Source organism: Saccostrea echinata, unplaced genomic scaffold (genome assembly GCF_033153115.1).
Source record: "Saccostrea echinata isolate AGI-Se365-2 ecotype Australia unplaced genomic scaffold, CSIRO_AGI_Sech_v1 ptg000041l, whole genome shotgun sequence".
NCBI lineage: Eukaryota > Metazoa > Mollusca > Bivalvia > Ostreida > Ostreidae > Saccostrea > Saccostrea echinata.
In genome coordinates, this window is record NW_026889790.1 from 1070001 (window position 1) to 1130247 (window position 60247).

Here is a 60247-nt window from a genome sequence, read left to right on the forward strand (position 1 = left end):
AAGAACCACTGGGCCAGAAAGGCTAAAACTTTTGTGGAAGCATCCTGGGGTAGTGTAGATTCTAAATTGTTCAATTCATGACCACTGGGGGTAGGGTGGGGCAACAGTGGGGAATCCAATTTTTACATTGAAAATATATAGGAAAAATCTTTAAAAATCTTCTCCTCAAGAACCACTGGGCCAGAAAAACTGAAACTTAAGTGGAAGTATCCTTGGGTAGTGTAGATTCTAAATTGTTCAAATCATGACCCCCAGGGGTAGGGCGGGGGCCACAGTAGGGAATCCAATTTTTACAATAAATATATAGGATTTTTTTTTCAAAAATCTTCTCCTCAAGAACCACTGTGTCGAAAAAGCTGAAACTTAGATGGAAGCATCCTGGGGTAGTGCAGATTCTAAATTGTTCAAATCATGACCCCGGGGGTAGGGCGGGGCCACGATAGGGAATCCAATTTTTACATTGAAATATAAAGGAAAAATCTTTAATAATCTTCTCTTCAAGAACCACTGGGCCAGAAAAACTGAATCTTATGTGGAAGCATCCTGGGGTAGTTTAGGATCTAAATTGTTCAAATCATGATGCCGGGGGGTAGGGAGGAGCAACAATAGGTATTACAAGGGGGAATTCTGGTGAAGAACAATAAGGCCAAAGTTACTCAGGTGAGCGTTGTGGCCCATGGGCCTCTTGTTGATAAACTACTGCATCATTCTAAATAACACCCCAAACCAGGGGCTAAAAAGGTGACTTAGCCTATCTTGTCCTTTAATATGTATGAAAAGACAAGGAATTTTCCAAATCGACGACATAACTTTTTTTCCCTATAAGACCAGCTTGAAACAAGTTGGGCTTCTTCGTGTTTCAAATTTCGATTCATTAAGGCAAAAATTTTCAATTCTTTGATTCTAAATTAAACTTTAAAATAATACAGTACACTAGAATATTAATAGTATTTCATTGTTGGGGAATGAAACACGAAGCTCCACGTTAATTTATCCACATACTTGTGTTCAGAGATAGAGATGAAGAGAAATCAAAGAGAGACCACTTCAGTAAAGGCTTGGAAAATTATAATTTAAAATATTTTTTTTTCTTAACCAACAACACATTCTTAATTGTTATATATAAACAAATACATATTATTTATAAGACTAATGATCTCCCTGCCTATGGATATGATATACCATAATATTTGAATATTTGAAATTCCTTCGGCACTTAAAGATACATCTTCCATACCGTTTCTGAAAAAAAAAGTGTGAATTTTGAGAGAATAAATGCATATACAGCATCATTCCTTTCTTTGTGATATAAGAAGATAGAACTGAGAAACGTAAAACGTTTGCTCCCTTTCATATTTTGATATCAGTGCGGAGATGTTTAACATGAGACAAATTTTACGGTAAAATAAAAACTTCTACTGCAACACGGAAACTGGAAGGCTTAATTTATCAAATATGTAGCTTATACTTTGAATATTTTGAAATTAATTGTAGATGTAAAAGATAATGAACAGTGATCGATTTCATAAATCCATCAAACAAAAAGAATCGTGAATAGGTCAAAAACACTGACCCCTGGAAAAACTAGAGGTGAGATAAAGTGTCTGGGAGGAGTAAGCATCCCCTATCGTTCAGTCATACCCGCCGTGAGCCCTATGTATTAATCAGGTAGTCGGAGTACTCCGTCGTCAAATTAAGTATAAAACAATGACCTAGCAAATGGTATGGAACAGACAAAATACGACCTAGTGCTAGGTTGTATTTAAACAAGATCATTATTACGACAGTTTAATTTGTGAAAAGCTGACTTTAAACAGGGTTTTTGAAATCCTTTTATCATCAACTTATTTGTCAGTAGCTTACCTGGGTTTAAGAATTTATCGTATTCCGAAAATGTTCTTGTGCATCGACTCAGTCGTGAGGCATAAACGTCAAATGCAGGTGATGTTAGAATATTGCTACATAAATAAGGAAATTGAAAATTTAATAAAATAACATGTTATTGATATGGTAGGGGTAAAATTCTCAAAGGAAACATTAAGTTTTTACAAATTACAAAATGTACGAGACAGCCTTAGTTTCCAATGAAAAATAGTGAAGAGAGTACGAACAGTATTCATCTCAAAAAACCAAAAAAAAACAAAAAACAAAAAACAAAAACAAAAACAAACAAAAATGGACAAGGCATAAAAACGGACCCCTGGAAATTCCCGAGGTAGGATCAAGTGCTTTGGAGAGTAAGCATCCCCTGTCGAGCGGTCACATCCGCCGGAGCCCTACCAGGCAGACGGAATAATCCACAGTCGAATTTAGTTTTAAAAGAATTGCCTAACAACCGTTATGAAATATGCAGTACAAATACCACCCAATGATAGGTAATACTTGTAAACAAGGTCATTATAACGACCGTAGAATTTACCAAATGCTGACTTACCTATTACACCCACGTATTTGTCAGTAGTGTGCCTCGATTCAAAAATTGATCGCATTCAGAGAATGTCATATTTATGGTGGCATATTTCTGCCCCTTGTGTGCAAGTTATTTTTCTATCAAATATGTCGACATGCAAGATAAATATGTTGACATGCAAGATAGTTATGTCAACATGCAACATAAATATGTTGACATGCAAGAAAATTGCATTCAAATAAGAATTATAAAAGATCTTTAAAAAATCCCAAATATAGCCCACATGTGACATCCAACATGCAAGATGCTACTTATTTATGTCAACATGCAAGTTATTTATGTTAACATGCGAGATAAATATGTTGGCATGCAAGTTATTTATGTCAACATGCAACTTAGATATGTTAACATGCTACTTATTTATGTCAACATGCAACTTATTTATGTCAACATGCAACTTAGTTATGTCGACATGCAACTTATTTATGTCAACATGCAACTTAGTTATGTCGACATGCAACTTATTTATGTCAACATGCAACTTAGTTATGTTGGCATGCGAGATAAATATGTTGACATGCAACTTAGTTATGTTGACATGCAACTTATTTAAGTCAACATGCAATTTAGTTATGAAAACATGCTACTTATTTATGTTGACATGCGAGATAAATATGTTGACATGCAACTTATTTATGTCAACATGCAACTGAGTTATGTTAACATGCTATGCGGGTTAAGCAGGACTCATGATCATTGTTAATAGTTAAAGTGACTGCAACCTAGCAGTCTACAATGGCCCATATAGCTTAAACAATTAAGCTACATTTTTTATGATTTTCAATTACTTTATTATGTTGCTTTAGTTTGGTGCTGATACACGGTTTTTGTACCATTTACACATGCCTTGTCAAAATACTTGCGTGTATCTGAACAACTCTGAAGTTTTAATATGCATGGTTGTTATTTTCTGAATTTTGTTATACCCTTTTCACTCCATATGCTTACATTGTGCTCTCGAGAGGACTTATTTTTAGACAACTTGTGTACATTATCTTAATCACCATGGTTTATATATCATTTTCAATGTGCATTTTGTTTGATTGTTTACCTCAAAATAAATTAGTACCCGGTAGTTGATTTTTTTTATCAAGACACTTGAAGATCATTTTCAATAGCATCCAAATTTGCCACATTTCTCTAAAACATTACCTTTTTCAATTTTATTCAAATTGAATATTATTAATAAATTCATTTTCCCCATATATGATATCTAAATTAAAACCTGGTGAGTTCAATGTAAAGAGGGTATTAAAAAACAACTTGCTTTATCAAAGAAAAATAGCAGGGTGTTTTAATGTACCAAATGACTCATCTGCGTTACATTTGCTAATTTCAAATTGAAAACAAATATTTGGAACTTTATTAAGACTCTTAACGCAAGTTTTTTGATATTTTATTTAAGTGATCTGGTATGATTTATTGTCATCGATTTTAATTCCCCCCCCCCCATATTGCCACGTTTTTTTTTTATTTGGTTGCAATAGTTCAATTAGAGAATTGTACATTAAAAAAACAAAAACAAAACAAAACAAAACAAAAAAAACACACACACACAAAAGTTGAAGTTTTTTTTCCTTTTTCTTTTTGTTCTTTTTTTTTTGTATTTCATTTCAGTTAGTCTTGTGATTTATCAAAGTTCAGCAACATTTATTTTTTTTTTTAAGAAATCTTAACAACCCTTGTTTGATTTTTTTTAAATCAGTTATGCTTCCAAACCGTAAAAATGTTGTCGACCGCATTGAAGCAGTAGGGGATATATATATATATATATATATATATATATATATATATATATATATATATATATATATATATATATATATATATATATATATATATATATATATATATATATAATTTTGAAAAAGTAAATATCCAAAAAATCACAAATCCATGTAAGTGCCCGAAGACCCAGGAATGGCGACAAAGTTTTCAGTGAATATGATCGATTTGTGATTTCATTTGGGATATATACTTTTTTAAATATGATCGATTTTCAAAATGATAAGATTTTGAATTAAATGATTAAAGAATCTGGGGGAATAAGACGAGCCATGTGCCCATGCCCATTTTTCGGCCATGCAAAAACATTTATTGGAAAAAATCTCTCAATTGTTCGAATTTACTTAAGCATTTTAATGTTTACAGTAGTTCTCAAAATGATATTTAAATTCTAAACAAGCTAAACAGTTGACTTTCATTCACTGTCACAAGTGTCTAACATGGGTAGGGACTTCTATTAATTAATCTGCATATTGAGTATTAACACTTATTGTGGAGATATTATAAAAATGTTAACATTGTATATAATGATAGTGGTGATCTAGAAGCGATTGTAGTAAAAATAAATAAAAACGGGAATGAAAGTATTCAAATATCTATTATAATTTTTATCCGGCATTTTAAATAATTTACTGTTAATGAGTTCATAACTACATATATATATATATATATATATATATATATATATATATATATATATATATATATATATATATATATATATATATATATATATATATATATATATATATATATATATATATATATATATATTATTTCCCGTGAAAAAAATGTTATTCCTATAGGCATTTTTTATAAAATAAAAAAAAATTAACCCCCTCCCCAAAAAATAAAAAAAATGAAAAATTCATGCCTCGAACACTTTCCTCAATAAACGTCCCTTTAAAGAGCTCCTCGCTAACCACTATACCACGGAGTCACACATACATACCCATTTAAATAGCATAGAGTTCTCTATATTTAGCAAGCATATTTGGACTTAGAATTTTTTAAGACCACGGTGAAAACTTAAGTAAGTTAACTTAATTTTTTATGTAGAGTGGGTCTTCGTACCAAATTTTTGCAAGGGTAAAAAGCAACATCTTTCCATTGCCTTTCATTAATCGTTCTCAAAAAAATGGTACGATGACCCACTCTATTTAAAAAATGTAGTTATGTCATCCAATTTATGTCAGTTTTTGTGAAAATTGAGCGTGATGCCATTTTTTTGTGTTAATCAGAATCATTTTCGCTGTTACAGTATTCAGGTTTTGTCAAATTTGTATGCAAATGGTAATAAGCATTACATTAATTCAACAAAAAGTGATTTTTTTTTAAAAATGAATTTACTGATTTTTTATCGATCGTCATGTAGGCATATGGCTCGGCTTATACCCCCAGTTTCTTTAAATGCAAAAGAAATTATGTGATACACAACTATGAACATTTGTGCGTGCGTGCAGATTCGTTACTACCCAGGACATGTGCAATAAGGCACGCTTCTGGGTTTTTTTTTTCTGTCGGTAAAATTGAAGTTGATTTTAATGATCGAAAATTTATTCAACCAGATATTGCAGTTTATATTATTTTCTATGATATGAGGTGGACAACAAAGTATAAATTGCATTTCCTTTTATAAAATGTCCTGGCGATTCAGAAACGTGACCATAGACAATAAAACGTTTTAAGGGCCCCTCTCTGCGGCGACCTATAGGAATTAGTGTGTCCATCCGTCCATCTGTCCGTCCGAGATCTCTTTCAAAGGGTGTGCATTGACCTTGAACTATGAACTATGTTTCAAGGTCTAAGGTTAAGGTCATAGCAGAATTGTATATGAAAAATCATTGTCCGGAGCACATCTTTTCTCCCCTTGGTCCAGTCTGGTTCATACTTCCACAGAGTGTCTGTGGTAAAAGGATGTGCAGTGACCTTGAATTATATTTTTCACTTGCTTAATCTTGTTCAGAACCAAAAATAAATGGCTTTTGGTAAGGGGTAATGAGACTGAAATAAAAGTTTTATGCCAACTGGACAATTTCTAAGTTATAGGTCAAGGTCAAAGCAAAATTCTCTGAAATGTTTTTCATCCTATTGTCCATTATTTGAGTGGGGCCCTATGTGATGGTAGACATCTCAATGATTCATGAATTCATTGAAGTTCTACATGAAACAGTTTAAGAATAAAAGGTATGAAGTGCAGTTAACTACTTTAATATTTTAAACAATAAAAATGGTAATATAAAATGTGACCAAAATCGTAACAATGTCCTTTTTAATGTCAAGTAGGTATGTTCTGAATGAGGGAGAATAGATCTAGAGCTTTATTATTTACAGGTGCGTTATTTATGACAGCTTCATTAAAAAGGAACAATTCTTTTTAATTTTTTACCTTGAATTAAAAGTTTGACCTAGTTATCTAAAAAAAAAAATGCTGACCAAATGCATTCTTTATTCCATAGGAAAATACGCTTTTGTACTCTTACTTCAACACTCAACAGTACTCATAACAATTTTTTGAATTCATTATGATTTTTGACCTTGACGGTTAAAGCAGATTTCAAAAAAAGAATTACTAATATTATGTACTATTAATAGATATACTTTACTAGAAATACACATTTGCAATTAAATACACAAAACCTCGCAAAGATACAATTTCTCATTCCTTTATCAAACAATATTCGGAACATAAAGAAAAATGTACCTCCTTAAAACAACAAGAGTCAAGTAAATGTATGTAGATACATGTAATTTATAAGCGATCTACATAGTCTGTTATTCGGATAAAGAGTTCTGTAGCTTCTTCTACAGTGTTTGGTGGGTAATTCAAACCGTTTTCCATTCTTATTTGAGTACCAATAACTTCAAATTCCATTGAAACACCATTCGCAGGAGGGTAGGCACAATATTCTTGTTCTATGCCATTCAGATTATCAGGTACAGGCATTTTGAAATCTCTTGTTTGGTAAATTTCGGGATGAAAATACATAACATCTGGTTTTCCAGACGGACAATCTGCATTGCGGTTTCTTCTAATTGTGTGTTCATTCCAATGCTGTATAACTCTGTTCAATTCTCTGGTGATAATTGGTAAGAAACAATACCTAGCACACTCCAGGTGGACTATGTCGTAGGTGTCAAAAACACCTACATTATCCATATCCTTAAAGTAATTTATCCAAAAATTGCCACACATTTCTCGTAAACACCGCCAAAATCGCTCTATTCTTGTATTTCTATAGGACGATCCATACCTAAAACTTGATAGTCCTTGCAAGGGATCCTGGTGATTCCATCGCAAAGCGTATTGCAAATCTCGAACTATGGAGTTCTTAGTACCCCTGTCTGCGTATACGACTACAGGAACCCCGTTTATTTCTTTGATATAATCTATATAAAATCTGGATATATACTCAAGCTCTGAGCCAGAGAATACGTCTTGAAAAGCCATCTACACAGCCATGAATGGAAATTCCGAATGGTTTTAACTTGTCCCAGCCATTTAGATGAACAAAAAATTAGGCCCTTCGTTAATGTACCTTCTACGCTGAAGACGACGTTGTCTACGCCTTATTACACCTTCTGCGTCCAAAACAGTTAATGCAAGGCGCACCAATTCACAAGACACATTGAGGTTATGGTCGATTAGCAGACGTCTCCTCATTCCTCTATAGCCTATGTCACCGCCCGAGCCTGAAAGTTCATGTAGAATAGCCGTTACAATGTCCTCCAAACTTGGCTGGTTGTTTCGTCTCGTCAGATTCATTTCCCTTAAAACTCGATGAATTTGTCTTGCACTAAGAGCAATGTTATGTTTGCTCGCAAGAAATTCAATGATATCCTGAATAGTATAACCAGAGTGGTAATAAACAGCAATCATTTCATTCCTACTGAGAGGTAGTCCGTCAACAACCAAACGTTGAGCCAGAGCAGGTGTATAGATATTTTCACTCATAGTATTTTTGTCGCTGAAAAAAATGGGGAAAAGATACTTTATACACAATGAATTTTTGTTCTGCTTTCTACATGTGTAAATGTACATCAAACTAAATCATTCTATAAATACACCACGATTTGGCATGTAAGAGTTTATTATATAAAAAAATTGCAATTCAATTAAACTTATGTAAGATAGCACTGCGGATTTAGAGGGGACAGGGGGCCCGGGCTCCCCCTTTTGTGTCCGAAATATACATAAGATTTAATAAATCAATTTTTTGGTGTGATCGTGGGCCCCTACCCCGACCACAAACTGGTCGGGGCCCCCCTTTTCAAGATTCCTGGATCCGCCATTGAAGATAGTGAAATTCTAAAAGTACTATGTTTGATCAAATAATAGCTACATGAAGTACACATATTATTTAAGAATTGCACACTCTGACCAAAAGAGATATTGACACCAAGAATTAATCTTAGTAAGGATTATACAAAAGACCAGATTAATCAACCAAAAGATCTTCATTACATCCAATATCAGTTTTATATCAGATCTAAAACAAAGTTTTACCTTGTCAGTTGTGTAGAGACCAGATGAACGTTCAGAGGTTAAGCTTTTCATTCACTGCAACCACAGATTTTGATTAAACTATACCCTCTTTCAAACAAACAGCATGCCATCATAAATAAGTTGCATGTCGACATAAATATGTTGCATGTTTACATAAATAAGTTGCATGTCAACATATTCATCTTGCATGTCACCATAAATAAGTTGCATGTCAACATATTTATCTAGCATGTCAACATAAATAAGTTGCATGTCAACATAAATAAGTTGCATGTAAACATAAATAAGTTGCATGTCAACATATTTATCTCGCATGTCGACATAACTAAGTTGCATGTCAGCATAAATAAGTTGCATGTCAACATAAATAAGTTGCATGTCGACATAAATATGTTGAATGTCAACATATTTATCTCGCATGTCAACATAACCAAGTTGCATGTAGACATAAATAAGTTGCATGTCGACATAAATATGTTGCATGTCAACATATTTATCTTGCATGTTAACATAAATAAGTTGCATGTTAACATAAATAAGTAGCATCTAGCATGTTGGATGTCACATGTGGGCTATATCTGAGATTTTTGAAGATTTTTTATAATTTTTATTTGATTGCTATTTTCTTGCATGTCAACATATTTATGTTGCATGTTGACATAACTATCTTGCATGTCAACATATTTATCTTGCATGTCGACATATTTGATAGAAAAATAACTTGCACACAAGGGGCAGAAATATGCCACCATACATATTAGATAATAAGATATAAACAGAAATAATATTCGTAATATCAAAATTGATATATATATATATATATATATATATATATATATATATATATATATATATATATATATATATATATATATATATATATATATATATATATATATATATATATATATATTCTTTTCTAATACATAATTTTGAATCCTACACATTAAATCTACTACTGTAAGTTATGAAATTTAGTAACATTTAACTAACTCTCCTATATACTGTGGTTTTAAATGTAATTACTTAAGATTTAGTCACATAATATATAACTGGTTTCCTGAAATAAATATTTTGTAAAGTAATTCTATATCAATTAAAAACAATGCACATACTCCTTTTCTGTAAATATAAAAATCAATGTAACTTTTCCTATAGCTAATACAAAATTAAATAATTCCACTAACAAATATACATATTCAAATTATTATGAGATATACTAGTACATGTATAAAACCTCTCTTCCTACATTTATAAAATCTAATTATAAGGAAGGGATAATTATTAATGTCGCGTTTCACCGTCCATCCAGGGAAATATAGAACAAATCATCAGGGAGATAATAAGATATGCCCCAAATGTCACAATCATGATTAATTACTGTCCTAATCCCTTTACTGTAAAGATTAGCCTATAAAATCCCCTGTACCAATCAAATTAAACTTCGCCAAAAATGTCTTTAAGAGTACAAGATTGCACGAGTAAATAAGTTCGGAAGAACGAGCAGCAATCATATTTTTCTGACTTGATCGACATACTGCCTTTTATGATAGCAGTTAATTGCACGTCCATACTATATCTTTCAGAATATCTAGATATTAAGTTTGCTATTGTAATTATGGTTATTTGATAATATCTAGATTTTCAGGTGTGTATAATTCTCCCCCTAAATTGATATCAAATAAACAAAAGTACTTTATGTGTTCAAACTCATTCCTTTCAAGACATCAAAGAAAATTGTATGTAAATTACTTTCATAAATAAAGACAGTTCAAAATTATTTCTAAAACCACAAATATGTAGAAGGTGAAGATAATGAACGGTGAACGATCTCATAAATATGGAACGCCAAAATAACATATATTCAAATATTTGAACCTATCTTCATTTAATTGTACCTATCTTCAAATCAATTGTACCTATCTCCAAATCAATTGTACCTATCTCCAATTGAATTAAAGATAGGTTTAATTCAATTATACCTATCTTTAATTCATTTGAAGATATGTACAATTGATTTGAAGATAGGTACAATTGATTTGAAGATAGAGATAGGTACAATTGATCTAAAGATAGGTACAAATGCCATGAATTAAAGATAGGTATAATTGATTTAAAGATAGGTGCAATTGAATTGAACTTATCTCTAATTATAAAGATACTGACAATAACAACTACTCCCAATAAAAATGCTCTGTGCGGTTCCCTCCATGTTCAAGACGCTGTTAGAGGGAGCTTTCATTATTTTCAATAACACAAAACGAATTGAACCTAGGTATAATTGAATTGTACCTATCTTCAAATCCTTTGTGTACGAAAGCCATGAAGGGACATGAGGATTTTCAAAAAAGTGTAAAAGTAAACCGAGATCTCGATTTATATAATCCGTTCTCTCGGATTGACAATCTGTGATAACGAATTACTAATTCGTTCTCACAGATTATCAATTCGTTCCCTCAAATTACACAATCCGTTCTCTCGGATTGTAATTCGTTCTCTCGGTTTAAACAATTCGTTCCCACGGTTTAATTATTCGTTCTCTCAGATTATCAATTCGTTCCCTCAAATTACACAATTCGTTATCTCGGATTGTAATTCATTCTCTCGAGTTAAAAAATTCATTTTCTTGGAATGTTTGTCGTTATTGGGAGGAATATGATTTGTTTTACAGGTTATCCATTTTGATTTCATGCACCATTTGCTGGTCTACCAGCTGGCAGCTGAGTGCACTTATTTATCTGTCCATCTCAGATATAGCAATATTTGTTTAATGAATAGAATATAGAATAGTACACACTCTACATTTAATTACATATCACGGTCCTTACTGAGAAAATTACATGAACATTTTTCCAATCCATTTACTAGTACTAATATTTGTACAAGTAAATTCTTAGATATTTGGTTATTTATAGAATCATGGAAAACACTGATAAAAGTAAACATGGGTCCTCTGTAATTATTTTTATTAAATAAATTTACATTTACTTAATTTAAAAATACTACGGAACTGCCTGTTGCATAAACAAAATAGAACGCATGATTGAGATAAGGAAATGGATTCTTCAAGTCGTAAAACATGTAATTGATGGATTGTCTAAATCAAGAGGCCGAAGTGATAATCAGTGGGAACGGATTATGTCATTCGAGATCTCGAATTATAAACCGAGGGAACGAATTGGTAATCAGTGGGAACGGATTATGTAATTCGAGATCTCGAATTATAAACCGAGGGAACGAATTGGTAATCAGTGGGAACGGATTATGTAATTCGAGATCTCGAATTATAAACCGAGGGAACGAATTAGTAATCTGTGAGAACGGATTGTGTAATTCGAGATCTCAAATTCATTTTTGCTTTTTTGAGAAATCGACGTGTCCCTTCATGGCTTTCGTATTTGTGGATATGTTTCAATTGTACCTATCTTCAAATCAATTGTACCTATCTTTAGATCAATTGAACCTATCTTTAAACGAATTGAAGATAGGTATAATTCAATTAAACCTATCTTTAATTGAATTGAAGATTGGTGTAATCCAATTGAACCTATCTTTAATTGAATTGAAAATAGGTGTAATTCCATTGAAGATAGGTATAATTATTTATACCTATCTTTAATTCATTTACACCTATCTTTAATTCATTTACACCTATCTTTAATTCATTTACACCTATCTTTAATTCAATTGTACCTATCTTCAAATCATTTGAAGATAGGTACAATTATTTGAAGATAGGTACAAATATTTGAATATATGTTAATTTGGCGTTCCATACATAAATCCAGTTAACAAGACGAATCGTGAACAGGGTAAAACACGGACCACCGGAAACACCAGATCAGGTGCCTAGGAGTGACATAATAGGAAAAGTTTGTCCTGAGAAAAGAATTTAGAAAGATTTGGTAAGGTTGAGAGAAATTTTATGTAATTCTAGGATTTAAAAAAAATCAGCCCTGGATTTCTATTTATTTATTTGTTTGTATATGATTTACATGAATAACGAAATTCTCATTAGTATTTTCCGGAGTTATCTTCCATAAACCAAGTATCAAAATACTTTCTTCGAGAAAGCATAAACAAATGGCTTATTTATTGGAAGAAAATAAAGAAACGAAAACTCTACAGATGAATGTTTATGAACTGTTATTATTTTCAATTTTGATATGACGGTTACAACAACAATTACAAAATGATGTAGGTTGTTTAAGCAATTTAGAATTTTCTGTCAACAAAAGCAAACGAATCGCACAGATTTCGGGGGGATGAAGTTTTTCCAATTCTATATAGGTAAAATACAACTTCTTTTAAATGTGAATACAAGTTTCAAAATTTTGATCGGTTACGTAATGGATAGTCAAAAACATTGCAAGAGATGTCAAAGAAATTTGTAAGGAGTGTTTTAGCTCTGATTAACATTTTATTTTTATTGCATTTTCAATAGTGAAATAATTTATTCATTGAATTAAATAAATATTTTAAAAGGCGTATTATTTTCACCGTGAAAATATCAGAAGTGTTATTTTCACAGTGAAAACAACAAATTCAAGGAAAAAGCTCCCCTTTCTTTCAGGAATAGTTGAAGAAAATACTCCATAAAGACATCAAGAGTATAAATAAACAATCATGTCACTTAGTAAACAGCCAAAGTTTCTCCAAAACTCCATTTTCAATCTCACAATCGCGATCTATGACAAACTCTAAGCTATTACAAAACAGTCTACGCCACAGAAAATAGGTGATAGCGGCAAATTAAGAAACAATAACTATTTTTAAAAAATGTAATAAATAGAAAATCCAGTGTTTTGAATTTGGAACGGAATTTATTTCATACGTCATACAGGATTATTTTATATTAACACTGGTTAAAATATAGAAGTAAAACCCTGTTCCACTCGTGAAGTTAATTCCGTATCCAACTGAAAAACATTGAATATTTCAATGAAAATAATTGTATAGTTCATAATGTCAAATTCCATGATGTTTTTCTTACCAAAAGAAAAAAAATGATTAGACAAAAAAATGTAGGATGGGGGAATCTTTCTATTATTATTATTATTATTAGCAAGGAAATAGGCAAAACAGAGAGTTTGTTCAAGTTTGTGCAAGGTGGGTCCCAACACTGCTATCACAGAAACAAAAGAAGTCTAATGCACCAAGCATGTGGTTTTCGTAAAAAAAGCTAAAGAAATGATAATCATTTTCTAAACGTTAAAGGTGATCAAACTTTAATGTTCGATATGAAATAAAAGTACTGCAACAATCATACAAAAGTGTATATCATTTTCCTTTTAAATCTTACTGTGAACAAATATTTTATCACAGTTTTCATTGTACGTTTTGTTTCTAAAGAAAAAGGCTAAGTGTTAATGAACTTTTTATTCAACATTGAACATCATTTTTATAAAGGGTTCTACAGGGAGACAATAAAATGCAGGTATATGAGTCACCAATTCAACGGAGGATTATGTAAACTTGGTTTCATGTTAACCTTGGAGATGTTTTTCGGGTTTAGAAGTGCTTGATGCCATGTGAGATGATCCGCAAGCACAAAGACTAAGAACTCCCATTGGGAACCTTTTTATTCCCATGATGTATATGATGCAATTGACGCTAGAATGCAAATGTGCCAAAAGTGTCACAAACAAATGAACTTCAGTTGAAAGATTATTCTGGACATCTAGGGCAACAGTTATAGCGTAAGGCGTCCAACATACAAAGAACACGACAAATATGCAGAATAAGGTCTTCGATGAACGAACAGTTTCCGTCCGTGCTTTCCTCATTTTATGTGGGTTTTTTGTGTCCATTCGGTAAATGTCGCGCTTTGTTTCCCATATTCGTTGGAAAATTAGGAAGTAACAGATAGCCATTACGAGGAGCGGTCCACCAATCAAACCGATGGAGACAAACAAGGTATAGGACAAACTAGCTGTGCGATCCCAGATACACTGATGATTCTTTCGGTCGAAATTATATTTTCCCCATTCAATAAAATTTGGAAACTGGAACAAGAAAGCAGCAACCCAACAGGTAATGCAAAATATGATGCAAGAGAGTCGGTTAAAAACTTTGTCGTAAACATTGTTGTGGCATAAGTAGATGTAACGGGACATCGTCAATAAAGTTAGACTGAGGAAGGCACAGAAGCATGCTGTCAAACAGAGGCTAGCAACAAAGTCACAAAGCCATTTTTTGTCGTCAAAATATTGCTCTCCCAATACGACGCCTTCAATTACAAAAATAAAAACGTGCAATTAAAGTATTCATGTCGATAGGATATACATAAATCAATACTTACGTTACATAAAAAAATAATAATCTCGAAAATATTTTTGCTAACTCATATTTTTTTTCTTTTTTCTTATTATATTTTAAATAATGAAGACATCAAATTGAATTGCAAAAATATTAATGAGAAGTTTGATTTGACTTATCTTAGCAGAATAAAGCCCTAACAATTTTTAATTATGCCTTACACAATGATAAGCATTGTTTCGTTTCTATTAAAAATGTATTTAAATTGATCATTATATTCACTGATTAGTGGATAGAAATCCCATTACTTAATGCCTTGAACCCTGATAAATAAACATACTCTCTTGCTAGTTTTAATGTCCGAGCATGATAAATGATATATACATGTAAGAGATATTAAAACTACCATACCCCACAGTTTGAGTCTCCCATGTTGGATGCCACTGCTTTGTTTTTCTGGAAAGACAGAATGAAGCTATCTTTTTATACGATAATTATCAACACTTTTGAAATACTGCCTACGTTTTGACCTGAATACCCACCACATCACTTCTAAATATATGAGAATTAAGTATTGTTATTATCATTAAGTATGTCTGCTCGTTAGGTCACCGGAACTATCGGAAATATATCCAATACATATATTACTTAATTTCATAAATAGGGAAAAGTGAGTGTAACTAATTAAATATATTTTTGACGTATTATGTAAGCTTGATGTTTCTTTTCGGAACAATGATCTTTAACTTATTTGTAGAATTGATTACAGGTAATGTGTATTCTAAAAAAAACTGACATACAAAGTTTAACTCATGCTTTCATCTACCTGTAAATTTAAGTTGAATGCGTACTTATTCCTTAAATCCAAGTTAAATCATTATCAAACTAACTTTCTTTTGGTGTTTTAATTTGAAGTTGATACATTGAAAACTAGCTGAAGCTGCATGAAAGGAAACGTAAAATAGTCGAGATTTGAATTTAAAAAGAAAGCTGGGATTATTACATCAAACAATTTGCTATATTTTATGAATTATGGGAAAGAGTCGTGTAAAGTTGCCAGAGGGTCCCTCAGTTATTCATATTCCGAACTTTTATTTGGTGTGAAACATTTCAGTCAAATTATGACCAAAGAGTATATTTGTAAGCAAGGTAATTTTAACAAAAAAATTTTGCAAAAAAAAATTAAAAATTGACAGTTTTTGATAAAAAGTAAAACACGCTTGTAACAAAGTGCCGGGGACGGACAATGTTGCTTCGTTATAAACGTAAGTCGTTATATCCGTGAACTTCGCAATATATTTTAAAGCCATGGAAAATGAAAATCACTTCGCTGTAAGCGTCAATTCAATATAAGCATGTTCGCTATAAGCGTGTTTTACTGTATTTATAAAAAGAATATTCATCAACTATTGCTTCAAAACTTCAAAATTATATTTAAAATAAAACTCTACAGTGCCTAGATATCGAGCATTAGGCTCCGGGGCCATAAAACTTAGACGAGCTCACTTTTGATCTCAGTCTCACTTTTCCACTATATATCCCTTTTGTAAAAGTGAGACTTAGATCAAAAGTGAGATCTTCTAAGTTTTATGGCCCGGAGCCTGAAACACAATTATCCTAATGAAAGTGTTCATGTCCCTCTTCTCTCTACAACTATAGTCCTGCTGGTGACGTGAATATGTTTATAATGAGAATCTTAAAGGACTTATCGCATGATTTTTCAAAAATCTTAATTTTATGAAAAATATTATCTACAACCTTGTTTATTAAAATACTGAATACAATAAACGTTGTTGAAAGCGTATTTTAAGAGATATTGAGAGTTGAAATTCAAATACGGCAATATGCATATTTCAGTCGGATTTCGGCGAAATACTGCTCTGACGTCATAGGCGACAATTCAGTAATAGAGAGATAAGTTGCACACTATTTATGGAGTTATCAAGGACAAATGCAGCTTAATTACGAAAATACTGAAAAAAATAATTCCTAAAGTGCTTTTCAATTACTATAGAAACATTAACTAGTTCTAAGCTATAAGACCTTTGAGATATTTTCGTTTTTTATTCCAAATATTTTGCATCTGTAGGTCTGATTACGGCAATGTTTCGCCGTGATCGGAAAATATTTTTCAAGACCGCCATCCTTTACAAAACATATGAAGGCGTACTTGCATAAATTTTTATGTTAAAAACGAAGAATAACAAAGTTATATAATATTTAATTTGTGAATCAAAAAAGTTCATACATGTGATAAGATGACAAATCAAATTGTATTGTGATGGCGAGTTTCTTCGTCTTCGCCGCGTCTCCCTCGCTATCTTCGCTGCTATTTTTACAATGTTAACAGATTTTTCAGATTTTTTGTTCCTAACAATTCTAAAATATAAGGTTGGCTATTCAAATTCATATCGAAAAATCAGTGATTTGGTCGTTCATAACGTAGAAAATTCAGGTTGTATCACGTATTTTTTAGTAAGATTAACGTGAGGAACTGATCAGCCATTGTCGCCTTTGACGTCACAGGATCACGTGATCACTATCTAATTAATTTAGATTTTTAATTCGGGGGGTTTCATTTGAGGCAATAATTTCTTTAAAAGAGACAAAACTTTTGGAACCCCGGTCTTTCAATTGGCGACAAAATTTCATAAAATTTCATAGATATTATGAATTCTGCCAGACGATGGGTCAAATATGAAGGAGAAAACCTTCACACTTTGTCAGAATGGATTAAGAATATAAGGTTGAAGTTGAAATATCGTGTTAAACGATTGAGGAGCAATATAAAAATCGTCCATCCTTCTGTCTTCAATAATTCAATACAGAAAAAGATTACTCGATCAATATGTACTGCTCCCGTCTTACAAAGCAGATAACAACATATAGTCTTTGTTTAGCAATACACTATTATCACCTGCATATGGAGTTTATGTCTCCTAGTTGATTACTCAGTATACGCAAGAGCACGTAAGAACAATTTGTAAAACGAGGATAACTATTGACAAATAAGTTGATGAAACAAGAATATCAACAGTTTCATTTAAAGAACATTTCGCAAATTATCGAAACAATACAATGACCTTAACAGCAAATACAATTTTTCATTAAGTCAAATGTTGACTGATGTTTCTCATACAAAATGTCTACTGATTTTTACGTTTGCCCGATCATGACAAGGAGCACTCGGAGTTTGTGACCGGTCGACAGGGGATGCTTACTCCTCTATGGCAACTGATCCCACCTCTGATGTTTTAGAGGTCCGTGTTTGCTCTGCTCCAAATTTGTATTGTTTCAAGAGACATCTGAGCTTGATTACTGTTCGTTATCTTAATATTTTATTTTTAAGGCTCATTATTTCAATTGCATTTCAGAGAAACTTGGGCTTAAGTTTACGAGTGGTAATCAAATGTTATACTCATAGTTTCCTTCTTAAGGAGGAAATTCTTCAAAATCGTATATCAGTTTTTAATATTTATAATATTCCCAACAACCAATTTGAATTACTATACCTATATTGTATTCCTAAAGTACATAAAAATCCTTTCGAACAAAGATACACAGCGGGTTCTACCAAGCCTCTATCTTTACTCCTAACAAAAATATAAACAGCATTGAATCAGATATTTCAGGGCTCACTGCGGATGTGGCCGGTTATTCCTCATAGGCACCTGATCCCACCTCTGAAATTTCCGGGGGTCTGTGTTTTATGCCTTGTTATCAGATTTGTATTGTTTGTAGATTTTTTGAAATCGATCACTGCTCGTTATCTTCATATTTCTCATTCATTACGTGTAATAATTATATGATTCTTTCACATTAAATTCAAATGTGAGAACGTTAAACATCTTCTTAATACAGGATCTTTATTTTTTAATATTACGCTTTGACAATCAGCAACTTAACTATGTTAAAATTTACATTATCAGGAACCAATATATGCGTACAATACTATTTCATCATAATCAGAGTTATATTTTTTCATGATAGTAACTAATCATGAATAAATTATAGTAAATCTCTTCTCTGTGTTCAAAATTGCTTTCTCTCATACTTTTTGTAATGCCTTGAATAGGTGGATTGTACCTGTGTTAGGTAATTAAAAACATGGTTTACATAAGGAAAATGCAGGTTGCATCATTTTAAAAGGGTTGAATTTTCAGTGAAAACCAGCAATTTAAAATATTTTCCATTAAAAGGTTTGGTTCAAAAAGAACAGATAAAAAGTTTTTCTAATGAGGATTATGAAACCATGAATGTGTTCTCTTTGATAACTATAATTATTGTAATCCCCCTTTCTAGATCTCCTGTGTTGTAGTCACTTTTCTACTGAAGATGACTATTAATAAGAAACAAACTCTATACATTATTTTAACCCTTCAAGAAGTACAGCAAAACAGACCGAATATCTATATTTGGAATGAAGCCTCAACTGGTTTTCGGTATCAATGATTAGAGAGTAATTTACCATTTCCTACTTCCCGTAATAATTGAATGGTAATCTTGGAATGTCCAGATAGAGTTAATCAGGAAATAGTACATATCAACTGACAGATAATACGATTAGTGCTGGACACTGCAATCAGGATTTATTAGTGATTTCGATCGTGTATTACTTTGGTAAAATCTACAAAATTACATTTTGACCCACAATAAATCATGCTGATAGTCAGGGATGTTTTATAAGGACTTTTATTATTTATTTTTTATAAAAACAATCTTTTTCACTTTAAATTTTTTTAACTTTTTTAAGTCTTAGATCCTAGAGATGTCAGCGTCAACTTCTGGTCCCATGAAATGCACATCGGGAAAGATTAAATTGTAACGTATTTATACGTATTTGAAATGTTTATTTTAAAAAAAAATCAATTTTCAATGAATTGAACAATTCTGAACAAGATGTGTTTGATAAAAACAAATGCCCCGGAAGTCGCCATTTTGTAATTCTGGACAGACTCAGATAGAATACTTTTACTGCCTTGTACGAGGCAGACTCAGATAGAATACTTTTACTGCCTTGTACGAGACAGACTCAGATAGAATACTTTTACTGCCTTGTACGAGGCAGACTCAGATAGAATACCTTTACTGCCTTGTACGAGACAGACTCAGATAGAATACTTTTACTGCCTTGTACGAGGCAGACTCAGATAGAATACCTTTACTGCCTTGTACGAGGCAGACTCAGATAGAATACTTTTACTGCCTTGTACGAGGCAGACTCAGATAGAATACTTTTACTGCCTTGTACGAGGCAGACTCAGATACTTTTACTGCCTTGTACGAGACAGACTCAGATAGAATACTTTTACTGCCTTGTACGAGGCAGACTCAGATACTTTTACTGCCCTGTACGAGACAGACTCAGATAGAATACTTTTACTGCCTTGTACGAGGCAGACTCAGATACTTTTACTGCCTTGTACGAGGCAGACTCAGATAGAATACTTTTACTGCCTTGTACGAGGCAGACTCAGATACTTTTACTGCCTTGTACGAGACAGACTCAGATAGAATACTTTTACTGCCTTGTACGAGGCAGACTCAGATAGAATACTTTTACTGCCCTGTACGAGGCAGACTCAGATAGAATACTTTTACTGCCTTGTACGAGACAGACTCAGATAGAATACTTTTACTGCCTTGTACGAGGCAGACTCAGATAGAATACTTTTACTGCCTTGTACGAGACAGACTCAGATAGAATACTTTTACTGCCTTGTACGAGACAGACTCAGATAGAATACTTTTACTGCCTTGTACGAGGCAGACTCAGATAGAATACTTTTACTGCCTTGTACGAGACAGACTCAGATACTTTTACTGCCTTGTACGAGACAGACTCAGATAGAATACTTTTACTGCCTTGTACGAGGCAGACTCAGATACTTTTACTGCCTTGTACGAGGCAGACTCAGATAGAATACTTTTACTGCCTTGTACGAGGCAGACTCAGATACTTTTACTGCCTTGTACGAGACAGACTCAGATAGAATACTTTTACTGCCTTGTACGAGACAGACTCAGATAGAATACTTTTACTGCCCTGTACGAGGCAGACTCAGATACTTTTACTGCCTTTACTGCCCTGTACGAGACAGACTCAGATAGAAAACCTTTACTGCCTTGTACGAGACAGACTCAGATAGAATACCTTTACTGCCTTGTACGAGACAGACTCAGATAGAATACCTTTACTGCCTTGTACGAGACAGACTCAGATAGAATACCTTTACTGCCTTGTACGAGATAGACTCAGATAGAATACTTTTACTGCCTTGTACGAGACAGACTCAGATAGAATACCTTTACTGCCTTGTACGAGACAGACTCAGATAGAATACTTTTACTGCCTTGTACGAGACAGACTCAGATAGAATACCTTTACTGCCTTGTACGAGACAGACTCAGATAGAATACCTTTACTGCCCTGTACGAGACAGACTCAGATAGAATACTTTTACTGCCCTGTACGAGACAGACTCAGATAGAATACCTTTACTGCCCTGTACGAGACAGACTCAGATAGAATACTTTTACTGCCCTGTACGAGACAGACTCAGATAGAATACCTTTACTGCCCTGTACGAGACAGACTCAGATAGAATACCTTTACTGCCTTGTACTAGACAGACTCAGATAGAATACCTTTACTGCCTTGTACGAGACAGACTCAGATAGAATACCTTTACTGCCTTGTACGAGACAGACTCAGATAGAATACCTTTACTGCCCTGTACGAGACAGACTCAGATAGAATACCTTTACTGCCCTGTACGAGACAGACTCAGATAGAATACTTTTACTGCCTTGTACGAGACAGACTCAGATAGAATACCTTTACTGCCTTGTACGAGACAGACTCAGATAGAATACCTTTACTGCCTTGTACGAGATAGACTCAGATAGAATACTTTTACTGCCTTGTACGAGACAGACTCAGATAGAATACCTTTACTGCCTTGTACGAGACAGACTCAGATAGAATACCTTTACTGCCCTGTACGAGACAGACTCAGATAGAATACCTTTACTGCCTTGTACGAGACAGACTCAGATAGAATACTTTTACTGCCTTGTACGAGACAGACTCAGATAGAATACCTTTACTGCCTTGTACGAGACAGACTCAGATAGAATACCTTTACTGCCTTGTACGAGACAGACTCAGATAGAATACCTTTACTGCCCTGTACGAGACAGACTCAGATAGAATACTTTTACTGCCTTGTACGAGACAGACTCAGATAGAATACTTTTACTGCCTTGTACGAGACAGACTCAGATAGAATACCTTTACTGTCCTGTACGAGACAGACTCAGATAGAATACCTTTACTGTCCTGTACGAGACAGACTCAGATAGAATACTTTTACTGCCTTGTACGAGACAGACTCAGATAGAATACCTTTACTGTCCTGTACGAGACAGACTCAGATAGAATACTTTTACTGCCTTGTACGAGACAGACTCAGATAGAATACTTTTACTGCCTTGTACGAGACAGACTCAGATAGAATACCTTTACTGTCCTGTACGAGACAGACTCAGATAGAATACCTTTACTGCCCTGTACGAGACAGACTCAGATAGAATACTTTTACTGCCTTGTACGAGACAGACTCAGATAGAATACTTTTACTGCCTTGTACGAGACAGACTCAGATAGAATACTTTTACTGCCTTGTACGAGGCAGACTCAGATACTTTTACTGCCTTGTACGAGGCAGACTCAGATAGAATACTTTTACTGCCTTGTACGAGGCAGACTCAGATAAAATACTTTTACTGTCCTGTACGAGACAGACTCAGATAGAATACTTTTACTGTCCTGTACGAGACAGACTCAGATAGAATACTTTTACTGCCCTGTACGAGACAGACTCAGATAGAATACTTTTACTGCCTTGTACGAGACAGACTCAGATAGAATACTTTTACTGCCTTGTACGAGGCAGACTCAGATAGAATACTTTTACTGCCTTGTACGAGGCAGACTCAGATAGAATACTTTTACTGCCTTGTACGAGACAGACTCAGATAGAATACTTTTACTGCCTTGTACGAGACAGACTCAGATAGAATACTTTTACTGCCCTGTACGAGACAGACTCAGATAGAATACTTTTACTGCCTTGTACGAGACAGACTCAGATAGAATACCTTTACTGCCCTGTACGAGACAGACTCAGATAGAATACTTTTACTGCCTTGTACGAGACAGACTCAGATAGAATACCTTTACTGTCTTGTACGAGTCAGACTCAGATAGAATACTTTTACTGCCTTGTACGAGACAGACTCAGATAGAATACTTTTACTGCCTTGTACGAGACAGACTCAGATAGAATACCTTTACTGCCCTGTACGAGACAGACTCAGATAGAATACTTTTACTGCCCTGTACGAGACAGACTCAGATAGAATACCTTTACTGCCCTGTACGAGACAGACTCAGATAGAATACCTTTACTGCCTTGTACTAGACAGACTCAGATAGAATACCTTTACTGCCTTGTACGAGACAGACTCAGATAGAATACCTTTACTGCCTTGTACGAGACAGACTCAGATAGAATACCTTTACTGCCTTGTACGAGACAGACTCAGATAGAATACCTTTACTGCCTTGTACGAGACAGACTCAGATAGAATACCTTTACTGCCTTGTACGAGACAGACTCAGATAGAATACCTTTACTGCCTTGTACGAGATAGACTCAGATAGAATACTTTTACTGCCTTGTACGAGACAGACTCAGATAGAATACCTTTACTGCCTTGTACGAGACAGACTCAGATAGAATACCTTTACTGCCCTGTACGAGACAGACTCAGATAGAATACCTTTACTGCCTTGTACGAGACAGACTCAGATAGAATACTTTTACTGCCTTGTACGAGACAGACTCAGATAGAATACCTTTACTGCCTTGTACGAGACAGACTCAGATAGAATACCTTTACTGCCTTGTACGAGACAGACTCAGATAGAATACCTTTACTGCCCTGTACGAGACAGACTCAGATAGAATACTTTTACTGCCTTGTACGAGACAGACTCAGATAGAATACTTTTACTGCCTTGTACGAGGCAGACTCAGATAGAATACCTTTACTGTCCTGTACGAGACAGACCCAGATAGAATACCTTTACTGTCCTGTACGAGACAGACTCAGATAGAATACTTTTACTGCCTTGTACGAGGCAGACTCAGATACTTTTACTGCCTTGTACGAGGCAGACTCAGATAGAATACTTTTACTGCCTTGTACGAGGCAGACTCAGATAAAATACTTTTACTGTCCTGTACGAGACAGACTCAGATAGAATACTTTTACTGTCCTGTACGAGACAGACTCAGATAGAATACTTTTACTGCCCTGTACGAGACAGACTCAGATAGAATACTTTTACTGCCTTGTACGAGACAGACTCAGATAGAATACTTTTACTGCCTTGTACGAGACAGACTCAGATAGAATACTTTTACTGCCTTGTACGAGGCAGACTCAGATAGAATACTTTTACTGCCTTGTACGAGACAGACTCAGATAGAATACTTTTACTGCCTTGTACGAGACAGACTCAGATAGAATACTTTTACTGCCTTGTACGAGGCAGACTCAGATAGAATACTTTTACTGCCTTGTACGAGGCAGACTCAGATAGAATACTTTTACTGCCTTGTACGAGGCAGACTCAGATAGAATACTTTTACTGCCTTGTACGAGACAGACTCAGATAGAATACTTTTACTGCCTTGTACGAGACAGACTCAGATAGAATACTTTTACTGCCTTGTACGAGGCAGACTCAGATAGAATACTTTTACTGCCTTGTACGAGACAGACTCAGATAGAATACTTTTACTGCCTTGTACGAGGCAGACTCAGATAGAATACCTTTACTGCCTTGTACGAGGCAGACTCAGATAGAATACTTTTACTGCCTTGTACGAGGCAGACTCAGATACTTTTACTGCCTTGTACGAGACAGACTCAGATAGAATACTTTTACTGCCTTGTACGAGACAGACTCAGATAGAATACTTTTACTGCCCTGTACGAGGCAGACTCAGATACTTTTACTGCCTTTACTGCCCTGTACGAGACAGACTCAGATAGAAAACCTTTACTGCCTTGTACGAGACAGACTCAGATAGAATACCGTTACTGCCTTGTACGAGACAGACTCAGATAGAATACCTTTACTGCCTTGTACGAGACAGACTCAGATAGAATACCTTTACTGCCTTGTACGAGATAGACTCAGATAGAATACTTTTACTGCCTTGTACGAGACAGACTCAGATAGAATACCTTTACTGCCTTGTACGAGACAGACTCAGATAGAATACTTTTACTGCCTTGTACGAGACAGACTCAGATAGAATACCTTTACTGCCTTGTACGAGACAGACTCAGATAGAATACCTTTACTGCCCTGTACGAGACAGACTCAGATAGAATACTTTTACTGCCCTGTACGAGACAGACTCAGATAGAATACTTTTACTGCCTTGTACGAGACAGACTCAGATAGAATACCTTTACTGCCCTGTACGAGACAGACTCAGATAGAATACTTTTACTGCCTTGTACGAGACAGACTCAGATAGAATACCTTTACTGCCCTGTACGAGACAGACTCAGATAGAATACCTTTACTGCCTTGTACTAGACAGACTCAGATAGAATACCTTTACTGCCTTGTACGAGACAGACTCAGATAGAATACCTTTACTGCCTTGTACGAGACAGACTCAGATAGAATACCTTTACTGCCTTGTACGAGACAGACTCAGATAGAATACCTTTACTGCCCTGTACGAGACAGACTCAGATAGAATACCTTTACTGCCTTGTACGAGACAGACTCAGATAGAATACCTTTACTGCCTTGTACGAGGCATGGTCCAAAAGTAATGTCAAACTTGCTTTTTATTTTTTTTTTTATTGCTTTATATTTATATATATATATATATATTTTTATAAGAGAATGTTTTCAATAAAATTTTCCTTACTAACAATCCTTTTTATTTTGACTCTTACTTTGAAATTTTATTTAGTTATATATAATAATATTTATAACTATATTTATAATACTTTTCAAAATATTAAAATGAGCAAAGAGTTGGGTTTTGTCTATCGTCTCAAGGCAAAAATGTTACAGACGTCGTTATGACGTCTCTTTTCGGCACTCATTTTTTTTTTCATGCGCAATTCTTTATAACCTCTTAAATGCTTCTATTTAATAATCTTTACTACCATTTTGCTATAAAGCGTCTTGTTTTGAGTTTTAAAATTATTTGAACTTTATTCAAATGTTATTTCTATATTTATGCCTTTTGCGTAGATCTTAGGCACGTTCAAGAGTTAAAGGTTCACTAATCGATCACTCACTTCCTTCTTTTTCAACTGAAATGCTGAAAAGGTTGATGACCTGACAACGTCAGATTTGACGTTTAAAACATTGACAATTTATAAGGGAAATAATTAACATTATGGAAAAACAAAAGATCTTTAAAATACTTCTGTAAATTAAAGTCAAAGATTGACAGATGCTTGGAAGAAGAAAGAGCGTGGAAGATGAGTCTTTCACGTCACCTTATTTTGAATCAGCCGCTTTGCAAAATCTATATGTATGCAAAGCGGAATGGATATGCAAACGCATTCTGGAAAATTAAAATATTTTCTGAAATAGCTCAAGACTAGACGATTTAGGAAGTTTGGACAGCATATATGAAATAAAACGATAAAAATGATATATAATATGATGCATAAATGATCAACAGTCTCGTTTAAAGTCATCATTTCGCAAGTTCTATGGTCGATACAATGACCTTGTCATCAAATACAATTTAACATTAATGCTGACTGACGTTTTTCATACTAATTGTTAGGCTATTATTTCAACACTGAATTGTCTATGGATTTCTCCGTTAGCCCGATCATGAGAATGTGCACACGGCGGTACGAGTGACTGGTCGACAGGGGATGCTTACACCTCTATGGCAGCTGATCTCACCTCTGATGGTTTTAGAGGTCCGTGTTTGCTCTGCTCCCGAATTGTACTGTTTTAATGGACTTTTGAGCTTGATTACTGTTCGTTATCTCCATATTTCACGCTTATGTGAGAGATTCAAAAGATTTATGGATGACCTGAAAATGAGTTCCTTAAAGAAACGTCATAGCGACGAGTTACATTCTTGCACTTCGGCGATAGACGAAACCTAACGTTGTGTTTACTTTAAATTTTAAAAGTAATGCACATATTTGAGAAAATGTTTTAAGCAAAGGTAAAAAAAAAAGATAAAGGTATGATAAAGGCATGATTATATAAAATTTTGTCAATAACTTTCAATTTAAAAACAAATATATATATATATCAGTTATGACATTAGTTTTGGATCAATCAATGTACTTTTCAAAATGACCTTGGGTCAATGTCAAATCACATTCAGTTTCTCACTATACAACATGGTCAAGACAGGAATTCTACATTTAAACAAATGATCTTGAAATTAACCAAATGACCTTGGGACAAACAAGTGACGCTAGGCCATTACCGACGTGAAGCCCACTCGAGTTTCACCATTGAGACCTCCCCCACCCACACAACCCCTAGTGAACCACTGTGTCCTCCTATTAATAATTAATCGATTCAGCAAATTCAAACAATGGTTCAGATATCTACTATGTATTATAATGGCTTCAGCGCTAGCTCACCTTCTCTTTTTAAAAGATAAGCTTGTTGAGCCTATTTTGGTTGTACATGATGCAAATATTAAACTTATTAAAAAATGCTGAGAAATTATTGACTTTCTATGATGTTCAAAATTCTGCTTTCTTACCATCACCCTTTTAAATATATACAACTTTTTATCACTTTATAGGACATTACTAGTATTGTGAAATTAATTTTGAATGAAAAAATTGAAATCCATGTGGCTTAACTTATTCATATTAGTTATATAAACATGACTCTAGTTGTTATTTTCATGGTTTTTGAAAAAAATGTATCATCTGTCCTTAAAGCTCTAGTAAATTTCTATAATTTTGCCAAATATAAAGTTTCTCACTTTTATGATTCTTAATTTAGTGGGAAGGTTAAAATTTATGATAGAATTACAGACTTTTACAGAGGACAAAAAATATGCCCACGATCTTTGTTCTCATGGGTTTTTGGTTGTTCAAAAGTTTTGGGGTTGCAAGATCTGGGCTTATTTCAATTACTATTTTGTTATACTTTAAGTTAAGTTTCAATCTATGATTAAATCAAGGAACATGGACTGGATCATACAAAACTGCACCACGAATATTTTCTATATTCTTTTATATACCTGTCCAGTCTGTGAACGACATTTTCTTCTTTACGTCTTAATTATATTTTCATACAAGAGTATGATCTCATCGATTTTTTTTTTTTTTTTTTTTTTTTTTTTTTTTGCAATTTTATATGCTAAACGATCGTGGAATTGTTTTACATTTACAGGCCTGGTCTCAACACCATAAACTGAGAATAAACTTAAGTAAAAATTTCAAATTAATATATTCTGATAAGTAACAAAATTTTCATCATGCGTAAGAATTTGAATATTATGCATGCATGCAATTTTTAAAATGTGTTTGTGAAATAAAATTCAAGATATTCAAAATCGACAATTTTGACTTAATTCTGTTTTCAGTTAATGGTCTTGAAGCCTGGACGCTGTCCTATATGGACAAATTCCATATAAGGAAGTCGGGAACGATAATGGAAAATCGCTTTTTAAAAAACACATTTCATGAACAAGTATATTTTTGACAAATCAAAAAACCACCATTCACCATTTTACACAGCAGCAGCAAATGTAAACAAGTGAAAAACACGTGACTTGAATTTAGGAAACACGTGACTTGAATTTAGGAAAATACTTACATATATATATATATATATATATATATATATATATATATATATATATATATATATATATATAATATATAATATATATATATGAACTCTTTAGATGGTTGATACATGGTTTGATAATCACCCCCAAAGAATATCAATATTGACCGAGGCGATGTTATTCGCCAATGCTCGGGGAAGAAAGACACACACAAAATCATACCCAGCTGTAAACCATGAGATATATTTACTTCGTTTTAATGCACTTTTTTAGGAGGCATAGTTACTCCGAGTTATTACGCCTTCAGAAAGGCATATTAAGGTCTTTTCCCGTGTTATAGCACCTCTTGATTCGCGTTTGACACCTTTAAATTATATTTGAAAAAAAACCTTATTTTCTGTTATTACGTTATTTAAAAGGTATAATAATGCCTTCTTATGCGCATATTATGCTTTTTCACTTTTTATTACGCCTTTTCACTTAGCCTTTTAATTAATTTTAACTATTTCCGTAGTCCAATTATATTAGGTTTTCGTACTCTCCTTCGTGGTCTTTTTTATAAAAACTATATTGTTGTCGAAGAAGATGAACTGGTAACAAGCGACAGAGAAATATTTTAATATATTCAACAAATATAAAGGTTGGTTCATCAATACAGTTAATTCAATCAATACAATTAATATCAATAAATAAAATACAACTCGTTGATGCAAATAAAATCCTTTTTGTTTCATCATTTCATTCACATGTATAATTTATTTCTACATATGATTCACAGGTACATGTACATAACAATAACAAAAGTATACTGGGCGGTGAAAATAGTACAAGGAACATTTAAAAGATACTTCAGTTTACCTTACGAGCTTTATTTTGACGTAAGATAACCAGAAATGGTACTCAAAGAGGATGCCTCAAGATGGCATTTCTGTTTTTGCGGGTTGTACGTGTCGCTGTTCACAGAAGGTGTGTTTGATGAACTGCTGGTTCTTTTTGTGACGATTTCGTGGTTGGACGACCCAGATTTCGTGGAAGAAGATTTGCAGCCGCAGAGTCGAAGAATTCCCATTCGAAACCTTTTGTTCCCTACGGTGTATATGATGCAGTTGACGCTAGAGTGCAGATGTGCCAGAAGTGTAACAAACAAATGAACTTCTGTGGAAAGATTATCCTGGACGTCAAGGGCAATGGTTATAGCGTACGGCGTCCAACATATAACGAAGACAACAAAAATGCAGAATAAGGTCTTCGATGAACGAACAGTTTCGCTCCATGCCTTCCTCATTCTCAAGGGGTTTTCGGTATCCAATTTGTAGATATCGCGTTTTGTTTCCCAGATTTGTTGAAAAATCAGAATATAACAGATAGTCATTACGATGAGCGGTCCGCCAATCAAACCGACGGAGACAAACATTGTATAGGACAAACTCGCTGTGCGATCCCAGATACATTGATGGTTTTTCTTGTCAAAGTAATGTCCACCCCACCCGATAAAGTTAGGAAACTCGAACAAGAAAGCGACGACCCAACAGGTAATACAAAACAAAATGCAGGAAATTCGATTAAAAACTTTGTCGTAGACATGATTGTGGTATAAATAGATATAACGTGACATCGTCAATAAAGTCAGACTGAGAAACGCGCAGAAACAAGCTGTCAAACAGAGACTGGCAACAAACTCACACATCCATTTCTTATCGTCGAAAAACTGCTCTCCTTTTGCAACTCCTAATAAGAAATTATGACATATTGTTAAAAAGAATATAATGAATTGCTTTAAAATTAGATGGCATGATTTCAAAGAAGGAATAAACCCTTTCACGATATGTGCGGTACTATTCTTTTGCAGGGCTTATACTATAGTTTTCAAAGGTTTTATTTGGTATATAATTAAAAGACGTTTATTTCAGAAAAGACTTTAATGGTAACCTAGCAACAAAACTTTATGATGAACGTGATGACTTCAACTTATTTATGTAGCAATAAACCCTTCTCACCTGCATATGGGGTTTATATCTCCTAGTTAATTCGATACACAAGAGCATGCTCCACGAACGAACAATTTCTAAAACGAGGCAAGTTATTGACAAACAAGTTGATGAAACAAGGATATCAACAGTCTCGTTTAAAGTCATCATTTCGCAAGTTCTATGGTCGATACAATGACCTTGTCAGCAAATACAATCTATCATGAAGTTGAATGCTTACTGACGTTTTTCATACTAATTGTTAGGCCATTTTTTACACACTGAATTGTCTACGGATTTTTCCGTTTTCCCGATCATGACAATGAGCACACAGCGGGTGTGACCGGTCGACAGAGGAAGCTTACTCCTCCATGGCACCTGATCCCACCTCTGATGTTATTTTTAGAGGTCCATGTTTGCTCTGCTCCCGATTGTATTGTTTCAATGGATTTTTTAGCTTGATTGCTGTTCGTTATCTCCATATTTCATTAGAAATAAAGCACTGATACCGTTTGCCCTGCAGAAGCGTAGTACCGCAATTATTGAGAAACAGTCTATATATAACACATCATAATAATCAAATTTTCGAATTGATAAAACGTCACAAATACAGAATTGAATGTTAATTTCATGTCAAGTCTTCTCATGTTTACCCTCTTTCTGAATAGTTCAGTGGTTCAAAGTTTTTTACTTTCTATGTAAACTCTTCATTAGGTGATCAATCTCAGAAGTCTGTGCTTCACAATAAGACTCCTATTAATTTTTGCCCCGTTGCATCTTTTAATAATTTCTAGTAGCAAAATATAATAAATGATACACGCTCAATTCTCCTTAAACAACAGTAAAATACTTACCGATGATGCAAAGCGGGTCTGCCACTGCTGTGACGCAGAAGTCAGCGAGTGCAAGGTTAATGATGAATTCTTTTCCGGATTTGTTGATTCCTCTTAGGACAGTGGAGACTAAGAGTATTAGGGTGTTTCCAACAGTTCCTACCAAAAGAGCAGTCGCCATGATGACGATATAGCCTATTGCTAGCGAAGTATCGGTCTCCAGTAGAGGACTCTTCCGTATCATTATGGTAGCATTACCAAAGTCCATGCAATTTTTCAGTGTATCATTGAGATCAGATGTCCCATCCTAGAATTAAACAGCAATTTAGTCTCATGCTGATGTTCATATTTAATTGGTATGATGTAGTTTTCATGCAAGAAAAAATTTACTGTAAACAGTTTCATTTCTATAAATTAAGTCCATAAATATTCAGTATTGATATAACAGAAAAACAATTCAATAGATGGTATTGATTTTATCAAACTTATGCAGATTCTGCAACATTTAAGCCATATTTCAGCAATTTCATGACATCTGTCAGGGAAGAAATGTATAGAGAAAACTACCACACAGCAAACAAAATAAGTAAGCATTTATCGTAATTTTCAAAGAATAATTTATTATAATTCCAATATCCTTTCAAATATTTGAATGTTTGACATTGAACACTCTATTGCTGAGTAGCATTTACTGATAAAGTACTTGATTAACTACATTTATCAAAGTGAATTCCATTTTCTATTAAATTACACGAAATAAGCATAGTTTTTCATATAACAAATTGAAAATTATAAATTTCTGATATTAACGTTAAAGCAAACAATTGCAGTAGAATACAATTTACTCTTTCAAATAATAAAACAATTAAAAAGTTTTCATACCATACAGTTCGGAGAATTGGTTACAAACACTCCCATACTGGATGATAGACTGTGCGATGTCCAGAGGATGCGCGGTTGTCTTATATAGGATAATTACTATATCATTGCCGACCATTCAAAGGATATACGTCAGCCTCATAATAACCGCGCATTGTCCTCGGAATTATGGTAGATGTCCGATAACAAATTAAATATCAAATACACTATGAAATCAGAGGAACGGGGGCGTTTTTTTTTATGTAATATATTTACTCATGTAAAATTTTTGTTCAGATGCAAAGGAAAAATATTGGTTCATGATATGGGTATTTCATTCTCTTGGTTTTGCAAAACAAAATGGAAGCTGACAGGTAAAAAAAGACATGATCCTTTTATTATTAAAACCAACCTTTGTTTGAAAAATGCAATAAAACATGCAGAAGAAGAACGGCTTAAATTACTATTAATTAATTTGACTTGTAAATCTTATATATATATTATATATTTCATTGCAATGTAACGATCCTCAAATAAAACTAATGTCCAAAAAGCTGCAAGAATTCCATCGGTATTGAAAGCAAGATTTTTGTCTTGTCTAGACAGCCGAGTGGTCTAAAGCTCTGTTCTGCACTGCTAAGGAGGTAGATTCCGCAGGTCGAGAGTTCAAACCCCGTCTTGGGCGGGCGGGATTGAGTATCCATGAGTATCCATATAAAGTGAATTCTGTTCTATGATATATATATATATATATATATATATATATATATATATATATATATATATATATATATATATATATATATATATATATATATATATATATATATAAAGCACTAAAAACCAACAACACTGTATATCCGAAGTGTCGGATCTACTAAGTAGATACAAGGTCACGGATGGAAATTTATATAAAGCACTAAAAATGACCAACGACACGAACAATAATAATTGTCAAATTTTCGGGACAGCCTGTCCCTTCCTCAGGACAAAGAAAAAAGTTAAGAAGTCATAAAAACAAAGGAAATAGAGAAGCAAAAACAACTAGCACTACTACTAAAACTAGTTGTTTTTGCTTCTCTATTTCCTTTGTTTTTATGACTTCTTAACTTTTTTCTTTGTCCTGAGGAAGGGACAGGTTGTCCCGAAAATTTGACAATTATTATTGTTCGTGTCGTTGGTCATTTTTAGTGCTTTATATATATATATATATATATATATATATATATATATATATATATATATATATATATATATATATATACCTGCATTTGACAGGCCATTTTGTGGCATGGAGATTCTCTTTTTGACTCTCAGATAACATGGAAACATTTTAGTGATATAATTTCTTATATTTTAGTGGATTATAGATTTCACTGCAGAAGAACAAAAAATTTTTAAAAAATGGTTGCAAAGATAGATTTTTCAATTGTCTTTCGGTAGGTTTATTAACTGTTTATCATTGACATTATTTTCATAAATTCCAAAAAAAAAATAAATAAATAAAAAATCAACAATAAATCAACCCTTTGTTCAGTGTTATCGATGTAGTGTATGTGAAAACTGCTCCAAGTTTTCAGTTCATATGACCTAATTCAAACTTATCGTGTAGAGGTGGGCAGTTGAAATACGATATTAATTTAGTTTTTATCGCCTTGTTAGCGACCAGGAAAATCTGTGATAATGGCTTCTTTAATTAGCAACATGCGACTGTGAATTGTTATTACATAACACTTACGATGTGTTTTTTAAACGAAGTATATATAAATACCAGGTTACATGTAGGTATCAATATTCATTTTTAAAAATATACTGTCAACAGATAAATTTTCTTCATAAACTACGGTGGAAATTTTGGTTCTTCAAAAGATTTAAATCATAAACATCTATATATGTGTGATACATATATATGCTTAAAGTGACATAGCAATATTCATTTGCATTCTTTCACTTTTTATTTACTCCATTCGGAAATTTTAGGAACAAAGCAACTAATACAACATATTTTAAATCAGCGAAAAGGAAAGAAATATACAGGTAAAATCATTACAGAGCAACTACGTGTAAAACAACATATAAATTTACATCAGTGAAAACTTAAAGGATGTGAAAACTAGAGTGTTCCAAGGAACACGTGTCGCAAGCTTTATAGCATCATTGAAGATTGAAATAAATCTAAGGGTGGTCAGATATTTATTTGCTACTAGCATCATAGCAAAGAAAAAATGCACATCAGCGTAGCACGCGGGGGGGGGGGGGATACTTTTTTGATGTACATGTAGCTTTACTATGCAAGTTTTTAATGGAAATTGTTCCCTCCTCCCCACTTTTTGTTGCTGTACGCTCGAACATTGGCAAATTCCAGCATTAAAAAATGCACCAAAAAGTTAGAGAAAGGTCTCCCTACACACCACACGCGTGAAGTAGGATTTTCGAATAGTAAGATCGATAGAATAGTATTTATTATATAAAATCTGAAAACCTCAAATAGGAATATGATTCTCCAACCCTCAAAGTTAAAGAGAATAATGAAATAAGGTGAAATTATTAGAAATAATTATTTGTCATTTAAAAAAAAAGATTTCTTTCTACGAGGTCATGTAAGAAAAATTATTTGTATGCTCTTACTGCATGGAGTTTGAACAATTCAGAAACCATAAGTTTTTATTGAGTTTGAGTTTTAATTTTTCACAACAATTTTATATTTAAAAAAAATAAAGGACCAGATTTGTATTGAAACCGTACCTTCTTCTTAAATCTACCATCCGGAGTAGGTCAAAGGTCAAGGTCAATTGGACTACCGCTGGTATTTTTCATAACGTTTTATGGCAAACAGTGTACATGCTAAATAACATAGACTTACCTCTTAAATGTCAAAGACATGCTGTATATCGGCACAACGAACTATTTTGAAAAGTAGGTCAAAGGTCAAGCTCAAAGGTAACAAAGTCGGTAATCATGGTAATTTACAGAAGTCAAAGTGCCAAGCAATATATGTGGAAAATATCAAACCCATACCTCTTATAGTTCTCAAGATATAGGGTATGACAGACAGACGGATGGACAGCTACACAGGGAAAAGTGGCTCGCATGTATTTCATATGAAATTCGCACAAATATCATGCGAATTCTTTGCATGAGAAGGAGACGAAAAGGACCACGCATGATATTCGCATGAAAATATCATGCAATTTTCACATGAAATTCGCACGAATAGCATGCGAAAAGAAATTCATGCGAAATTCATGTGAAAAAAGAACCCAGGTTTCATATGAATATCATGCGAAGACAAGCATATTTTTCGTACCCCAGAAATTAATATCAAGCCATTATCTATGAGTGCCGCCCAAAGCTCAATCCATTAATTCTATTGTTCTTCCTTGGAAACAGAATTTTTGCTTCTTGCAAATGAATTTTCCTTGAACATTTAGTACCATGGATTTAATATCTTCTCTTTTTCTTACTTAGTCAGTTAATCCAGATACAAGTAATGCATGATTATACAAAAAGTAACTTTGAATTTGAAAGAATCAAAACTTGTTTTCTGGACTCCCTGATTAAATAAAGACATTTGTGACATTAATTTCTACATTGAAAACTAAAATCATTGATCTTTTTCTATCTTCTTTATTGAGGTTCTCATCACATAAGATTTCTTTATCTTGAGGATTCTTTTAAGAGGGTGTTGTCTTTATACCTGAAAATACAAAAGTAAACAATCTCAGGTTATTGAAATTCATAATGGACAATATTTTTTTTAAAATCAATTATGACTACCCTTGGCCTTTAAGTAGGATCAATACCTCTTGGTCATAATCACCTGTATGCCAAGTATGTTCTCCAGATACTACTCCAATAAAAAATTGTATTTTCTGAGATACTTCTATCAAATCTATGAACTTGATCTTGTCTTATGACCTCTGTTATGGAAATGGCATATCTTATGATCATAATCAACCATTAGGGCAATATGATCTTTGGCAGTTACTTTTTTTCAATATACAATTATATAATTATGTTATATGGCCAAGAATTTAAACTTGAATTCCTGTGACCTTTACATTGCTTAAATGACCAACATGCAGGGTTGTTTCACTGCCTCTAGTCATAATTAAGCAACCTTTGTATTTACTATATATCCTCATAAAAGTTATGATTATTTTATTTTTTAAAAACATATCTAGTTCAAATTACCCTATGTAAGACTTGGGATATAACTTTGAGTCACAAGCAAATTTTGTCTCAGGATTGTCTACTGTGTTTCCATTAAAGAGTTGTGATTGAAAAATAATTTAATACATTTGTACCCTTTTGATCTTGAACATATCTAAAATGCCCTTGGTACTGAGTCAACTGGCTCATCTCTGGACACAAGCTACCTTTCTATCAATTATGAGCCTCAGATTGTTTTCTTGGTTACAAAGTCATGTTCAAGTAAGAATTTAATTCTCTTATTCCTCTTTTTAAAAGTTTGACAAATCAGTCTGTAAATTCCTGTTACCAGTTAGTTCAATGGTATATAATTACAAAGTGTAGGGAAAAACAAGGTGTGTTTCTGAAACACTGATGCCCCCATATGGCAGCTTGTGGCAAAGGTTATAGTTTCTCAAATGCAAGTCAAACTTCAAGGTTGAGAGATCAAAAATGCCCAAGCACCAACCATTCAACAGTTATGGTAAAGGTTAATGTTTTCTAAAAGTGGGCCAAACTCCAAGGTCAAGGTCAAAGGGTCAAAATTAATGGTATTCAGGGGGAAGACCTTGTCATAAGAAATATACATGCAGAATATAAAAGCCCTAGCACCAACAGTTCAGAAGTTATGGTCAAGGTTAAAGTTTTTCAAAAGTAGGTCAAACTCCAAGGGCAAGGTCAAAATTGTTGATATCCAAAGGAAGGTCTTGTCACAAGGAATACACCTGTGAAACTTGAAAGCCCTAGTACTAACTATTCAAAAGTTATGGCCAAGGTTAAAGTTTTTTAAAAGTGGGTCAAAAGTTATGGCCAAGGTTAAAGTTTTTTAAAAGTGGGTCAAACTCTAAGGTCAAGGTCAAAAAGTCAAAAATATTTACACCCAAGGAAAGGTCTTCTCAGGATAAATATACATGTGAAATCTGAAACCCCTAGCACCAACTGTTCAAAAGTTATGGCCAAGGTTAAAGTTGGGTAAATTTTTACAAAAGTGGGTCAAACTCCAAGGTCAAGGTCAAATACGTTGGTACCAAAAGGAAGGTCTAGTCAATAAATACACATGTGAAATATGGACGGACGGGGCAAAAACTTATATACCCACGACTCTTTGATTACCAGGGCATTATTATAAAGTGGTTTAAAAGATAATTTCCAGACAAAACATGTCTACAGACAGACAAACAGACATGGTGATTCCAGGACACCCTTACAACTTCTTTGTAGGAGCTAGTATATAACTTCATTGTAGGGGCAAAAAAGTTTTAGCTTTTACCAATAATATATGGCCCAGTGATCTTGACTTTTGAGATAATTCAATGTTTTACTATACCCACATCACTGTTTTCGTTATCCCTAAATGCTCTCCCATTGGAAAATGGTTAGTCTGTACATTTCTGTTAAAACTTGAATTTCCTTAATCTGAGACTTAAACAAAACATGAGTTGTGCTAACTGGCCAAGTTGCAATGGTTAAAATTGGCATTTAGGTGTGATTCTAGAGAATGTAATACGTACGTCTGGAAAGTGCAAAAGTTTACAACAACAGACAGACAAGTTTTGACAGTAAAAAGCTTACTAAAGCTTCTGGCTTAGATGGAATAATTAAATTAAATATGTTCAGCTTAATGTCAAATTTAAATTGTCGAAAGAAAAAAAATCATACATGTATTTACTTACATATACCATTGACAAATCTGTTTGCATGTATCTTCTGAGGATATAGGTACTCTGGTATTTGAAGCTGTGATGACATGCTAACTGTGCCTACAGTGAAAATTAAAAAATGTCAGATACTGTCAATTCAATAGCATTTGGTTAATTATCTCCTTAGTACTACTGCATTTTTATGCATTTATTCTATAAATTAGCAGAATATATTTAAGAATTAGATAAGCAGAAATAACCTGAATGCTTATGGTTCTGCTAGTCTGATTCAAATAATTCACAGGAAAAAAAATCCTGCTTTTCTGCAGCCTTATCCTGATTTTCTGCAACTATATTTTTGCTTTTCTCTGTTTGATCTTCTATTATGGCCCCACCCTACCCCCAGGGGACATGGTTTGAACAAATATGAATATACCTAACCTTACCTGAGGATGCTTCTGAATTGATATGGCTAATCATGGATTTGCAATTCTTTGGAAGAAGATTTTTAATGATTTCTCCTATGTATTCTCATTTTAAACTTTGATCACCAATTATGGCCCCTCCCTACCCCTAAGGGGACATGATTTGAACAACCTTGAATGTAAACTATCAAGGATACTTCCATATAAATATGTCTAATCACTGCTTAACTGTTCTTGAGAAGAAGATTTTTCACATGTATGCCTAACATAAAAATTTGATCACCCATTTAGGCCCTCCCAACCCCCAGGGGTAATGAATTGAACAAACTTTAATCTATACTACCTGACAATGCTTTCATATAGATATGACCAATCATGGCTTTGCTGCTCTTGAGAAGGAGATTTTTAAAGATTTTTTCTATACACTGTATATTTATTTCTATGTAAAAATTTGTTCACTCATTGTGATCCCACCCTAGCCCCGGAGGTCATGGTTTGAACAAACTTGAATCTACACTACTTAAGGATGCTTCTTCATAAAAATCACCAATCATGGCTTAACTGTTCCTGAAAAGAAGAAATTTTAAAGATTTTTCATGTTTTCCTATGTAAAACTTTGATCACCCACTGTGGCCCCACCCTATCCCAAGGGGTCATGATTTGAACAAACTTGAATCTACATTATGTCAGAAAGCTTTCACATAAGTTTCATCTTTCTGACCCAGTGGTTCTTGAGAAGAAGATTTTTAAATATCCACACCCAATTTTTACTATTTCTTACTTATCTCCCCTTGGAAAGAGGGTATGGCCCTTCATTTGAACAAATTTGAAACCCCTTTACCATAAAGGATACTCTGTATTAAGTTTGGTTGAAATTGGCCCAGTGGTGGAGAAGAAGATGAAAATGTGTCGTGAAAAGTTTATGACAACAATGACAGACGACAGACAAATTTTGATCAGAGAAGCTCCCTTGAGCCTTTGGCTCAGGTGAGCTTAAAACCAATCATGGAAAAGCAGCATGGAGTAGTCGCAGAAAAGCAGACAGGTTGCAAAAATAAGATGGGGGGAAAAGTATGTCAGCCACTTGATCATATAAATAACAACATTATTTATATATATTGATGTATACCTTTGCAATAAATATTTTATTCTAGATTTTTTTTACCTGTTTGCATGTAACATATATGTATAATCTTTGAGAAGCTATCAGTGTGGTATAGTGGGGGACCTTCTGCTCATTTTCTAGCAAATACCTGCAAGATAAGAATACAACATTTTAGTAAACATTTCTCAAACATGTCATTTATAAGTAAACACAAAATAGAATATACAGTACAACTCATTTACAGGGAAGTTACTTGGACTTGCTGTCTTATAATCAAGCTTCTTTATATATCTGCATGTATTTTGGAATGCATAAAAGTTTAACTCCTAAAACAACTGAGATTTACCTCTTTTTATGAGAACTGAGTTCTGTTGTATTTTCAATTTAAAATGCATAGATATGTTTACAGTGGCATTAGTGCTCCTAAATAAATACTTTTTATCTCTAGCTCAATCAGAAACCAATTGATTTATTAGCTATATTACATTTACCGCTTTTATTAATATTGCAAACAGAGCGTCAAACTTCAAACTCGATGAATTATAAACATTTTTTATATCTATCCCCATTTATAATTAACCTCCTAGTGTTTTTAAAACACTGAATTTATCACAGCACACCCCAATGCCTGCCCTGGTGGCAAAAAGATCAAAGAAAACATTATTCTTTTCACTCTTTAAGTCTTGACCTTTTGGTTAAGTGATTATAGCGGATTGTACCACATAGGAAGAAAAAAAGACCCCACAAAGGGACACAACTCATTTACTATTTGCAAACTAGTGAACATGAACTACAGTGTATCTAAACAGATGTGCCCCCACTGTGCATGTCATTAGTACATTGTAGTAATCATATAAATATCATGGTTCTATATAGAGAGAGAGAGTAACCTCTTTGTGATTATACATGTACATTTACAAATTAATGTTTTGATTGGTGGTGATGGGTGAATGTGAGGTGTAAAGCAGAGTTTGGAGAGGAAGAAATAGGGAAGGTCGGAGTCAGACAGAGGAATATAAAGGAAATTCAAAATAGTAGAGTTGAAGGGATGGGAGCTATAGCTAGGAGAAGGATAAATTAAAGACCCACCCCACTTTTTTCCAGGCCACCCATCCATTATGTATCTATTTTTAGAACAAAATGATTGACTTACAGTCTGATTAAAAAAAAAATTAGGTATATCCTAATATACATGTATAACTTTACAGTGCTGTATATTGCTTGGTGAGGTTTACACCAGACCCAGGTGCAACAGGCAAAGAGTGCCTGTGCCAGGTCCATCTTATTTCAACATATCTATTTATTAAGCTGTCAGCATACATGTATATTGCCAATAAATTATATTACATTTATCTGGTGATAAAGGAGATGATAAAAATATGACAAACTTACAGAAAATATGCAGTTGAATTTACTCTGCTCTTTCTTGTCTGCTTTCTCAGCCGCATCATGACGTAATATGTGACGTACGGCATTCCATAAAAAAACTACTTTTGGTTTCGTAAAATAAGTGTATACCCCGACCCCGTAGTCATCAAAGTTCCGACTTCGACGCGGAAATAAATTTTCAAAATAAAGATTTAAAGGACAAAAATTATAGTTATTTAGATATTTCCCGATTCTGTGATGAATACGAAATAGACTGGCAGATTTAGCTAGGTTCTACTTGCACTTCCTGTTACTGAAAAAAAAAACGAGTGTACCCTCCTGTGGCTTGTTCCAGAGTTTCCTTTGGGATTTATGTGCTCTAATCCCTTGAAACGACGGTGAATATGTATGTACTCTTAATCGTTTGTCATATTTTGTGTTTAAAATGTAGATTCTTATTGTTATTCATTTTGCAACGAAAATTTTCAGAGTAAATTCGGATCTCGTTTTCGTTTCAGGTTCAACAGTTCAACGTAACACGACCAGGTGAATCGAATGGTTCCGTTTCATCGAAGTCATAATGAAGTTATGCATTTTTTATGCTAAGCGACATTTATTTGAAGGCTTTACTAAATTTGAGTAAGTAATTAACATTAAAAGTGATTTTTAATTGTGTTGTTCATGTGCAGAGACTTGTAAACACGACTTTTACAGTGTATCACACAAAATATTTTAGGACGCAGGTCCCACAAAAGATCCAATTTTCTTGGGGATTAATCTCACAAATGTGAGGGTTATGAATGAAAAAAATTCCTTGTAATAATTAAACTGTTGCATTTGATATATTCTAATTATTTTATGCAGATTAAAAAAAATCCATCTTTTCAGCATTATAATGTCTGTAAAACTCAAAAATCCAGTTGGAATATCATAACTAAAATGGACTATTATATCTAATTTGGACAATAGGTTCCAATAACAACCTTATACAGTGTTTTCTCTTTATTTCAAAGTAAAGCATTAGAGATCAATTGTATCTGGCTTTGGGTTGATGTTTATGACAAATCTCTGTGGACCTTACAACAATTAAATTTTATTTTATTGTATTTTTTTATTTCAAAGCGGCATTTTTATCAATTGAAGCGATTAATTTGGCCGGTAGCTGGTTCTTAGGGAAATCACTACTTATATAGAGAGTTGCATGGTCAATAACATGTTCTGATGTCTGACATAAAAAAATAATTATGCCTCTATTGTGCAGTTATTAATGTACAAAACACAGGGTCTTCTGTTTTGCTCAAAACATGAAATACCAGTGCAGTTTAACATAAACAAGTTGACAAAACATGGACCTTTCAGGTGATAACATGGAATTTATTGTATGTAATGACAGATCCTATTCAGTAATTATAGGAGTTAGCCCCTTTGACTGAAACAATTGGAATATCAGTATGGGTAGTTAATAAAAATTTTTATGATTTAATTTCTTTGTAGGAAATGCTTGTCAGGACAAAAGACTGAAAGACTGCCTTTAAACACAGCCATCATTAATGTAAATGGATTCATAAGGAGCATCCAAACAATATGATATTAGGAACATCAGAGACTGGCAATTTTTTACCACTCACTGTGATAGATGCATCTAAATAAACATTGAAATGTTAAATTTTTTTGTTCATTGCTTTTCCTCATATGGTATTAATATTGCATAATATTCTTGTGAATAACGCACGATTTTCACACGAAAAACAGACAAAGTGGAATTTGCATGGATATCATGCGAAATTTTAGTCGCATGAAAATCGCATGAATTTCGCATGAAATTTGTGTGATAACATTCGCATGAAATTCGCATGTGGGACTTTTCGCATGATTTTTGTATGATTTTCGCATAAATTTCATGCAAAAAGGCAAACGCATGAAAATCATGCGAGCCACTTTTCCCTGTGTAGACAGACGCCGGATAAAGTGATCCCTAAGTGTCGCTCTGCTCTGCAGGCGACACAAAAACATATGGCTGAGGTCATTATCTAGAGCGTTTCGTACATTATTCTTCTAAGTATGATTATCAGCGATCGGGATTGGTCTAAATCTGAAAATTAGCATTTTTCTTAAATTTCGCAATTTCGATTCAATTTCTTAATGAAATATAATTTCATCATATTTCTTTTCTATCTGTAACTTGTTTCTTGGAAATTTTATCCGTAGGTTTAAAAATATTAACACATTATAACTTTTATATTCATAAATTATTTTTATTAAAAAAAATTCAAAAGTCTCTCCGACTCTTCTTGACATGTTTCATGAAATATTTAGATAGTGCATTTATTAACAGCAAATTTTAAACTCCTAACCATCCTCTTTGCAAATAAAACACTTTTTACATTTTTTGGGAGGAAAAATACAAAAAAAAAATTCATATAAAATAATTAGGAGGTTATATCAATCTTTCCATGCTGAAACCGTGTTTCAAATGATGTGTCTTAAACATCCATTAAATAAAATTTTGGTGTAACACGATCCACCTTAAATTCTTACCGAGTTTATTTATGAGGACTCTGGTACATGTGCGTTCACGTGGCCTTGCCTGTGGAATATAATTAAATATTTTGATGAATTATATTCCTTATTTCTTTGTTTAAAAAGATTTGCGAGTATGCGTGTTTTTCTGTTTATATTCAGGAGAGAGACTGCGAAGAGTATGCCGGAATAACCAGTAGTTCTCTGAACAGATGATCTCGTCAGAGTATACAATACAACAACAAATAAATCAAACCAAAGGATTATTAAAACTGTCATAGACATCACAGATTAACCATAAATATTGGAATATAAAGACTCTGAAATACATCCCCAGCTGTGTGTCCTCTTGGTCTTTCTTCAGAGAATTTAATTAAATCAATTATTCTTGTCCTTTATCTATCTCAAAAAATAATTCAGGTAATGAATAACACAGGGAATGCATGTTTGAATGTAGAAAACATCTGCTAAATAATGAAACAACAAGAAGCCCAAGGGCCACAACTCTCACCCGAGTCACCTTTCTCTTCCTGACAAATGAAAATTAACAAAACTGAAAAACCTTTTTGAGACCATCAAATTAGTCAAAGATTTCAGCAATCCTAATACATATTACATTTAGGCTTAATTCATACAAATTGTATCTTTTCCTGCGGGTCTCTGTATTTCTATACGAAACTTTGTTCTTCTGTTGCTGGCCAAAGGGGCGAAGATTTCAACAAAATTGAATACGATATAGTTGAATACTTATCTCACGAATTATCACAGGATGAAATTATTACAACTCTAAGCCAACTAATAAAAATTGAATGGCAATTGAAAGAAGCGTTGAAGTGACCTTTCAGTGATCATTAAGTCAACTGAGAGCACATTGCATGGCATTATATTTCAATTGTTTTTCAGTCGTTTCTTTTCACTTATAGAGGTACACTTAAATTTTTGAGAACTCTCTCTTTTTTTCACTGTCTCTTTCACATAGCAATAGAACTTCATTTCCATTATGAATTCCGTCGATGATACATTGTATGGTCCAGTAAAAGTTGAACTAAATCTCAACCATACTCCTCACCAAAATATTAACTGCTGTGAAGGAGAAACTTCAGATGTATTAATATTGTTCTACAACATATTAAAGAAGTGGTGTAAATCAAATGTGGATTCTAAAAAAATTCAGAGAACTTTCAGAAAATTAAAATCTCAAAACTTTTTAAACAGCAATACACATGACTTTTCTACGCTTTCTAAAACCATTTCTCACGATAAATTAAAAACTAGGCTTTTTGATATCATAGGCAACTGCTTCCTCAATAAAAATTGAACTCTAAATATTTTCATATTTTGTTATTGTTCAACTACAAAATTACTTCGTTAAAAATCATTCTGATTTTACACGAAAGTACTCTGAAGTTGATATTAAAAAGATGCTGTAGTTCCTCATTGACAACATTTATGTAGTCTTTGGAGACCAGGTTCTCCAACAATCTGCTGGAATTTCGATGGGCATTAATTGTGCTCCTTAATTAGCCGACCTGTTTTTATATTCCTTTGAAGCAGAATTTATTCAAAAACTTCTTCGTGAGAAAAAAAAACTCTTTCTGTGGCCTTCAACTCAACATTTAGATATATCGACGACGTTTTATCAATTAACAATGGTTACTTTCATTCATATGTTGACTCGATATATCTCAGTGAATTTGAAATAAAAGACACCACAGAGTCTGACACATCTGTTTCATATTTGGATGTTTTACTGACTATAGCCGATAACGGCCAACTATAAAACGATATTGTATAACAAACGAAATTACTTTATCTTTTCCTTCGTCAACTTTCCTTATTTATGTAGTAATATTCCACTAACACCCGCATATTGTGTTTACATTTCCCAACTTATTCGATACTCAAGAGCATGCTCCGAGTATGATCAATTTTTAAACCGAGGCAAGTTACTGACAGATAAAAAGTAGATGTTACAGAATTTTAACAACCTCGTTTAAAGTCAGTATTCCGTAAATTCTTTGGTCGTTATAATGACCTTGTTAGCAAATATAACCTATCATTGAGTCGTATTTTGGCTGACATGTTTTATACCAATTGTTAGGCCTTTGTTTTATACGACTACGTAATGTTCCGTCTAACGATTTGTTGTAATTTGTAAGAGTTAAATATAAAGTTATATAAAATATACATACACAGCACCTGACGGACAATAACTGAGCAGTCCAATTATTTGGCATCGTTGTTTAATCTTGGTAGCATAGTGAGTACGAATTCCGACTATAATGTGAGAAGACCCAGGATCGAAGCCCTTATCCTATATTATTTTTTTTTAAATGCAATAATCTTTTTTCAATGATGTAAATAAGTATACGTATTGTTGTTATGATACAGATGTAAAGATGAAGATAACAAAACGAACGTGATCAGGGCAAAAATACGGAACCCTGGAAACACCAGAAGTGGGACCAGGTGCTTAGGTGGAGTAAGCATACCCTGTCGACCGGTCACACCTGCCTTGAGCCCTATGTATTGATCTGGCAGATGGAGTACTCCATAGTCAAATTTAGTATGAAAGCAGTGACCTAACAAATGGTTTGAAAAATGTCAGACAAAATTCGACCCAAAAAGAGGTTGTATTTACCAATAAGGTCATTATAACGACTGTAGAATATGCGAAAAGCTGACTTTAAATGGGGTTGTTGAAATCTTTGTAACATTAACTTATTTGCCAGTAGCTTGCCTCGGCTTAAAAATTGATCGTATTCAAAGCATGTTATTGCTTATCGACTTATCTGAAAGTCTTCAGAAAATTTTGAATATTCTGTTTATTTTCAGATCTCTTACAAAACTTCATACTTGGAATTCTGGTGGGATAATCCATTTAAGTACACTACAAATTCACCATAATTTCTACGTCCTCGTCCTGGTTGTACATTCTATATATTTGTAAAATTTGGCGATCTTAAATTTTCTAAAAGTTCATTGGAATTTTTGAGAATCCACATCTGATTTACACCACTTCTAGAATATGTTTCTTCTATACAGCAGTACTATTTTTTGTAAGAAGTAAAGATAGGGGCTTGGTAGAGCATTTGCTGGATCCGGCAATTCATCCCTCTTTGTAAGGAGTTTTATGAAGTTTAGGAATCCAGCATAAGTATAGAAGATCGAACTCACCTTGGTTGACTGGAATGTTAAAAGGAATAAACACTCAGATGTGATCTTGAAGAATTTCATTCCTAGAAAGTGAACTGTGAGTATAAGTTGGATTTCAAGACGTAGAATTAAAACCAAGTTCTTCTAAGATACAGTTTTAATAATGAGCCTTGCAAACAATGACGATATTGTTACAATATCCTTGTACTCTGGAACCATAACATATTGTTCATGTAGTCTTTCTTTTACAGAGTATCTCCTCCGATTTAGTGAAAAAGGAAGGAGATGGTTCGCTCATTGCCTTTTTAAATTTCTGATACGATTCTTTAATATATTCCTAAAACACAATTCATTCTGACAAAGCGTTCATATGTGATGTAAATGTTACACAGATCACTATAATTAATGATTTTCTTACTTACATATCTTTCTTGCTTCAAATCAAAAACAACAAGATGTGTTTGTGAAACACTGATGCCCCCGTATGGCAGCTTATGGCGAAGGTTAAAGTTTCTGCAAGTCAAAATCCAGGCCAAAAAATAAAAAAATGTCAAATTTGAAAGCCCTAGCTGCAACTATTCAAAAGTTATGGCGAAGGTTAAAGTTTTTTTAAAGTAAGTAAAACATCAAGGTCAAGGTCAAAGTTGTTGGTATCCAAAGAAAGGTCTTGTCACAAGGATTACATATGTAAAGTATGAAAGCCCTAGCACCAACCATTCGAAAGTTATGGCCAAGGTTAAAGTTTTTCAAAAGTAGGTCAAACTATGTCAAGGTCAAAGGGTCAAAATGGTTGGTATCCAAGGAAGGTCTTGTCACAAGGATTACATATGTGAAGTATGAAAGCCCTAGCACTAACCATTCAAAAATTATAGCCAAGGTTAAAATTTTTCAAAAGTAGGTCAAACTCCTATGTCAAGGTCAAAGGGTCAAAGTGGTTGGTATTCAAAGGAAGGTGATGTCAAAAGAATTACATATGTGAAGTATGAAAGCCCTAGCATCAACCATTCAAAAGTTATGGCCAAGGTTAAAGTTTTTCGAAAGTAGGTCAAACTCCTAGGTCAAGGTCAAAAGGTCAAAGTGGTTGGTATCCAAAGGAAGGTCTTGTCACAAGGATTACATATGTGAAGTATGAAACCCCAAGCACCATCTTTGGGTACCATCATATTTGACCTTTTGACCTTGACCTTGGAGTTTGACCCACTTTTGCAAAATTTTATGAGACTTTAACCTTGGCCATAACTTCTGAACAGTTGGTGCTTGGGGTTTCAAGCTTCACATGTGTATTCTTTGTGACAAGGCCTTCCGTTGCATACCAACTTTGACCTTTTGACCTTGACCTTGGAGTTTGACCTACTTTTGAAAAACTTTAACCTTGGCCATAACTTTTGAATGGTTGGTGCTAGGGCTTTCATACTTCACATATGTAACCCTTGTGACAAGATCTTCCTTTGGATACCAACCACTTTGACCTTGACGTTTGACTTTTATTTAAAAAACTTTAACCTTCCCCATAACTTTTGAACAGTTGTATCTAGGTCTTTCAAATTTCACAGGCGTATTCCTTGAGACAAGACCTTTCTTTGGGTATCAACATTTTTTATCTTTTGGCCTGGATTTTGACTTCCATTTGAAGAAACTTTAACCTTCGCCATAAGCTGCCATACGGGGGCATCAGTGTTTCACAAACACATCTTGTTACTATTATATTACATACTGTTTTGACTCTCTGTTGTGGCCACACGTAACCCGGGGATCATGATTTGGGGGGAAACAAAAACGAGAATCTACACTACATGAAGATAGCATTATCAATATGACTAATTGTGCCCAGCTGTTCTGCAGTTTTTTGAAGATATTTACTTACATATTTTCCTGTGAAACTTTGACCCTCTGTGTAACCCAACTCTAGCACCAGGGGGCAAGATCGGAAAAAAAACGATTCGACACTACACAGAAATGCTTAAGATGTAGATATGGCCCGTGGTTCTTGACATAAAGATTTTTCTAACATGTTAATATATAAAACGTTAACCCTCTTCTGTAGTTCCACTATACCTCAGAGGAAAGGGGGTTCGTGATTATCATGTAAAATGTTAACCCTCTACTGTGGTCCCACTATACCTCAGAGGAAAGGGGGTTCGTGATTATCATGTAAAACGTAAACCCTCCACTGTGGTCCCACTATACATCAGAGTAAAGGGGGTTCGTGATTATTATGTAAAATGTCAACCCTCTACTGTGGTCCCACTATATCTCAGGGGAGAGGGGATTCGTAACTATCATATAAAACGTTAACCCTCTACTATGCATGGTCCCACTATACCTCAAAGGGGGGGGGGGTGAGGGGGTTAGTGATTGTAAGGAACGTGAACCTACACTATACGAGGTTTTTTTTGGGTATCAATATGACTAATTGTGGCTATGTTGTTATTGAGAATGTATTGTTATTACATTTGCATATAAAATTGAGAACGCCCTATTGTGGTCCCATCCTAACTCCAAGGTTCATGTGTATGATTTCTACAAACCTGATTGAACACTACATGGGAATCCTATCAGACCATGTGAATATTTTATGGCTGTTCTTTATAAGGAGATTTTTTTCTGAATTATTATGAAAAAGAATTAAGCGAAAGTGTTCCTCAATATCGATTACACGTAATTTGGTATCTTTTAAGATTATGTTTTATTTGTGCAAGAGTATTTCATGCAGAAAATTGTGCAGTAATGACATTACTTTCATCCAAAATTAATAGAGAAAATTATTATTCCTCTTACCATCTGTAATGAGTTCTTGAAAAATATATTTTCATATTATTTCACAGATTTTATGGGTACGGCATTATCAAAAAGGAAAATATGAAATTGTGTATGTTCCATGTCGGAGTTACTGTTTGCCTATAAATGCATTATCAAATTTTTAAGTGACTTTAAAATGTTCACGGTGCACAGGGGGTTCACAGGGCGAGCGCAGATACCTATTCAGTTTCAATTTAGATCCGTCTCTTCAAACCGCACGTGACATTTGGTACGTCTAGACTTTGATGTCACATGACGTCGTATGTAAGTTGCATAACCAATCCGAAGCATAAACAGTGCTAATTTTAATTTTAAAAAACAAGATGTGTTTGTGAAACACGGATGCCCCTGTATAGCAACTTATAGCAAAGGCAAATCAAATATGTTGGCACTCAAAGTAAGGTCTTGTCTCGAGGAATATACCTGTGAAATATGAAAGCCCTATCAGCAACCATTGAATAGATATGGAATAGGCTAAAGTAAGTCAAACATCAAGGCTAAGGTCAAATGGTCAAAATAAATGGAGCCCAAGGAAAGGCCTTCTCACAAGAAATACACATGTAAAATATGAAAACAGCACCAATCGTTCAAAAGTTATGTCCAAGGTCCAAGGTTAAAGTTTCCCTAACAAAAAAATACTATAGTAAACTATAGTTAACTATAGTTTACTATAGTTAACTATAGTAAATCAAAGTTCCAAAGTTTTCACTATAGTAAATCAAAGTTCCAAAGTTTTCACTATAGTAAATCAAAGTTCCAAAGTTTTTGCTATAGTAAATCAAAGTTCCAAAGTTTTTACTATAGTTAATTAAAGTTTCAAAGTTTCCCTATACTTAATCAAAGTTTTAAAGTTTTTTCATTAGTTTAACAACTTATGTATTTTTATTAATTTTGTTTGATTATTTAGCCATTTTAGGGGAGTGGTGGATATGGGGTTGGTTGGGGCTGGTTTTTGTTGTACATCTTTATTCAAATATACAAAGTAGTTAATTCAAATGCAATATTGACATTTATAAATTTTAAAAAAAATACATGTTGACTGAAGTTGATGAAGCAGATATTTTGATTCTAAATGACACAATTTTTTTGATAATATATCATTTTTTCTCCATAAATAAGACTTACGTTACATCTGCATGACATTAAAATTAAATACATTGAAATAAATATTGCTTATTTATCGGCGCGAGCGACAACCTTTACATTAAAATTCATATCGTGTACATTATTCTTTTAGGGGAGGGGTGGGGTTTTTAAAATGTTCTCTAAAGCTTTAATGAATCTTAAATTTGAAATATCATAAAATGTAAAGAATGGGAATCAAAAACATAATTCCACGGGATTTATCGTACTTAACCAAAGTTTCAATGTTTTTACTATAGTAAATCAAAGTTCCAAAGTTTTCACTATAGTAAATCAAAGTTCCAAAGTTTTCACTATAGTAAATCAAAGTTCCAAAGTTTTCACTTTGGTACTATAGTTAACTATAGTAAACTATTGTTAATTATAGTTTACTATAGTAATTTTTTGTTAGGGTTACCAGAAGTAGGTCAAACTCCAAGGTCAAAGTTGTTGGTATCCAAAGAAAGGTCTTGTCACAAGGAATAGACATGTTAAATAGGAAAGCCCTAGCACCTACTGTTCAAAAGTCATGTCCAAGGTTAAAGTTTTCCATAAGTAGGACATACTCCAAGGTCAAGGTCAAAGTTCTTGGTATCCAAAGGAAGGATTACATATGTGAAGTATGAAAGCCCTAGCACCAACCGTTCAAAAGTTAAAGTTTTTCGAAAGTAGGTCAATTTTTGCCTTTTCTTGATTATTTCCCCCTGGAAAAGGGGCTTGGTCCTTCATTTTAACAATTTGGAATCCACTTTATCCAGGGATGCTTTGTCCAAGTTTGGTTAAAATTGTCCAAGTGGATTTTGAGAAGTTGAAAATGTGAAAAGTTTACAGACAGACGGCCAGACAGAAAGCTAGACGGACGGACGCTGGACTAAGGGTGATCAGAAAAGCTCACCTGAGCTTTCAACTCAGGTGAGCTAACAAATTTATAAAAAGATTGCAAAACTCACAGATACTCAGTATTTCTCGCATATGAATAAAGGTTTAAAGTTTATTGAAATACTAGTAAGTGCATTTATTGAAATTATCACAACACGTGTTTACCCTGTGTTTATTTTGACTGACGATCTGATTGGTTACTGTATTTTTAGAATACCTGTTCTACGGGTATTCTGATAAAGCACGTATGTTTAGTTAACGCCAATCGAAGGTTCTCTCTCTCTCTTAGTGCAGTCCGATGTTTCTCCACCAACTTGCCCTTACAAATATCGTTTTTATTGATTTTTTTATACCCCTGTAATCAAAGATTCGGGGACATATAGTCTTTGCTCTATCCTTCCGTCTGTCTATCTGTCTGTTTGTCCACAAAAACTTTAACCTTGCCAATAACTTTTGATTGGTTGGAGCTATGGCTTTCACATTTTACATGTGTATTCCTTGTAACAAGACATTTCTTTGGGTACCAACATATCTGACCTGTAGACCTTGGAGTCTGACCTGCTTTGGCAAAATTTTACCAAACTTCAACCTTGATCATAACTTTTGAACAGTTGGTACTAGCGTTTTCATACTTCACATGATAAGAACTTTCTTTGGGTACAAATATGTTGAACTTTTGACCTTGACCTTGAAGTTTGACCCCCTTTTGAAAAACTATCACCTTGGTCATAATATTTGAACCCTTGGTGCTAGGGCTTTCACATTCTGTATATGTATTCCACGTGTCAAGACCTTTCCTTGGTTCCAACAATTTTTTACCTTTGACCTTGAGGTTTGACCCACTTTTGAAAAACTTTAACCTTGGCCATAACTTTTGATGGTTAGTGCTAGGGTTTCCATATTTCACATGCATATTTCTTATGACAAGTCCCGCCCTTGGGTACCAACAATTTTTTACCTTGACCTTGGAGTTTAACCTACTTTTGAAAAACTTTAACATTTGTCATATCTTTTGAATGTTTGGTGCTAGGGCTTTCAAATTTCACACATATATTCCTTGTGACAAGACCTTCCCTTTGGCATGATTAATTCTTGTCCTTGGAGCTTGACCTACTTTTGATAAACTTTTAACTTTGGTCATAACCTTTGAATGGTTGGTGCTAGGGCTTTCATACTTCACAGGTGTTTTCCTTGTGTCATTAACCTTTTTAGGGTACCAACACTTTTTATCTCTTGATCTTGACCTTGGAATTTGATTTGCATTTGAGAAACTTTAACCTTTGCCATGAGCTGCCACAGGGGGGCATCAGTGTTTCACAAACACATCTTGTTCTTATCTTTCTTTTTTGTCTATGTAGATATACAAGTTTCAATGAAGGAAAATTAAATTTGTATCTATATACAGTATTGTTATTTATTTTATAAATCATCAATCTGATTAAAATCAGATCTATGTTATACTCCAAAATTCTGATAGTCACTGTACAGCAGCTATCAGAATTTCAGAGCGTAACAAAGATCTGATTTTAATCAGATTGATAAATCATTTGTATGCATGTATTTTGTAATAATAAACTGCACTTGCAAGAGTGCTTCTGTACTATATACAGTGTTAATATTTATTTTATAAATCATTTATGTTCAACTGAGTGGAAATGAATAAGAACATAGGTTGGAATGACAAAGACATAAAAACTGAAAAGTTAGGGGAAAAATGATTACCTTGATCAAAAAATCTTATCGTGCCTTGATTCTGGTTAAAAGAAAACAATGTAATGATTATTTTTTTTATTTTCCCTAAAATATCTAATCTCATAATTCCTCTTCTTCTTCCTGTCTAATAGTTTCTTTCAGTAAAGAGTCTGCATCTTTAATCCTAAATAAAACAGGTATATGTTCCAGTGCTAAGTTTGTGGTTTGTAGGAACTGAATCCAGTCCTGTAGGGATTCCTTGCTTGAGTCACTTGTTATACACATAGCGTACACTGTCCCATCCTCCTGCTCATGGACTGACTTCTTGGGGACGAGAGCTGTCTGTTCCTCACCAGACAGAGGGGTTGTGAAGTTGAACATGTCTGTAAAATAAATTGAACGCACAGTTCATTTCAAATTGTATTTCATATGTAAAGGCTATAAGTAAAAGTTATAATGGCTATAAGCATATCTGCTCACAAAATTAAACATTCTCAAAATGTCACTATCTCAGAAATTCATACACAAATTCTGTTTTCATTCAAAGGAAATTTTTTTTTCAAATTCAAAATTACTTAGCTCCGATAAGAGATACTAAACCATGTCTGTTAACCTTGCACTTATCTGAACTAACAGAACTGACAGATCTCTGTTTTAACTAACAAAATTTGACCTCGGTCAATCAAAATCTCTGACAGTCTTCAGAAAATTTTGAATATTTTGTTTATTTTCAGATCTTTTACAGAACTTCATATATGGAATTCTGGGGAGACAATCCATACTATAATGCATCATACCTTCTACATCCTCCTCCTCGAGGGCTTTATAATAGTCAGGGTCCTCTCCTGTTATTTCTTCCTCTGGGTCCGTTTTAAGGAAAAACACTTTCTGACAAACTTTCCGGAGATAGACATAATGTTCCCCCTCCACTATGATGGGTTTAGATGAGGGATGTCTGGAGAGAAGTTCCCTCTGTTTAGGACTCTGTGCACTGGCTATAAACTTACCACTCCTTGTTGCTGAGATCTCACTTTCTTTTGAATCCTACAATAACAAAACATGTCATATCTTCTTAGGAATCCTAGCAATATTCAAAACATGTCATACATGTATCTCCTAAAACATGCCACATCTCCTAAAGAATCCTAGCAAGATTCAAAACATGTCATATCTTCTTATTTAATAAGGATCCTCGCAATCAAGTTAGAAAGAGTGTCCTGTCAATGTAAGAAGGATGTCACGGGATGTGTCTAAATTCTTTTGAATCCTAACAATGTATAACCAAGGGGGCTGCTAACATACTTTGCTTCAATTTTCGTCATAACTGTATATACAATGTAAAAAAGATTCCTTTATATATATATATATATATATATATATATATATATATATATATATATATATATATATAGTGATGACATTAAATCAAGCATAGTACATTACTGGCCCTTGTGTGGATTACACATTTTTTTAGGAGAAGCACTGGTATCTGACAATACTGTAGCTCTATAGGTGTTTATACAAAACTGACATACCGATTCTGAATTTTAAATTGTGAAAATTGTTAGAATTTGAGGTAATTTCACACTGCTCAGTATTTTAGTAATTTTGTGAAATATATAGAGAAATTCCATTTTAAGTTAAGGTATGTCACTCGTGAAATTTGTTATATCAAGGATTTTTTGAGAAGTATACTTTGGATAAGTACTCATATAGTATGACTCAAAATCGCTGAGAAAATGGGGGGTCAGTGTGCATCTAACTGAGCTACAGTACAATTAAGTTGACCTTTTTGCACTTAAATTGTAACTCGTTGGTTAATCACTTTAACCATTATCATATTTTATCAGATGTAACCATGGCAATAAACATAATCTTATTTTACGTAAAATAGTTTGAATAATATTTATCATTGAACAAATCATGCAAATTAATGCGCGTAAATTATTGTGTGACCTTTTTGCACTAAAAAAGTCTCATATTTGGGGTATTAAAAATCTAAATAGGCAATAGAATATTTTCTTGTATCAAACTTTTTACGACTTATGTGCTGATCGGTCAAAAGTATCGAGTAGTTTAAAATAATGAAAGAAAAAGTTGGGGTCAGTGATGTAAATTTTGAAATATTGGTCAAAATATGGATTTTCTGGCAAAAAACTGTGTAAATTTTATCTCGACTTCTTTAATATATCTTCATTTTTTGGCAAAGTTTGTTGAGCGAAGGTATAAATTTTGTTATAAAAATATAAATTGAGACCTATATTTAATATTCCAGGCATATCATAATGGAAAATATTCCCTGAGTAAAAGTATGTGAGACTAAAGTTCCAAGATATTAAATTTAATAAATGTATAGATTTGCAGAATTTTCTGCTTAATATCCTTCCACCACAAGAAATAGTCCCTTACAAATCTTGCTTCTTTATGAATTTTTGAGCAGTTTTTTAATTGAATGTTGAACATTTTAGATTGTTTAATTGAAATATGTTATAAAGTTTGAATTATAATAAATAGTTTTTAAGTAAGAGGTTCTGACTGAACTTTTCTAAAAGGCTGACAAGTGACATACCTTAAGAAGTGGAACAATAATATATTGAAAACTAACGAAATATAATATAGAATTAGTCCAAAACTAATGGAGGAGTATCAATTTAAATAAAAGATTATCATTTTTTTTAGGTAAACTCACATTCACAACTGTTATCTTTGTTTCCAAATCAAAACTCATTCTCTTGAGAGCCAAGACAGCGAGCTGAATGGGGTCCTTTGGTGGAGGTCTGGGAATAGGCCAGGGGTTCATATACTTAAACTTTGGCATCCAATACAACATCCTCAGGTATCTTGTAAAGACTTTGGATCTTTGGGAAAATCTAGATATTATCATTCTGCCAAATTCTTCATCTGGTATAACTCCTGTGAATGAATAGAACTGATGATGAATGCATTCTTTCTCTGTTGCAACTTGTATAATTTTTTTATGATGAAGAAATTGCATTGACAAAAGATACAACTCTATCAACTGTTTTAAAGAGTTAATGTTGACCTTCTGTGAATTTAAATGATATAAAAATAGATAGTTTGAAATATATGTATTTATTCTGGCCTACATAGTAATTCATTCTGAAAAGAAAATTTGAAGAGATTATTTTAATATGCAAGTAAAAAAAATACCATTATCAAACATTTTAGTTAATATCTGCAGTGCAGCATCCTGTTGTCGTGGGAATGGTGTAAATTCTGCAGCAATCTTAGATGTGGGTAGATACTTTCCCTCTGGAAATATGCTGAATATCATTTTGTAAACTTCTAGATTATACTGCAGTTCATATTCCTCAAGTTTACTCAGAGCTACTTCTCCAAACTCTATATGCCCTCTCATATACAGCCCAGCATTCAGTTTGTAAATCTTAACAGCGGTGTTGAATGTTTCCTGGGTTTTTTCACCACTTTGTTCCACTTGTTTAAAAATTCTGTTCACAAACCTATCTGTTTTGCTCTCAAAAGAGGCCACATTAATTTTGTACGGGATCTTTGTTACTACATCAAGTTCTTTCACTTTCTCCTCCACGAGTTTGGCGTCTATTTCCCTATCCTGTTCCTCTTCTTCCTTACTTTTCTTTTTCACTTCTTTTCGGGATTTAAATCGATTATAGAACATCAATGGCGTTGTCTGGTGATAGTTCTTAACACAGTTGGTCTGCAGTAAACTAAAGAAAAATTAAACATATAGCATATTAATTTGAAAAGTCAGGGGCATGTGCAAACAAGTTATATTTAAGTAACTCACTTAGGTTACTTCACTTAATCATAACTAAACAGAAAAAAAACATCTCATTTGAGTTAATTTTTAAAACCAAATACAGGCCAGGGTGTCACTGGGATACAATGTAACAATATCTTCAATTTTACAAATATTCTAGAGAGAGTGTTATACTGTATTCTCCTATGAGCTGGTATACCGAACCCTCTACCACTGTCTACCATTATGTCATTTAGAAGTGTGAAATGCTTGAATTCCTAACCTTGACAAGTTGCATGATTCAATTAAACCAGGGCCTATGATCTGCTTACCCTCTCCTCACAACCATCGGTTGATCAAAGTTACATCTCCGTTCTTTTAAAACATTTACTTGATTAGTACCTACCTAGCATTTGCTGCAAGATATTTTCTTTCCACAGCATGACAAACATCTCTTGATAATAAATTACGTAAACACGTTAAGATCTGCCTCTTTGTCATGTTCTGTTTGTAAGAAAAAAAATAGTGCTACCAGATATGTGATATCATACAGTAACAAATATTTCTGTTCTGCAAATTATTGTTTATAAACAAAGAATAATGTCAATCGAACATGGGATGCGCTGCTCACCTTTCATGGGCATCGAGGAATTTCGGTCTAAAATGAAACCGATTGTGCAATCGTAACTACTCGGTCATTTTCATAAAGGACATATAAACTATTTATTGTAGTTTAAGAAAATGACCGAGTAATTTCGTTAACGAAAATGTAACAGAATTGAGTAAAATGGGATAGGCCTATATCTAATACTTGCTGATTATTCCAGTAACTAGTAAACAGATAAACTGGATGTATAACTTTTATTTAAAATCGACATTGGCTTATTTTTAAAAGATATCGAGTTGTTTGAGTTCTATTCAACGTATGAGCATAAAAAATTCCATTTTTAGCTCAAATTCAAAAATAAGTTGAAAATTTTGTTTCATTATCAAAATTATTTCAAAAATATATTGATTTGAAATTTTGACTTAAGTCTGTTCTCGGTTTAGGGGACGACCATTTGATTCTGAGGTCGGGGGGGGGGGGGGGGAGGGGCTGGCAAACTTTTCCGAGTCCGATTATTTTTTTTTTCATGTCGGTGAAGGACAGATTATTTATTTCCAAGATGATCGAGAAGGTTAAAGTTATCAAATGCAAGATAAATTCCATGGTAAAGAGATAAAAATGTTGTTACCCAAGGATTTATTTTGTGTCAATGGATATATACATGTACCTGGTAAATATGAAAGCCCAGGCATCAACCATTCAACATTTATGGTCAAGGTTAATGTTTTCTAAATGTGGGTCAAACTCTAACTCAAAGTCAAAATCAATGGTATGCAGTGGAAGACCTTGTCATAAGAAATACACATGCAGGCAAAATATAAAAGACCACCAACTGTTCAAAAGTTATGGTCAAGGTTAAAGTTTTTCAAAAGTAGGTCAAACTCCAAAATCAAGGTCAAAGTTGTTGGTATCCAAAGAAAAGTCTTGTCACAAAGAATATACCCATGAAATTTGGAAGTCCTAGTACCAACTCTTCAAAAGTTATGGCCAAGATTAAAGTTTTTTAAAAGTGGGTCCTTCTCTTATGTCAAGGTCAAAAATATTTACACCCATGAAAATGTTTTGTCAAGATGAATACACAAATGAAATATGAAAGCCTTAGCACCAACTGTTCAAAAGTTATGGCCAAGGTTAAGTTGGGAAAATTTTTGCAAAAGTGGGTCAACTAAACTCCAAGGTCATGAGGTCAAATATGTTAGTACCCAAAGGAAGGTCTTGTCACAAGGAATACACATGTGAAATATGATAGCCATAGCTCGATCCAACCATTCAAAAATTATGGTCAAGGTTAGTGTTTTCTAAAAGTGGGCCAAACTCCAAGGGTCAAAGGGTCAAAATTAGTGGTATGCAAGGGAAGATCTTGTCATAAGAAATACTTAGTGAACATGCAAAATATAAAAGCCCTACCACCAACCGTTCAAAAGTTATGGCCTAGGTTAAAGTTTTTCAAAAGTAGGTCAAACTCCAAGGTCAAAGTCAAAATTATTGGTATCCAAAGGAAGGTCTTGTCACAAAAAATATACCTGTAAAATTTGAAAGAACTAGAACTAACTGTTCAAAAGTTATGGCCACGGTTAAAGTTTTTTTTAAAACTCTAAGGTCAAGGTCAAAAATATTTACACCCATGGAAAGGTCTTGTCACGATAAATACACATGTCATGTGAAATATAAAAGCCTTAGCACCTACTGTTTAAAAGTTATGGCCAAGGTTAAAGTTGGGTAAATTTTTGCAAAAGTGGTTCAAACTCCAAGGTCAAGAGGTCAAATATGTTCGAACCCAAAGGAAGGTCTTGTCACAAGGAATATGCAAGTGAAACATGAAAGCCATAGCTTCAACCAATCACAAGTTATGGGCAATGTTAAAGTTTTTGCGGACAAACAGACAGACGGTCAGACTGGGCAAAAACTATATACCGGTACATGTACCCCCAAATCTTCGATTACGGGGACATAAAGAAAGGAAACACCCAAACTCTATTTCATTGGGGGGGGGGGGGGGGGTAGCACTAGTCAATCATAGATTATTTACTTGCCAGTGGAAGACTGATAATATTTATTTTCAAGGACAGATTATTTATTTCCAAAATCTGCCAGCCCCCTTCAGAATCTAATGGTCGTCCCCTAATGGTCTTAGAGCCAGACCAGAATTTGAAGATATACATGGACTTAAATTCCCGAACTCTCAATAGGTGCTCTACCACCTGAGCTATCTGACTTGCAGCAATTGCCACTTATGACTGCCATATGACTGCTAAACCTTAAACGCAGACATTAATCCATCTAGTATACATAAAAGTGGAATCACTTTCACTAATACACTACAATAGGTGAACATAAACTAGCTATGGCTCCCCAAGTTTAATATATAATCATAACATTTGGATTTGTGATACATGTAATCATGTTCTTAGCTAGTGTCAACAATTTT

General features: G+C 33.7%; 3 protein-coding genes, 1 long non-coding RNA gene and 1 pseudogene across 4 annotated transcripts; 1 reads left to right on the plus strand and 4 right to left on the minus strand.

The window, feature by feature from the left end:
• Positions 1-6681: 6681 nt before the first annotated feature.
• LOC133200894 (uncharacterized) lies at positions 6682-8210 on the minus strand (annotated as a pseudogene).
• A 5974-nt stretch (positions 8211-14184) lies between these two features.
• On the minus strand, positions 14185-15452 carry LOC133200813 (melatonin receptor type 1A-like). Its single transcript, XM_061336629.1, has 2 exons — positions 15437-15452; positions 14185-14991 (listed from the first exon to the last, which is right to left on the minus strand). Exons 1-2 carry the CDS (start codon positions 15450-15452, stop codon positions 14249-14251), a joined length of 759 nt encoding a protein of 252 aa, XP_061192613.1. The 3' UTR covers positions 14185-14248.
• Positions 15453-29786: 14334 nt separating this feature from the next.
• Positions 29787-32015, minus strand: LOC133200814 (melatonin receptor type 1C-like). Its single transcript, XM_061336630.1, has 2 exons — positions 31740-32015; positions 29787-30646 (listed from the first exon to the last, which is right to left on the minus strand). The coding sequence occupies exons 1-2, from the start codon at positions 31984-31986 to the stop codon at positions 29787-29789; spliced, it is 1107 nt and encodes a 368-aa protein (XP_061192614.1). The 5' UTR covers positions 31987-32015.
• A 9619-nt stretch (positions 32016-41634) lies between these two features.
• LOC133200672 (uncharacterized) lies at positions 41635-42828 on the plus strand. The gene is made up of 3 exons (XR_009722991.1): positions 41635-41711; positions 41824-41944; positions 42800-42828. It is a non-coding gene; the product is annotated as an uncharacterized LOC133200672 (long non-coding RNA).
• A 10726-nt stretch (positions 42829-53554) lies between these two features.
• LOC133200895 (evolutionarily conserved signaling intermediate in Toll pathway, mitochondrial-like) lies at positions 53555-57872 on the minus strand. The gene is made up of 6 exons (XM_061336710.1): positions 57844-57872; positions 57619-57716; positions 56645-57180; positions 56163-56386; positions 54271-54517; positions 53555-53856 (listed from the first exon to the last, which is right to left on the minus strand). The coding sequence occupies exons 2-6, from the start codon at positions 57711-57713 to the stop codon at positions 53594-53596; spliced, it is 1365 nt and encodes a 454-aa protein (XP_061192694.1). The 5' UTR covers positions 57714-57716; positions 57844-57872; the 3' UTR covers positions 53555-53593.
• Between the last annotated feature and the right edge of the window lie 2375 nt (positions 57873-60247).

Coding starts and splice junctions, on each gene's coding strand:
- LOC133200814 (XM_061336630.1), bottom strand. CDS start 31,986: ATGGACTTTGGTAATGCTACCATAATGATACGGAAGAGTCCTCTACTG. Junction 30,647..31,739: donor AGACCCGCTTTGCATCATCG/GTAAGTATTTTA, acceptor ATTTCTTATTAG/GAGTTGCAAAAGGAGAGCAG.
- LOC133200895 (XM_061336710.1), bottom strand. CDS start 57,713: ATGACAAAGAGGCAGATCTTAACGTGTTTACGTAATTTATTATCAAGA. Junction 56,387..56,644: donor AACTAAAATGTTTGATAATG/GTATTTTTTTTA, acceptor ATTCATTCACAG/GAGTTATACCAGATGAAGAA. Junction 53,857..54,270: donor CGAGGAGGAGGATGTAGAAG/GTATGATGCATT, acceptor TTTATTTTACAG/ACATGTTCAACTTCACAACC.